General features: G+C 45.2%; 2 protein-coding genes and 1 long non-coding RNA gene across 8 annotated transcripts in view; 1 reads left to right on the top strand and 2 right to left on the bottom strand.

Annotated features, from left to right (window-relative positions):
• Nucleotides 1-1,239: 1,239 nt before the first annotated feature.
• Nucleotides 1,240-20,883, bottom strand: PRKAR1A (protein kinase cAMP-dependent type I regulatory subunit alpha). Of its 3 annotated transcripts, none has more exons than XM_060645594.3 (12): nt 20,751-20,881; nt 20,341-20,475; nt 16,826-17,005; nt 11,457-11,627; nt 10,574-10,665; nt 10,311-10,372; nt 6,167-6,213; nt 5,348-5,506; nt 4,236-4,296; nt 2,978-3,099; nt 1,930-2,011; nt 1,240-1,605 (listed from the first exon to the last, which is right to left on the bottom strand). In XM_060645594.3, the coding sequence occupies exons 3-12, from the start codon at nt 16,997-16,999 to the stop codon at nt 1,433-1,435; spliced, it is 1,143 nt and encodes a 380-aa protein (XP_060501577.1). In that variant the 5' UTR covers nt 17,000-17,005; nt 20,341-20,475; nt 20,751-20,881; the 3' UTR covers nt 1,240-1,432. The 3 variants fall into 3 exon arrangements, with proteins under 3 accessions (XP_060501577.1, XP_081647221.1, XP_060501578.1); XM_081791095.1 differs by having other exon boundaries at nt 20,341-20,546; nt 20,751-20,879; XM_060645595.3 differs by lacking the exon at nt 20,341-20,475 and having other exon boundaries at nt 20,751-20,883.
• A 23,167-nt stretch (nt 20,884-44,050) lies between these two features.
• Nucleotides 44,051-57,259, bottom strand: LOC132687415 (uncharacterized). 2 transcript variants are annotated; one of them, XR_009614096.3, is made up of 3 exons: nt 57,092-57,259; nt 50,496-50,639; nt 44,051-48,784 (listed from the first exon to the last, which is right to left on the bottom strand). It is a non-coding gene; the product is annotated as an uncharacterized LOC132687415 (long non-coding RNA). The 2 variants fall into 2 exon arrangements; XR_009614095.3 differs by lacking the exon at nt 50,496-50,639.
• A 289-nt stretch (nt 57,260-57,548) lies between these two features.
• WIPI1 (WD repeat domain, phosphoinositide interacting 1) overlaps nt 57,549-61,908 on the top strand; it is a 31,451-nt gene continuing 27,091 nt past the window's right edge. Inside the window, exon 1 of one of the 3 annotated variants that reach the window (XM_078438240.2) lies at nt 57,549-57,741. In XM_078438240.2, coding sequence (XP_078294366.1) covers nt 57,662-57,741 — 80 coding nt within the window. In that variant the 5' untranslated portion in view covers nt 57,549-57,661. The remainder of the gene's footprint in view (nt 57,742-61,908) is intronic. The other 2 variants (XM_078438241.2, XM_078438242.2) reach the window with 2 other exon arrangements.

The raw sequence follows: 61,908 nt of genomic DNA, 5'->3' as shown, positions 1-61,908 counted from the left end.
GGGCTGGAAGTCCCGGGACTGATAATCACAGCCAGTTGCCCACAGATGGAAAAACGCTTGCAGTCACTCCCCAACGTAACCGTACGTTACATATAAATCACAATGAAAACAACAGCGCCTAACATGACAGAACTGTGAAATTTTGTTTAAAAAAAAAATAACAAAAATAAAAATAAACCACTGGGTTATCACTGGTGCACATAGAATAATGGAACAGAGAAGGATGTTGAGGCTGGAAAAGACTGAAATAAGGTGAAGACTCGAAACACAAGTCTGCTGTAAAACATCAAGAACGTTTGCCAGGGAAAGAAATGCTAAATGGAAAAGCGGAACTTCTCAACCTGGAAGAACAGAGACACGCCTCACCCCCCACCCCCAGCCCGTGTAGAACACTCTTCCCAAATCTCCTGCCCCAGGGAATTTAGCGGCACAGAGTCCCCAGCACTGAACTCTGTGCCCCTGGCACCTCTCCCTTTACCAACACCACCTCCATTTTTCTGCTAGGACATTCGTCCCGTGTGTTCTATTCCCAGCAAACTCAGTCTCCTGCAGTCGGTGTTTAATGAACGCAGGAGGGAATCCCAGAGTCAACTGAACCGTGTACATTTAGCCAAGAGCTCTAAGTTAACGACCAAGAGCGTAGGCCTCAAATCCTTATTCCCGACTCAGCATCTGGTGATCAGCATTTGGCACTAGCTGGGTAAATACGGGTCTAATCAGAATTTTTGAGCTGAGGCAGACGTAGTTAATCCGTAACTCAGTGTTTGCAGCCTAGATCTGGTTTCAAACTCAAAAGGCAGGCAGAGATAGCCACATCTACACATGGCAGAACTGGGAAACGCTAACAATAGGACACAAGACCAGGAGAAGGGGCTTGACAAAAATTCTGATGAAAAGAAAAAAAAAGAAAGAACGAACTCAACAGATCACGTCCATCCGATCCTTAGCAAAAATGGGCGTTTTCCCACCCTTAAGCTAGTTTAAGTACAGGCAGATGTCTTTCTACTATACTAGGATTTTTCTAGGACTGTTTTTCCTAATCCTCAGAACTTAATGAGAAATCATTAATTCTATAGAGCAGTACAGCACATATGAGTACAGTCTAAAATATGCCTACGGTAACCGGAAAGTTGTGTCACTGAGCGACAGAAGCCCCTCGCGCTGTCACCCCCCTGCCCTACGCGGCCGCCCAGGCTGAGCAACTACCACTGCACAGAGAGAAAAGCAGTAACAGCGGAGTCTCCACAGAACTCTGTTTATTTAACTGCGTCGGGGCATCCGGTCAACGCTCCACATGAAAAACGGTGCGATAGAAGCGACTTTGAATACAAACAGACGAGAAGCCGCCGTGCTGCCAGGAGGGGGGAAAGCCGTCTGCGCGAGGGAGGCACGGACCGGGGACAGGACGACAGGGAGGCACGGGAGGCGGGTCTCAGACAGACAGCGACACAAAACTGTTGTACTGCTGGATGTTTCGCTTGAGGATATCTGAGCACGGGCCGAGGACGCGCTCAAATCTGGGTCGGTCCAGCTTCACGCACTTCAAAGGGCCGCGAGCGACCACCGTGGCAGCGCGAGGACGGTTCATCAGGAGCGCGATCTCACCTGCGAAGGGGGGACACGGGTCAGGGGAGGCGGGCGTCCCGGGAGCACCCCCGCGGGGGCGCTTCCGAGACACGAGGAGGCCGCGTCTACCGCTCTTCAAGCCCGGCACGGGCCCCACGACATCCGCACTTAAACACGACCGACAGGAGACCGTCGGCGACCGGACTACTGATGGGTAAAGGTCACAATCTCCCTCTCTCGGAGAGCCAAAAAGACTACAGTGAAAAAGTAATATTCGGGAGAAAGACAGAACGAAGAGAGACCTCTCAGCGTTATCTCCCTGAGAGGGGACTCGAACTACGTACTTGAAGGACAGCCACGTACCGAAATAGTCAGAAGGCCCCAATCTTCCCACTTCGACAAACTCTTCGTTTTCTGACCGACGTTGCAGCACAGCAGCTGAGCCCTGTAATAAAACCACCAAATGGCAAAACAGATACTTTCAAATCCAGGGTGCCCCTCTGCAGATGCAAGCGGGGCTACTTTGTCCTAGAAAAATAAAAAAAAGACGCGGCGGCGATTTCAAATCCTCCGGTTCGCGTAAAAGATGACTCGAGAGAGTCACGACGTGAGCTCCAGTCCCCTTCTGCCCCACGGCCCTGCCGGAGCCCCTTCTCACACCCAGGAGCCAAAGGGCTGAGACTCGGGTTGGCAAACCGCAGCCGGGGGGGCCCAACCCGAGCTCGCCGCCTGTTTTTATAAACGAAACGTCACAGGAACACACCAACGCATTTACACGCCGTCTCTGGCCGCTTCTGCGCTGCACTCTTGCGCTAAGAGTCGAAGTGCGAGCGCTGAGTCTTTGGGACAGAAACCCCACGGCTCACAAAGCCTCAGTCACTTACCAACTGGCCTTCCAAAGAAACAGTCGCTCGACTCCTGGCTTTTAGCAATTAGCATCTACTGAGCCACATTCCTACAAAAGCTGCTCTTTAGGCTCTGGTTGGCGGGCAGGAGTATCTGCTATGCATTTCCATGAATTGTGAAGATAGAAAACATAGTAGCTTTCAGCCTTTACACGCTTGCCTTTAACCCTTATTTGCCAAACGGTCCAGACACGCGATTTTAACAAGGACAGTACAGACCCATAATAGTTTGTTACGCTAAATGGGTAAGTTTCACTTGGCTTGCGTGATAAAAGATCGAGGAGCTCAGAATCTGGCCATTACTTCCTGAACAGCCCTTCCAGAACGGACTCCAACTCATTTAAAATACGGTGGCCTGGCACAACACCATTTCTAAGTGAAAGATAATTTTTAAATAAAATCTATCAGGTATTACTAAAAAGTGAAGCTGGAAATCAGAATGAGCCCCTCTTCTCTCTTATGGTGTACTGCTTTTTCCCCCCAATATCAAACACAGGCTCTGTTACCTCTAAAATAATGAAGAACTCGTCCCCTGGTTCACCCTGCACCACAATCTTCTGCCCATCCTCAAACTGAACAGGTTCCAACGCATCAGCGACTGTGAGACGTTCCCACTTGTCCAGAGATTCTGAAAGGCGAGAATCGAAAGAATTTCTCTACGCTAGTTGTCACTGCTAAAAATGTCAAAACTGTCAAAACGATGAGTCCCATCGCCATGCCCATTTAACATTCTAGTAGTGTTGCAGGTTCAACATGGCGCCTGTCTTCAATGACCTCAAGTCTCACCAAGATCCTCCTCCTACTTACAGATAACTCTTAGATCCTTACTTCAGTGGTCCAGTGGCCAGGTTAACTTATCAACTGCACCCAATGGTAAAGGAATAAAAAATGTAATCATTAAATCTTCCTGAAGAACACCGTCCATGCGAATCAAGACCCAAAAGTCATAGAGAGTGTCACCATCCGTACTATCCCAGAGGTTCACAGAAATAACTTACCTATTTAAACCCGAAGTTGAATTTATTTATGAAACCCACGAGGAGGACCGGACAACAGTTCCCCAAAGCCAAACGGAAACCCAAGTCATTAAGTAAATGTAACCCACTCAGAGAAAGGACAAACGAGGGGGGAGAAGTCAACTCGCTCTAACAAAATGGCAGAAGACTATTCCCTAAGAATCACCAACCCCCCCCCCCCGCCCCCGGCAGAGCAGGTTGTAACAACATCTGTGAGGCCGTGAAACAAAATACAACTATGTCCAGTTAACCTGCTTTACTCAATTTCAACAAACTTCCAGCACTTCTTCAGAGAAAATCAGAAAATGACACCTAATTTTTCTACAGAGAAAAGGCATTCGTGGAAACGCTCGACTCTCCTGAACCAGTCAACTCACCGACGGAGCAACAGAGACAGAAATCAGAGGGGGAATGACTGCCAATGTCCATCAGCAAAGAAGGACACTTTTAGCCTTTCTGTCTCTCCCAGAGGAATGAGTAGCACATAATTCCAGGAAGTTTTTCCCACGTCCACCACTAGTAAAGAGGTGTATCATAGATTAGTAGATTAAATACACTGTAAAATTACTTCTAACGTGGTCAAACTTCAACTTTGTGTTTGTCATTACTGTTAGCAAAAAAAAAAAAAAAAAAAAAAAAAAAAAAGAAAGAAAAAAGTGAGTTGATAACCAGGGCAGTTTTTATGACATAAGCATGTATCACTAACACTTCAATTTAACAATTCTCCGTGCAATCTTCCAAAACTCACCTAAAATAGATACTTTACTAAGAAACTCCTCATACATCTTCCGCTTTCTCAGCGTGCTTCCCTATAAATGAAAAAAAAAAAAAGTGATCTTAAAAATGTGTAATTATCACATAATGCTGCGGAATAAATATTAAATGTTAAGTAAACATTAAAAAAGAAAAAAAGTCAAAGCTTGCTGATGCTTCTTGATGCTTCGTGTTGAAGACAGCAAAGCCGCTGGTTCAGCTTAATAAGCAGCTGAGTAACTCGCCCTTAAAAGTCAGACCAGGCATATGGCCAAAGAAGGTGCCTAGGACAAGCAATTAATGAAAGGCCAGACGCACCATCAATTCTCCAAGAAAGCTACCACGTTACATGTGTGACTAGAGCTGAACGTATCTGCAGCCCAGGGTTCTTGCCCACGACCCACGACCCCAGCCTTCCACAGAACGAAGGAGAGAAAACGGCTACCGCTTGCAGACCTTCTACCGCAAACAGTCCCCCAGCCCCTGACTTAACCAAGCTGTCTTATCTGTGAGGTTTGGTAAACGCCAAGCATCTGGAGGAAGGAGAGGGGGGAGCACAGTCCTCTGGAACGTCCTTACAGGCGCGTAGACGTCTATCTCCACACACACATCCCCCAAACACCGCAAGTGTTCGAAGTACGTCCAACTGCAGAGTGTCAAATAGCCAGACAGGCACGGCACAAATTTAAGGAAACCATTCAAGAGGACGAAGGCCAGCAGCTGGCACTTAACATCTGAAACTACTCTATAAACCTGTCACAAGGTTCTACATGAGCAGAACGTTCCAATGGTTTTATCATTTTGTTTCTTCCTCCAGTCTTACGAGGGGACGTCTGCACTACTGACAACCCCCCTGCCGTTTAGGGAAGCGGGTTACTGGCGAACGGCCGTAAGGCACTTCGTGCTCTCAGAAGCAGCACCTGGCAAGCTACCTGACGTGCAAATGGGGACGTTCCCAAACGTGGGCTGACCACTACAGACGCACCACATGTGTCTCCCGTGTTATTTGCAGCCAGACATTTGTTCTAAAAGACCTGGCGATACGACTCAAACGCCCGTGACACAGACTGAATTCTACGTCGCACTCCAAGAGCCGTGCCGGCTCACCATGAGGATTCTTCTGTAGCTGTCCCGGTCGATACCCCACAGTTTCACATTCGTCTTCGCTTTGACAGTGGCGGCTCTAGGCGTTCCATAGATCAAAGCGAGTTCCCCAAAGCTGCCTCCTTCCCCAACGCTGGTTGCCCATTCGTTGTTGACATAGACCTAAAAGGCAAATGACAAAGGACCGGTTGTTTCCTACACACACAAACACACTGGGATTAAACACCTTCCAAGGAGCCAGAATACTGAACTTGGTTTCTAAACCGGAATACATGATGTCTGTAGCACACAGCAGCGCAAACCCGAGTGTCTGTGATTCACGGGCTTAATTACCCGACATGAGAACGTTCCCCACGGGGAGGATCAGGGCAGAGGTAAGCGAAGCGTCAACCGCGTGTACATTTCGAGAGTGCCGTGCCTCCTGCAGACGGCACTGAACTAACGATCCTGCGACAGCAGTGCTGTTATTATGCCCATTTCCCTTGTAAACAAGGTTCACAGGATCAAGAGAGCTGTACCTAGTCTCAGCGCCAACTCCCAGGTCTGACGGACAGTCTCCCTCACATCTACCTTACCACACAGTACGCACAAGCGCCTTAACCGGGGACTCCAGCAAGAGATTTAAACTGAATGTCTAGCGAACGAAATTGCCTTTCGATAGGTTAAAAAGTTTCTCTGTGTCATTTAAAATACCTGGCAAAAGATGTTGCTGGAATTTGACATACGAGGCCTTTTAACAGCCCTTCAGAAACTCTTACAAGTAATCAGTATCGACACATTCACCTTTACGACTATCAACATGTTTCTATTATTAAATCTTACATCCATCTCTCCTTGATCAATCACATAGAAGTTATCCCCTTCATCACCTAAAACAGAGTACAAAAAGTTAGGTGTATAATGCAAATTGAGGAAACATACATCAGAACTATCAAATTAATGTAAAAATAAATTTATTTTACAGAGGTGCCATCAAAGAAAGCGCGTTGTAAATTAACACAACCTTTCAGGAAGAAAAGTCCAACGATATATTTTTAAAGCCATAAAATTGATCGATTTTTTAGTCATCTCATGGTAAAGAACAGCTCTGAAAAAGAACTTACAACGAAACAAAAGCTGTATGTGTACAAAGACAGTACCCGCTACATGATCATGACAATAAAACAAACAGAGTAAGTAACAAAATATCAGACTATCACTACACTGGAAAACTCAAGGATTATGAAGACCCACGAAAATATCAAGAGTCAATAAAAGAAAACAGGGGAGGGGGACACACCCACAAGGTTAGATCCATGTCAATACACAAGGCAAAAAAGCTGAGAATCAGAAGCCCGAGAACCTTATAAACAGACGTGCTATGTGATTCAGAATGCAACTGCTTTGCCGCTTCCTACTTTATTTTACTCTGTAAGTGGTTAATAATATAAAGGATATACGAAATATATACGGCTCTAAAATCTCACACAACATTCAAAATTAAAATGCAATATCCTCCAAAAGTTACTATAAACAAAACTGAATCAGATACTAGAGAAAACAGTAGTCCTTTAGGGAAAGCGTGCCTTTTAGTTCAAAGGACTTTTTTTTTTTAAACGTTTATTTATTTTTGAGACAGAGACAGACAGAGCATGAACGGGGGAGGGTCAGAGAGAGAGAGGGAGACACAGATTCTGAAACAGGCTCCAGGCTCTGAGCTGTCAGCACAGAGCCCGACGCGGGGCTCGAACTCACGGACCGCGAGATCATGACCTGAGCCGAAGTCGGACACTTAACCGACTGAGCCATCCAGGCACTCCAAAGTTCAAAGGATTTTAATTAAAAAAAAAAAAAAAAAAAAAAGGATCAGTTGAGCGGATCATGTGATTTTTAGCATCTGTCTTGTTGATGCGGTGGTGTAGGACACTGATTGATTTACAAATATCGAACCATTCTTGCATCCCCAGAATAAAGCCTGCCTGCCTGTGATGAATGATCCTTTCAATGTCTGCTGAATATGAATATTTTGTTGAGGATTTTTGCATCTGTGTTCTCAGTGATATTGGCCTATAGTTTTCTTTTCCTGTGGTATCTGTCTGGTTTTGGCATCAGGGTAATGCTGGCCTTGGAGCATGTATCTGGAAGCTTCCTTTCCTCCTCTATTTTTTCAAATAGTTAGAGGAGAATAGGTATTAACTTTACAAGGAACATACTTCAACACAACAAAAGGCCATATGCAAAAAACAAACAGCTAACATCAGAATCAAAGGTGAAAAACTGAGAGCTTTTCCCTCTCTGTTCAGGAACAAGACAAGGATGTCCACTCTCACCACTTTTATTTAACACAGAACTGAAGTCCTAGCCACGGCAATCAGCGCAAAAAAGAAATGAGGCATCCATATTGGCAAGAAGTTTCAACTGTCACTATCTGCAAACAACACAAACAACACTATACATAGAAAATCCTAAAGACTCCAACCAAAAACTACGAGAAGCAATTCATGAATTCAGTCAAGTGGCAGGATACAAAATTAATAGTCAGAAATCAACAGCATTTTTATACACTAGTAACAAAGTAGCAGGAAGAGAAATTTAAAAAGTAACACCATTTACAAGTGCACCAAAAAGGAATAAACTACCGAGGAATAAACGAAAGAGGTGAAAGATCTGTACTCTAAAAACCGTAAATCACAAATGACAGAAATGAAAGATGACAAAGAAACAGAAAGCTATTCCATGGTCATAGGACTAAAAGAGTTAATGTTGTTAAAATGTCCATATTACCTAAAGCAATCTACAGACTCAGTATGACCCCTATCAAAATATCAACAGCATTTTTCACAAAACTAGAAGAAATAATACTAAAAATTTGTATGGCAGCACAGAAGACCCCAAATAACCAAAGCAATCCTAAGAAAAACAAAGCTGGAGGTATCACAATACCAGATAGACTTCAAGATATACTACAAAGTTCAGTAAACAAAACAGTATGGTACTAACACAAAACGAGACACACAGATCAGGGAAACAGAACAGAGCCTAGAAATAAACACACAAGTATATGCTCACTTAATCTATGACAAAGGAAGCAAGAATACACAATGGGGAAAAGACAATTTCTTCAACAAATGGTGCTGGGGAAACTGGACACTACGTGCAAAAGAATGAAACTGGGCCACTTTCTAACATAATACACAAAAATAAACTCAAAATGGATTAAGGATCTAAATATGAGACCTGAAACCATAAAAATCCTGTAAGAGAAAACAGTATTTCTCTCCCGTCAGCCACAGCAACATTTTTCTAGAGATGTCTCCGTAGGCAAGGGACTACATCAAAATCAAAAGCTTTCGCAGGGGTCCCTGGGTGACTCAGTCGGTTAGGCATCTGACTCTCTCGATCTTGGCTCAGGTCATGATCCCAGGGTCCTGACACTGAGCTCCCCATCAGGCTCTGTGCTATTAGCGCAGACCCTGCTTGGGCTTTTCTCTCTCTCAAAATAAATAAATTTACTTAAAAAAAAAAAAAAAGTTTTTGCACAGCAAAACTTTTAAAATGTGTATTTATTAGTATTATTTAATATTATAATTATATATAATATATAATAACATATTAATATTTTGCACAGAAAATTTTTAGTATTTATTTTTGAGAGAGAGACAGAGAGTACAAGTGGGGGAGGGGTAGAGAGAGGGAGACACAGAATCCAAAGCAGGCTGCAGGCTCCAGGCTCCGAGCTGTCAGCACAGAGCCCAACGCGGGGCTTGAACTCATGACCCGCCAGATCATGACCTGAGCCAAAGTCGGACGCCTAACTGATTGAGCCACCCAGGCACCCGTGTGTGAGTTTTTAATATAAATGCGGGGACATAAAGCATTAATGCAAGTCAAAATGTCTCAGTGAACACGTTTCAGCAGTTTAACTTTATGTAACAATAATAAATAAACCTGTTACGTTTTTCTGGACAATGCCAACCTTTGGATTTTCTTAAAACAAGTATATTGATGACAACTAAATAGTGTTTGCAGCATTCTTATCAGACAGTAGATGTGATCCATTCACTATGCTTTTCTAACTGAGTTGTCCTACACACAAGTACATGTTTTTAATGTTGTTGATCTTCTGTGCTGTCCACGTTAAGTCTGCTATCAGAATACGTTAAGCCATTTTAAAAAATGAAAAAAAGAAATACCAGTGATCCAATAATTCCACTACTGGGTATTTACCCGAAAAAAATGAACACACGAATTTGAAAAGATCTATGCAGCCCTATGTTTACCGCAGCACTGTTTACAACAGCCAAGATATAGAAGTACCCTAAATGTCCATCCACAGGTAAATGAATAAGGAAAATAATGGAACATTACACAGCCATAAAAAAAAAAAAAAAAAATCAGAAGACTGTGCCATTTGCAACAACATGGATGGACCTAGAGGGCATTATTCTAAGTAAAATAAGTCAGATTGAGAAAGACAAATATCCTATGACTCCACTCATAAGTAGAATCTTAAAGAAAAAGCACACACACCCACAAATGAACAGACACCTGGAAAGCAGAATCAGACCCATAAATACAGAGAACAAACCGAAGGCTGCCAGGGGGTGGGGGGAAGGGCAAAATGGGCAAAGGGAAGTGGGACAGGCTTCCAGTCACAGAATGAGTGAGTCACGGAGAAGAAAGGCACAGCGGGGGGGATTCAGTCAGTGACACCGTCATAGTCCTATAAAGGGACCGGTGGTACTACAGCCGTGGTGAGCACAGCTTAATGTACAAACCTGTCAAATCAGTAAATGGTACACCTGAAAACAATATAACATTGTGTGTCAACGATACTCAAAAAAAAAAAAAAAAAGAAAGAAAGAAATCGGAAAATCCCGCAGTAGGACAGAAGGAAAATGGTAGGCCGAAAAGAAGAAAACGAACTCCAATTAACAAAATCCTGCAGGCCCACAGCACTGCAGGCCGCAGAAGCGGCAGCCCTTACCTTGCTGAATCACGGTCTCTCCGGCAATAAAGGAAACCGGAAACATGGCATCGAAAATATCGCTGCAAGACACACAAGGCCTCAAGTCACATCTCATGTGCATCTTCTATGGATTCCAAACACCACCCTTTGACTTAAAGCTCCCAGATCTTCAGCCTGGACCGTCATCGGGGGAAAGATTATCAAAACTTGCTGCAGTGAGCAGACTAGTTTGGGACCACGGGTGTTCTGAAAAAACAGTATAACCAAGAACCCGAACCTACCTTCTCTCATTGTCGTCAAGATGTGAAAAGAGCACATTCTTTTCAATGGCTTTGGCTAAAGCAGCCATTGTCTTATAATCTTTTGGTATAACCTGGAAAAGAACAGAAGATCCAATGACAATTCCATAAACCAAAACCAGATCATGTCTGAACGTGCCTTTCAATTAAACGTCAAGATACGCTATGGTATTTACACAAGACTGCTTTGAGTTAACTATTTAACACAACACGCTTGTACTATCTGTGATCTACAAAGTACTCAATAAATATTGACTGACTAATCCCCTTTCCTACAACCAAGCCTGTATTGAAGGCTCATACTTGGTTTCCAGTCAACGACTGAAGTCACAAACCATAACACCTTGCAAGGTCATTATTTTGAGGCAAAACTAAGCAGTTTATGACAATTAGTCATTTTTTAAACCGTGACCACGTACTATGAGCTTCACAGGCCTCTCGTCAGGACAACTCTCTTCCCCCTTCAGGCCAATAGCAGAACTCAAAATGGCAGGCTGGCTCCAAGGAAGAGCCAAAAGGAGGAAGGAAGCTTCCAGGATAAAAGGTTCACGACATGAGTTACGGGATGTCAAAAAGAAACCATGATTCAAGAGAAAAAACACTGCCCGCTTCTTCTACTGCAAAGCAACCGGAAAAGAAAATCCCCCAAATACAACCGTTCGCTGTTTTACAATTATTAGTTATTTCCTCTAATGGCATGTTTAGTACAGTAACCTGTTCCCCGGGACCCAAGAACCGTACAGGACGAAGTACAACCCATCCTGTGTTTTACTATTCAGAATGGTGCAGGCATCACCACAGGCGGCTAGCGGACGACCACGTGGGTCCCAGAAACATTGCCCCATCGTGCGGACAGCAGAACTACCTTTCTAACGTACGACGCAGCGTCTTCCTCCGTGTAGACTTCAGCACTGATGGCACCTCGTCGCCTCCGGCCCTTAACCACTGGGTTGGGTGGGGGAGGAGAGATCTCATCCTCCCTCGAATCTGCACGGGCGCTCGCCTTCTGCAGATTCTGAATCTGTTTGGCCTCCTCCTGAAAAAAATTACACGTTTATAAAATGAGATCCTTCAGCATGTCGATTTGGTCTTCTCGTATCCTCTCTAGTGTGACCCAATCTCAATCACTGAAAATCTCTTCCTCTATTACCAATGTGAAAGTGAAGGGGGGAAAGGCCATTCCAAATGCAAAAAAAAATGGAGTCGAGTTTGAAAAGAAATACTCTGAAAGGGCTATACTGTTTCCTCAGATGATAATAGACACCATATTTAATAATAAACGAAAGCCATTAGTACAAGGACACATAACATGCAAATAAAAAATTAGATACTGGTTATGGTAATACATTGACAACAATGTCTTCTAATGCACACAACAGCAATAAACTGCAAAACAAAATCCTGGGGAATTAGGTTTCCGTATGCTGCTACGGATAGCATGAAGATTCCCCACCACACACACACCCCTAAAGAATTGTTACCTAGAAATAACCACTCAGGCACAGCAAAGTGATACAACAATGTCTAGGTTACTGGGTTATTTCCTTAATTCAGTTAAGTATTCTCTGGATCTGCCATGTCAAGTCGATGCTAGGAAAAGACAATACCAAAACCAAAAGGAAAGGGTCCTAAGCCTATGGAATTCATATTCTGGCTGGAGTCTCAGATATAAACAAATTATGAAATGATGCGATGGTAACCAAGAATTTAAGTAAGATCAGATCTAATAATATTTCTCTCAAAGGAGCTATAAGCATTCTTTATTATCTCTATTATTTATATTCTTTAATACCTTTATTATATTATTTATTATTCATTACACCGAAATTAAAACCAAAAGTTCACTTGTTTTTAATCTCATTACATCAATTCATACAAAAACTGAGATAAACTCTTTAATATTCTTACTTTTCAGATCCAGGGCCTTAAAAAGAAATGCCTCTTAACTGTGCAGTAAAGAAAGTTATTATACTTGATATAAAATAAAAATGAAAAAAAAAAAACCCCCAAGAACGTATTCTCTACTATTGCTCTCATTCACTTGACTCATTCATTCTCCATTATTTTTCTAAACCATTTTTCAAATTCTAAATGAACTTATTCGCATTTACTGATAATTTCAAAAAGATTTTTGATAAAAGAAATTAATGAGATGCCTACTTTTTCTCTGACATGGTATTTAGCCCTGCTTCTACAAATAAAAGAGCTTATATATGCCACAACAAAGCCTAGGGTGATAACCATCAAGGTATTAACAATGTTAATTTCTATTAGGAGAATCATGCCTGATTTTTATTCTTTTCTGGAGAGAAGGTTTGGCTTTATTTTTCTCATTTCTCTGGATTTTCTAATTTTCAAACTTAGAAGAAAACACAGTAAGAAAAACATACAATGAAAACAATCTTACTATGCTTTATACTAAATTACAAATGCATTTACTTCTTGACCAACTAATCCAGAAATTCTCCTTCTAAGAATTTATTCCAACATATACATATATGTGATAAAACATATATACTAAGTAACTCATTGTATCATTTGTAATAGTTTGTAATAGCCTAACAGTGGAAACAACCAAAATGGTCCTCAATGGTTAAATAAATTATAGTTTTTCCATACAATGGAATGCCATGCACCTGCTGGAAAACAGGAAGCTTTTTTATATATGAATTTGTAGGTAAATGCCCATATATTATCTATAGAAAACTGGCTGCACTCAAGACGACAATGGAATGGGACTTTTTACTACGTATTTATATAGTATTATAGAACAATGTACAATTTTACTCAGATAAAATATCTTCTATACTATGTTAGATTATATATTTATATAGGAAACAGATGTCATGCATTTCATTATATTTTATTATGTCACACCCTTTTGTACTTGCAAAATTTTGAACCATGTGCAAACATGTAACCATTTTCTTTAAAACTACATTTTTTAGAGGGGCGCCTGGACGGTCAGTCGGTTGAGCAGCTGACTTCAGCTCAGGTCACGATCTCACGGTCTGTGAGTTCAAGCCTGGAGTAGGGCTCTGTGCTGACAGCCCAGGGCCTGGAGCCTGCTTTGGATTCTGTGTCTCCCTCTCTCCTGCTCCTCCCCTGCTTGTGCTCTCTCTCTGTCTCTCAAAACTAAATAAATGTTTCAAAAAAAATTTTTTTAAACACGTTTTTCAGAAAACCCACTTCATTTTCCTTCTGGTAATTCCAATAACCAGTAAGTTTTCCCACCTCATACTAACAAAAAACTATAAAACTCGTGTCTCGTCAAATTTAGCTGAAGGCCATAAATTAAAACACAAATTCTACCTCCAAAAATCTGTCATTGGCATTTCACGAAAATTTCACGAAAAATGACACAAACGGCATCTCATTTGGAACGACATCTAAATGAATTTTTAAGATAATTTTTAAGGACCAAAAGCATTTTGATTTTTAACATTTCATGGATCCTCTTTAAACAGCAATCAGATATAACCTCATCCTGGTGACTCACAGCCATTACTGAGATCGATTCCTAGTACATATTAGGATACATTTTTATATCCTTTTCCTTGCTGTCGTCATTCTGCTGCCAGCCTCTCCCCTCTTCGGTTTTCCCACTTATTAAAACAAAAGCCAAAAGGAGCCAAAAAACACACCAAAAAACCCTCCTAATCTACTTCATGGCTGCCGGCATTCGTCCTCGAGTTTAAGTTCTCAGTGTCCTCGCCACTTACTTAACAGGCTTCCAACAATTACTCGTTCTCTCTCCCCCCTCGCCGTTCCACTCTTCCCCACAGGGGAGACAAACTTCCAAGCAAATGGACGTGGGGTGTGGCCTTGGAATGTAAGTGGACGCACCATACCGCGCCCACTTCGATGGTCTGCCCTGCTTGGGCTTCTGGTGGTTCTCGCCTTGAGCAACGGCACGCTCTATACCGTGGCTGCTCCTCGCACTCGGCTCCAGAACAAGAAACCTGTGGAGCCAGGGAGACAGGAGGGGCTGAGCCCAGAAGAGCTGCCCAGGACAGTGAAAGAAGGTCTTCTGTAGTCAGCCACTGCAATCGGGGGCTTTATGTGGAGTAAGCCACTGAGATCGGGGTGGGGGAGGAGGGGGTCGCATGCCGCCCCAGTACAAGTTAACTGCCACGCCACGTGTACACAGCCACGTCACTCCGCTTCTTAGTTTTACCCGCTACCTCTTAACATGGTGATAGTCACCTACCTCTCACATCTGAAATGAGGAGTATGTACGTGTGCAAAGTGCTTCACGCAGAACCTGGCACACAGGAGACGCTCAGTGGTCACGGCAATTAAAATTCCTCTGACCTATCAGACAGGCAAGGTTCTAATAAATACATGCACAAGTGCGGACTTCAATTTCAGATGACAGTCTGAAGGAAAACGCAGAAGCTTTCCAATGGACCAATTGTGAGTCTGGGGCACACTTCTCGTTGAGTAGCTCAAGGTTCCAGAAACACGACCCCTGGCTAACACAGGAAAGGAGGTGACAAGAACGTGACTGTGTATTTCCAGACATACTAAACCCAACACCTAACGTACAGAACAACGACCTGTGGAAAAGTTGAAAATCTAGTTCCTTAAAAGCCCAGATGTCTACACTGGACCCTGGCTAAAGGAATGTGCGCGTGTGAAATAAAGACCCTTGAGTTACAGGAAGGAGTGTGTCAGCCAGGACTCTCGTTAAGAGGTAAAGAGGCTAATACACATTAAATCTAAAAATCCCATCTGCAAAACACTCCGTTAAGGACGCTTTCTCGCCTCCCGTCGGTGAGGCTTCGGCAGCGCGAGGGTAAGGCCAGGCGCTGCAGTGACCACACGCTCCATGTTCCCTATAAAAAGACACACCCTTAATGTCCCACCCACTTCATTCCCTCATCTGATGGTTTCTATTGATGTCTGAGGCGAAGAGGGATCACCTTACAGTGACCCATTTCAGAACCAGATCTCCAGGAACGCACTTTATTTCAAAACAGGGAACGCCCACGGCAGCCTGGCTCTACAGTATTTCACGAACGATTTGGAAATTGCTTACAACGGAGCAAACGAGACTTCCTAATACAATTCTAAAACAGCGAGGCCACATTCCTGGGAACCGGTTAATTGTTCTTTTGTTGTTAATTCTCTTAATCATGGTACTAAACACCAGTTTTAACAAACACCTTTTCAACAAAACAGTAGTAGAAAATGTCTGATCACCGAGCTACCCAAACACTTTTAAAATCTTAGTATACACAGATTCTTCACTAATATGGTACGCCACTTGAAAGATTTTCCAAACAAATGGGATATATTACAAATATTTCTATTATACATTTAAATAATTAATCACCACATACCTAAGAAATGCCTCCCAAGTGGTTCATAATCATTTCAAACCACATCAAAGCTCCAGTATGTATAAAAAACCCTGTAAACTTATCTCAATTTACAGAAACAAATCAAACTACGGAAAGCATTTAACGTTCCAGACTTTCTCATTCATCATTTCTTGAGGGAAGTGAACTGAAGCACTGTCCTTGATTACCATTCGGCTTAGAAAAGCACTTAGCATATCCTTAGGTCACAGTGACACACGCAATGAGGACGAATGATAAACAATAAAAACTGAATTGCTCTTTTTCAAGAGGAAACAAGTCCTGACCAAAACCGTAACTAAAGGAAAATTCCGACACCGGTCACGTCACCCTTCGCGTCTCTGCTCTACAGTCCGACTCATCTGAGATACAGTCCACAGTGAAACGGACGCCTCTGCTTCAGATCCCCCGCTTTGTCAGAAGCTAGACTCAAATGCTTCATTACATTAGTTTTAAAAGGTGAAACAAGGTCTACGAAGCTCACTCGTTTTGTGGAAGGAAACGGAAGCATTAGCTGCTTTCAAGCACTGTAGAACTTCTCGTGTCCTACAACCGCTACCTCTGATCAACCGTATCTAGTTATTTTAATCAGGTTTATGGGTCAATTAAAACGGTTACAAAGGACTACTGTTCAGAAGCCCTCCGTTACCCAGCTAAACTCGCCATGCAGGTTTGTTTTGAGGCATTCTACTGATCACGAAGTTAAAAATTACTAGAAATGCCTTAACTGCACTTCTTTTTGTGAAACTCTAGTTTGGATTTCTTGTTTGGTCCAAATTCCTTTTCTTCCAAGTGGTACAAATTGGGCACGTTCGACGGCGTTACGTGTAACAGTCGCCGGGCTCGTCGGGTCTCCCGCGTGTATTTTTACCTTCTCCAGCCTCTCGAAGTATTCTCTGAGGAATGCCATGGGTCGCTCGGGCCGGGCAGTGCACAACTGCACGATGGAATCCTTGAGCAGCGCCTGGATGTTGTGCTTCTGGACGTAGAGCTCGCACTCGCGGAGGCTGCGCTCCTCATCACTGGCGGTGCTGCCGGAGGCCATGGCTGTCTGCGGGCGAAAACACACACACACAGGCTTGGGCAAACGATTGCTAAAGAGCACATGCCGATCTGGCCTTTGACTGAAATTCATCAGGCAACTGATTCACAAGGGCTTTTTTTTTCCGGAGATTTTCTTTTTTTAAACAGGGAGGTGGGGGTTCGCGAAGAAAATATGTAAAGAAATAAATAGCATTCTTCCAAAGAAGTGTTTCATTTAGTTCCTGGCGCGGGATCTGGGTTCTGCAGGCAGCAACAGCAAGAGGCAAGAACCCGCGCTCCTGGGAGGAAGGACCAGCCACTATCCCCCGCGGAGGAGGGCCACTGAGGAGTCAGGACCCTAAGGGAATTTCATTCAGTTCTCCCCCTGCAAAGAAATCACGATGATGTGGGAAAGTGTGTAAATGGCAAACAGGACAGAGAATTACAAGTGCACACAAGTCCGCTCTAAGTGAAAGCAAGGAAGCACAATGAAGAACTTCCGACATTCCCTGTACCTGACTCCTATCCTGGGCGAGTGCCCTAATGTCGCTCAACAAACCCCTGGAGCAAAGGATCGGATTAGCCAACCACTAGCATAATCAAAATTTCTAAAAACACAAAATGATCTCCAGACGAATTTTAAAAGCAACCTTTTATTCCAGATTCTTTTATAAAATCCCGGCCCTAAGTGATAACAAACACACTGGTAAAAGAAAACAGCCTTAACAGAAAAAAACAAAAGCAAAAACAAACCAAAGAACCTTCCCAAATAAATCATATAAGATTTGGGCAGGTAAATGTCAAAACATTTTCTTTGACTGGGCAGAAAAATGCTAAAACAGGTTAAATTTTAAATGTACATGAAAGGGGCGCCTGGGTGGCTCAGTCGGTTGAGCGTCCGACTTCAGCTCAGGTCATGATCTCACGGTGCGTGAGTTCGAGCCCCGCGTCGGGCTCTGTGCTGACTGCTCAGAGCCTGGAGCCTGCTTGAGATTCTGTGTCTCCCTCTCTCTCTGCCCCTCCCCTGCTCGTGCTCTGTCTCTGTCTCAAAAATAAATAAAAACATTTTAAAAAGTGTACATGAAGATATCAATAGATAAACTGCATTTAATGAATTTTAGAGGATTCAAACTACCTGGATGTAAAGTAAAATAAGTAGAAATATAACAGCAGCTAACTTTACCCCGGAATTTAAAGCTTACCAATTTAACAACACAGTCATAAGTTATTTTCCTTCCAACTCCTAATTATTAAGCCATTAAGATTAGAAAATAAAATTGAGGTCCTCTCCCCCTCCCAGATGAATTCAATACACATCAGTCTTTTCCAAATATAATGCACACGAAACCAGAGAGGAAACTCTAAATTTAAAAGAAAAAAAGAAACCCCAGATTAAGAGCCAAAGTGCTACACTGTTATTCATTTTGTTTTGACAAATAAAGGTCAATAACAAGCAGACTAATTTTTTTTAACCTTTATTCATTTTTGAGAGACAGAGAGAGACAGAGCATGAGCAGGGGAGGGGCAGAGAGAGAGGGAGACACAGAATCCAAAGCAGGCTCCAGGCTCTGAGCTGTCAACACAGAGCCCCATGCGGGGCTCGAACCCAGACTGTGAGATCCTGACCTGAGCCGAAGTCGGACCTCAACCGCTCAACCGACTGAGCCACCCAGGCGCCCCACAAGCAGACTAGTTAACAGACCATGAGAAAGTCTGTAGCTCCCTGACAAGCACATAAATTAAAAGCCACAGAAAAAGAACCACGCTACTTCAGAAATACACAATAAAAAAAAAAAAAAAAAAGGTTCTTTAATTTTGGATTTATACCAGCCACTTTTCCAGGTCAGACCGTCATAAGAACTGATAATCCACTTCAGTGAATTTTCTACATTTCAAATAATGCCAAAGGCCACCAAGAACAATGATAAATCAGATCTTTTATGCTCCAAAATATTCCGACATGTTTCAGGAATATCAATCCATGTATTCAACTGATCAGAGAAATCATTCAAAGATCACGACTCTGGCTGGTAGAAATGAGAGAACTGGGTCTAACAAGTGAAATTGACCATTTGTTTGAAACAAAGTCTTAAAAAGAACACACTGGCTGGTCTTCCTGAGGGAGCAAATTAACAAAAATGCCCCAAGATTAATGCGGTCACCATGTGAACCCCTTAATCCAAACTTGACTGTCTTAGTATTTTTAATCGGATATACTCTGTATTCCTTCTTAAAACTAAGAGCCCAACAATTTAGCTTCTCCCCTCCCCCCGCAAAATTATTTAACTCCTTTTTAACTTTCACTGCATTGTACCTGCTCATAAGAAAACTCAGTTTTCTTTTGTCAATTCAATTGTGATAAAATTCAGTTTCAAAAGGATTACATGAGAGGGCATATTTAACACACTTTTGGGAAACTTGCTGATTCAGACCGCAGACCCTCAGACCAGCCAGAAACACTTCCTTTGGGTCATCTTGAGAAAGTGTTCTTTCTTTCCTCTGCTAGAAACGCCAGTCGCTTGACAATCTCTCAAAGTAGCTGTTTGGCATTACACCTGCACTGCGCTGCACGGGTTAATAGGGACCATGTACTTATTTTCGAGAGGAAGGACAGGAGAGTGCCCTTCACTTCACTCATGCCACAATCATGGCCACAGAATGAAGAAGGGAGGCCTATCCTTCCTTCATCCTACTCTAGTCGCAAGGCCACGACGGTGGCGAAAAGACGGAGGAAGGACGGGGACGAAGATCAGAAAAGGGGAGGTGAAAGGGGACAAAATGAAATTCAGGAGCCAAGCTAAAATCACGGAGCAGGGGGGAGGAGGGGAGCACCCGGAAGGCTTTCCCAGGGAAAGAAAGCCACTGCTGGAGAGGAGGACAAGGAGGCCCTAGAAAGAAAAACGAGAACGGCCGAGTCTCAAGATCAGCCAGCAATGCTAGGGGGAACGATGGCGGATTCCAGTAAAATCGAACTGATGTCCTTCAGGAAATGGGGGAGGGCGAGCGAGGAGGCCGCGGCGCGCGGGTGCGGAGGCGGCAGGGGCGCGATGGCTGCGGAGGGCCGGGGGCCCCAGCGCCGCCGAGCGCGGGGAACGCGCGCGGGCGGGGCGGCCGGTGAGCCCCGCACCGGAGCAGTCCCGGCGACCCGGGGGCCTCGGAGCCGCAGACTCGGGGCCGGGGGCGCGGCCCGGGGCGTGAGGCCTACGGGGAGGCGCCCGCTGGGGCCGGGGAGGGGCAGGGGGTGCGGCCATCCCCCTGCAGGTCGCTCCCCGTGACGCCATCTTGGATCGATCCAGCGCCCCCAAACGGGCGGCGGGGCCGCGAAGCTCGGCGCGTCGGGGCCCCCTGGCCGACCCCACTCACCTGGGGACTGGCGGCGGCGGACGCGGGACAGCGGGTGCGAGGCTGCGGCTGGCTGAGCTGTCCGGGCGCTTCCCTCCCAGCCCCGCTCTACTCTGCGGTAGCGGCTTCGCGGCGGCTCCACCGGAAACGACCCGGCTGCAACCAATCAGCGCCCGACTGCTGACGTCAATGCGCCTCGCTCTGGCCAGAGCCGTCGCCTTGGCAACCTTAAAGGCGCTGCGGCCCGGGCTCGTCTTTAGCCCCTCTCAGAAGGACCCTGGCCCCTCCACGCCCTAGAATCGTTCTTCCGCTCTCCTTTCTAATCTAACCTCGTCCCCCACTCGCAGCCCTTTCCTCCCACCCGCCTCTTATCCTTTCCCCACTCTCTCCAGCCCGACGCTCCCCTCCTTCCGTTCACCTGCCCCCCTTACCTGTTCCTGTCTGGATACCACAGGTCCCCTTTATTCTTCCTTCTGCTCTCCGCTCGTCGACGGCGCGGCTTGGGGGAGCTCCCCTCTCTGCTCGGCCCCTCGCCTCCACTCCTCACTCCGCCCCACTCTCACTCCCGCCTCCCTCGCCGCCTCTGCCTTTTCTCCCTCCCTCCAGCCCCCACCCCCAACCCGGGCGGACCCACGTGGGGCGTCTCGGATGACAGGTGGGCGACTCCGCCCCGCAGCCCCTTGCTGGGGGAGGACGCGGGGCCGGGGTGGGGAGATTCCTGCCGTTTCCAGGCCCCGGAGGAGGCGGCGGCCGCGGCGGATCCGCGGCAGCGGCGGATGCCCAGGATGAGCACGCCCGGCCGCGCATCCTGTGCCTGGCCTGCACCGCGCGGGCCTCCGGGCACGGGCCCGCCATCCGGTCCAGGAAATCCGAGCCCTGCCGAGCGTCCGCTTGGCTGATCGGGCCGCTCTCCCCTCCGGGGGTGCTGTCGTCAGTGGAGGCCAAGCCGGTCTGTGGGCCCGAGACACTGAAAAGGACTTGTCAGGGTGCATCTAGACCCTGAAACGCACACCCCCCCTCCCCTCCATCATGACGCCTGACCCGGCATGGGGAGAAGTTACAAAGGGTGCAGACAGGCGCAAACCCTCTGTGACCACACGAGAAATCTCAACTGCCTGCAAAACCACCCATCAAGGATGATTCGGATTCGAGGGGGAGACAAGGCGGCTCCTTTACTGCTTCGGCCATTTTTTTTTCCCCATCAGAGCGTCTGTCGGTAGAAGGAAGAAAGGGGGAGCGGGAGACAGTTTTAGACTTCTAAAGTCGCTACATGAATAAAGAAGGCCTTTGGAGGACACGTATCCTTGGGTCTGATACGTGTTGTAATCACACGGTATATATAGCCCTAGGGCTGTGGGTGCCAAACGCATACGTGGATTTAACACAAAGAAAATAGATAGAAATATCTCATTAAGAATTTTTATATTGATTCCAGGTGGACATGGGTAATATTTTGGAGACCTCAGGTTAAATATTATTACAATTAAGTTCATCTTTGTCTTTTTACTTGTGAAACGTAGCTATTAGGAAAATTTTCCTGACATATACGGCTTACATTACATTTCTGTTGGACAGCACTGCCCCGGGAGGCCATCTGCTCCCCTAAATCGGCCAGGTTATGATAAGGGTCCTGCTGGTCAGGATATTTCTGTTATTTAGTTATGGTTACTTTTGCTTTTGGAAAACCAGAGGCAGCACAGGCACCATCAGAAGGGCAGATTAGGCCCACAGGAGGGAAAAACAGAAAGAAAGTTTCTCCTCCCGCCCACTCCCTGGCTTGTTGACCGCCAGGGATGGGTGAAATGGGGGATTAAAGACAGAGCTTGAGTCGTATAGGATTTCACCCCTGTCGGTACAAAGAAGGGCTAATACACTGAACCCGAAGCTGGCAAGCAGAAGAGGGAATTCGATAGCATCAAGCAGGCCCAGTCATGTTATGAGAAGAAAACACGGCAGTCAGATAAATCTGAGTTTGGTTTCAGGCTCTGCCATCTCCGGTAATTGACTTAATCTCCATGAGCCTCGGTTTCCTAGATCATAAAAGGATAAGCAGGGCTGTGTTAAAATGAACTAATAAAGCTAATAATGGCACACATGTTCCTGGCACGAAGAGCTTCACGCACAATAATTAACTTAACCCTCATAGTAACCCAGTGGTGTAGGTCTGGTTGCCAGTGTTACCAAAGGAAAATGAGGCAAAGCGTCCAGTGATGTGCCCAAGACCACACAGCTAGTGTGGCCCACACCCAGGCAGCGATCGAAAACCACTCACTCTCCTTTGCAGAATGTATACAAACAAAGTGCCCAGCACAGCGTGGGATACAGTGAGTTAAGTGCCAGTTGACTTCCTACCTCTTCCTCTTCCTGAAGAGCCACCCAAACTACAAGGTTAAGACTGGGTTATAGGGGCACCTGGGTGGCTCAGTGGGTTGGATGTCCGACTTTGGCTCAGGTCACGATCTCACATTTGGTGGGTTCGAGCCCCGCATCGGGCTCTGTGCTGACAGCTCAGAGTCTGGAGCCTGCTTCGGATTCTGTGTCTCCCTCTCTCTTTGCCCCCCCCCCCCCCCCCCCCGCACCGCTCATCTCTGTCTCTCTCTCAAAAATAAACATTTTTTTTTTAAACTGAAAAAAAGACTGAGTTGTACTGTGTCCCACCACTACCTTCCTAACACAGTCAAGACACTTAGAACAGGGAGCCGAGCAAGCCAGTGCCATGGAGCTCAGCGCTTTGAGTGACAACAGCTTCTCTGCTCAGGGCCGGGTGTGTGTGTCCCCATTCAGCTACATTCAGGCGCCAGTCCAGCCGTGGACCATTTCCTGTGTCAGTGGTGCTCAACTTTGTTCTAGCTGCCAAATCCTCATATGCTGGGGCTTTAAAAGACAAAAAGGGAAGCGGGCAGTGGAGAGTTGAGCCCGGGGAGAGGTCACTGAGACAGCTGTTCTGAAAAACCAAACAGCATCCGCGGGTTCCAAATGGTGCAAATGCTCTTTCAGTGCCTCCGCGCCGCTGTGAGAGTAACAACTTGTAAATTGCATTTCGGAAGTGACACTTGTTCCGCTGTAGTTTCTGTGTGGCTGTCCCTTCTCCAGAGGCCTTCTGCCCTTGATTCCAAGGTCTGCCAGCCTTGCCTTTGGCCCGTGTCCCTGAAAAACTCAAAATCAGTTTCTAGGGCAGTGAAGGTATAGGTAAATTTTTCTCTTTTTTTATTTTTATTTTTGTTTTTAATTTTTCTTCATCTTTATTTATTTTTGAGAGAGAGAGAGAGAGAGAGAGACATTGTGCGAGCAGGGGAGGAACAGAGAGAGGGGGAGACACAGAATCCAAAGCAGGCTCCAGGCTCCGAGCCGTCAGCACAGTGCCCGACGCGGGGCTTGAACTCACGAACCGTGAGATCGTGACCTGAGCCGAAGTCGGATGCTCCACCGACTGAGCAAACCAGGTGCCCCTTTGTTTTTTTATTTTAGTGAGAGACAGAGAGAGACAGAGAGAGAGCACACATGAGGGGAGAGGGGCAGAGGAAGAGAATCTTAAGCAGGCTCCACACTCAATGCAGAGCCCAATGCAGGGCTCAATCCCACAACCCTGGGGTCATGACCCGAACTGCCATCAAGAATTAGATGCTCAACCAACTGAGCCACCCAGGCACCTAGAATTTTTCTCTTAAAAAAAAAAAAATCCCTTAATTGCTATTACAGTGTTTCTGAAATGATAGCAAACGACTTAAAAGCAAAATAAATAACAGTGGGCAGGGGCGCCTGGGTGGCTCAGTTGGTTAAGCGTCTGACTTTGGCTCAGGTCATGATCTCACGGTTCGTGAGTCTGAGCCCCAGGTTGGGCTCTGTGCTGGCAGCTCGGAGCCTGGGGCCTGCTTTAGATTCTGTGTCTCCCTCTCTCTCTGCCCCTCCCCACTGCTCACGCTCTGTCTCTCTCTCTCTCTCAAAAATAAATAAAACATAAAAAAAAAAAATAACAGTAGTGCATTTACTAAGCAGAAGTAGGATAAAGAGAGCCCATACATGAAAGGAAGAAATGTTTTGGTGGCCCATTTCTTCCTGTTTCTTATGCTTACATAAGCGTAAGGGTGTGTGTGTCCCCATTCAGTTTCCCTTGGCTAAGGATGGATCCACATAGTCCAGATTTCCAAGAACTTTCCAGACTATCACCACCCATTTGTAGGGCACAAGAGTGCTGAGTATTTATGCTTTCCTGTGGAACCCCAGGTTGTGATTTCAAACATAACCCAGATCCACCAAGCATTAAATGCTAAAACCCTTCCTACTTTTCTCACCAGCAAATGCTTATCTAAACCGAGAAGGGGTGTTTATCTTGAGCGTTAATTGAAAATATTAACCACAAAACCAGAAATCCTGGGTCTAATCCTCAAGAGCTTTCCAAGTGAAAACTTCTTCATCAAAAACATGTCTTCATCCAAAAGAGTATATTTCAACCCACAACGTTCGACAGGAGAGATGGAGAATTGTCTCAGGTATAGAGAGAGATTTATGTTAAGGATTTGGCTCAGGTAATTGTGGGGGACTGGCAAATCCAATGTGTCCAGGGTATGCCAGCAGGATAGAAACCCAGGGAAAGGTTGATGTTTCAGCCTTGAGCGGGAAGGCAGCCTGGAGGCTGAACTCCTTCCTCAGGGACCTCAATCTTTTCATGTAATGCCTTCAACTGAAGGTATTATAGAAGGTAATCTGATTTCCTCAAAGCCTGCTGATTTAAAGGTTAATCACATCTAAAAATGACCTCCTCCACAGAATCCAGACTTGCATGTGACCAAAAGCTGGGTACTGGGGACTAACCAAGTTAACATGCAAAATTAATCATCATAAGCATGAATCAAATCAAGAGCAGATATCTGTATGAATCTTTTCTAAATATTCCTCCTCTGGACATCGATCTCCTATGCCTATGCTATTTTTTTTTTTTTTAACTAATGCTAACTTTATATCAATAGGTCATGGACATGAGGCTTTAAAAAAATAGCAGTGATGGGGCGCCTGGGTGGCTCAGTCGGTTGAGCGCCCGACTTCGGCTCAGGTCATGATCTCACAGCTCGTGAGTTCGAGCCCCGCATCGGGCTCTGTGCTGACAGCTCAGAGCCTGCAGCCTGCTCAGATTCTGTGTCTCCCTCTCTCTGCCCCTAACCCACTTGCATTCTGTCTCTGTCTCTCTCAAAAATAAACATTAAAAAAAATTTTTTTTTAAATAGCAGTGATGGGGCACTTCATGGCTCAGTCAGTTGAACGTCCAATTCCTGGTTTTGGCTCAGGTCATGATCTCATGGCTCAAGAGATCGAGCCCACTATGGCCTCTGTGCGGACAGTGCAGCCCCTGCTTGGGATTCTCTCTCTCCCTCTTTCTCTGCCTTTCTCTCACTTTCTCTCTCAAAATAAATAAAGAAACTTAAAAACAAAAACAATACTGCAGTAGGCCTGTCACCCACAAAGACCTTCTGTGTTAAGAAAAATCAGGAAGGGGCGCCTGGGTGGCGCAGTCGGTTGAGCCTCCGACTTCAGCCAGGTCACGATCTCGCGGTCCGTGAGTTCGAGCCCCGCGTCAGGCTCTGGGCCGATGGCTCGGAGCCTGGAGCCTGTTTCCGATTCTGTGTCTCCCTCTCTCTCTGCCCCTCCCCCGTTCATGCTCTGTCTCTCTCTGTCCCAAAAATAAATTAAAAAAACGTTGAAAAAAAAAAAAAAAAAAAAAAAAAGAAAAATCAGGAAGCTTCTTTGACTCTGTCCAACTAACAAAGTCAACAAATCTTGTTAATGTATCCCTATTGGTATTTTACTGACCATGTATCTATACCTCTTCCAGGAAATCTTTTTTTTCTTAAGCTTACTTATTTATTTTGAGAGAGAGAGAGAGAGAGAGGGAGGGAGGGAGGGAGAGACAGAATCTCAAGCAGGCTCCTTGCTGTCAGCACAGACCCCGATGCAGGGCTTGAACCTACAAACTGTGAGATCAAGACCTGAGCCAAAATCAAGAGTTGGACATTCAACCAACTGAGCCACCTAGGCTCCCTGTGGAAATCCTAATTTTTCTAACTAAAAAAAAAAATTTGTTTTTGGTCATGGCCCCTTTTGAGAAGCTTATGAAGACAATGGACTTTCTGCCCAGAAAATATGCCTAAACAGGCACGCAGATGACATTTACCATCTGATTTCACAGATTCTGAAGCCCAGACATGCATGATTGCCAAGTTCAGAATTCTTTAAAAATGTTCCCTGGGCATCCACAGAGCAGGCACTGGGCGGCAGGGATGCAGAGAAGAATGAGCCACGGCCCCACCCTCCAAAACTCAGTCTCAGGGGATCAGTAAGAACATGACGCTCTACACAGAAAGGCTGAACTGTGGGAAAGAGGGGGTGAGGAGTACCAAAGGGACCCCTAATTTAGGCTTGCGAGGTCCGAAAAGGCTGCCTCCCAAAGAGGTGCTGGGACACGTGGAATTCTGCCTGAGTCCTGCCTGGTGTTTCTGGCAGAGGGAAATGACGGGCAAGAGAGAGTGTGGATTGTTAGAGAAAATACTTTTCCGGATTGCTGATGGACAAGATGGGAGGTAGCAGGGTGAGGCTGGGGATTAAAGAACAGGTGGTGTCCTGATGCAGAAGGGCGTAAACCAGGGGTCGGCACGTTCTTTCCTGGTTAGGGTGCGACAGTAACTGTTTTAGGCTTTTCCGGGTCCTCTGGTCACCACGGTAACTTCTCACCGTGGCCTTTGTAGCACAAAGACAGCCATAGCTAGATAACATGCAAATGAATGGTGTGAATGTGTTCCAATGAAACTTGAGACACGCTGAAATTGATTTAATTTTTAAATCCACGGTCTTCATTTATTTATTTGTTTTTCGCAGTTTTAGGTCCACACAAAAATTGAGCAGAAAATCCAGAGAATTCCCAGACGCCGCCTCACCCCCACCCACCGGACGGTTTCCCCTATTCACATTTTGCATTAATGTGGGACGTGGGCTACAACCGATGAGTCACTGTTGATGCCCTGTTGTTACTGCAGGCCATGGTTTACATCAAGGTTCACTCTTGGTGTTGTATATTCTATGGGTTTTGACAAATGTATAATGTGAGGTACCTGCTATTACAGTATCCTATAGAATATTTTCATATAGAATAGTCTCACTGCCCTAAAAGCCCACGTATTCTATTTATCCCTCCCTTCCTTCCCTGAGCTGCTGGCAAGCCCTGATTTTTTACCATCTCCAAAGCTTTGCCTTTTCCGCAATGTCATACGGTTGGAACCCTACAGCAGGTGTCCTTTTCAGACGGGCTTCTTTCACTTGATGTTATGCATTTAAGGTTCCTCAAGATCTTTTCACAACTTCCTAACTCACTTATTTTCAGCACCGAATAATATCCCCTTGTCCGAATGGACCACAGTTTACTTATCCGTTCACCTATCGAGGGACCTCTTGGTTGCTTCTAAGTTTTGGCAATGAGGACTAAAGCCGCCATAAACATTCATGGGCAGCTTTTTAGGCGGACATGTTTCAACTCATCTGGGGAGACACCAAGGAACACGACTGCTGAATCAGATGGGAAGAGTACGTTTAGTTTTGTAAGAACCCATCGAACTGTCTTCCAAAATGGATGGACCATTGTGCACTCCCACCAGTGATGAACGAGAGTTCCTCGTTGCTCTACACCCTCACGAACATTTGGTGTTGTCAGTGTTTGGATGGTAGGCATTCTATTGGGTGTGTAGTGGTGCCTCATTGCTGGTTTTTGGTTTTGGTTTTGTTTTTTTTTAATTTTTTTTTAACGTTTATTTATTTTTGGGACTGAGAGAGACAGAGCATGAACGGGGGAGGGGCAGAGAGAGAGGGAGACACGGAATCAGAAGCAGGCTCCAGGCTCTGAGCCATCAGCCCAGAGTCTGACGCGGGGCTCGAACTCATGAACCGTGAGATCGTGACCTGAGCTGAAGTCGGATGCTCAACCGACTGAGCCACCCAGGCGCCCCTTTGTTTTTGTTTTTAAGTTTATTTATGTTGAAAGAGAGGGGAGTGAGAGAGGGAGCGCAAACATGGGGGAGGGACGGAGAGAAAGACAGAGGATCCCAAGCAGGCTCTGCACTGTCAGTGCAGAGCCCAATGGGGGGGCTCAAACTCACAAACCGAGAGGTCATGATCTGAGCCACAATCAGGAGTCAGACGCTTCACTGACTGAGCCACCCCAGCGCCCCTCATTGCTGTTTTAATCTATAATTCTCTTACAGCATATGATGCTGAAAATCTTTTTATATGTTTATTTGCTATCTGTATATCTTTTTTGGTGAGGTACATCTGTTAAGATCTTTTACCCATTTTTAAATTCAATTGTTTGCTTCCTCATTGTTGAGTTTTAGGAGGGTTTTCTTGTCTATTTTGGATATGATGCACATCATTTTCACATGTCGCATTCTTCTGATTTTTCCCCAACAATTTAAAAACGTAAAAATTATTGTCAGCTTGTGAGCTGTGACCACATATGACCATGAAAGCACGTGGTGAGACTGATTCAACCCACAGGCCGTCATTTGCCCACCTCTGCTTTAGAAGTTTGGACTTTCTTCTCAGAGCCACAGGGGATTCATTGAATGTCACATGCAGTAAAGAGGTATGGCCAAGTATACACTTTATCACTCGGCCTATAATGAAGCAAGGGCAGGAGTAGGGGGTGCGAGGGAGCCTGCAGCAAGGACACCTATTAGGAGTCTGTTGCAATGATCCAGGTGACGGATGGTGATGGCTTAAATTTAAAAAGTCTTGACGCAGGTGAGGAGCGCTGGGCAGATGCCAGAGATGTTAAGGAAATAAGAGGGTTTGAAGTGGAGGGTATTGAAGAGAGGGGACCCGGGAATGATGCCTAGGTTTCTGACTCAGACAATGAAATGTTACTGCTGCCATTCAGATTCAGAGAACACTGGAGAAGCGGTGAGGTTGGGTGGGAATATCTCAAGCGTGAGGGGCCTCGGGACATCCGTGAGAGGCTAGCCAGTTGCCTGCTGGTTGGAAATCCAGGAGAGACCCCAAGGGCTTTCAAATCACCAGCTGATTCATTACAAAGCCACGGGAGTGGACGTTGGGAGAAGAAAAGGGAAGAAGGAAGGTGGCAGAAGGAAGACCAAGACTGACAAGATAAAGGGGAGAAGGGGATCTGGAAGGAACATTTAGAAAGCGGGCAGGAAACCAGAGGACAGAGAATGGGGTCACGGAAGCCGAGGGAAGCAGGTGCTTCCAGAAGGAGACAGACGCCACAAAGGGATGGCGTGAGGAGGGAAAAGTCGGGGCAATTCACATCACAGGTGGGGTACCGGAAACCAAAAAGCCACCTCCCACCCACCGTCAGGGAAGAAATATGCTTCGAGCTGTTTCTCCATGTGAATTCATTTGCGTTGACCAGCCAGCAAGAAAACGGAGGCTAAATAATCACAAAGCTGTCAGGTTGCTTAGTGTTCATTTGACACCGGAATCAAAAGGCACAGGGAAACTGTACAGAATGTCAAGGCTGCGTTGTTTTCATTAACTGCTTTTCCACTCACGTCCTGTGGAGCGAACCCTCAATTGTGTCCTTACCCGCCCACTTCTGCAGTGTGATTTTCAGTGTTATCCCCACCTGGCACATTCCCCAAACCCGGCTGTCATGCCTTTCCAGAAGTCCTGTGTTACACAGTATCCACTCAATAAATTCCTTTCCTACTAGGTCATCCAGGGTTTGTTTCTTTGCCCAGTGGCCATGGTATGAACATATAAGAACACTGACTGATAAGAGTTTCTGGAAAACAGCCGTATAAAAAAATCTCTAGACTTCTATTGGGATAATTACAAAGCAACCTTCTAGTTCATGCGCAGTCTGTGTGTCATCCAAGAAGGGAAGACCGTGAGGAAGTGACCGGGGTCACCCGGCCAAAAGTTACAGACCGGCTGGAGAGCCCCGGGCTGGCTGGCCACACTGTGACCAACCCTGATGCAGCCACGCCTGAAGCTCGGGTCAGTGGCTATCACTTATAACTCATCATTGTACAGTGCAGTGGTCATCTCCACTGTAGAGGACCAACACCAAAAGTTCTCCTCTGTAAGCTGGAGAAAAGCACAGAATTTCTAGCACCTGCACTGAGAAAACCTACGTGCCTTTTCCACTTTGAAATGCACATCCTCTATGCAGTACTCTTAACGATGGGTATTGGTGAGCCTTAATAAGCAGCTCCTATGGCTGGTCCTTCAGGACTGAAACTTGGCTTGCTGTCCAAGCCCCGCCTGCTTCTAGACTTGGGATTCCAGGATAGAATTCAGTGCCCCATTTCTGAGTGTTTTCTTATCAATTCTTGTCGAATGGGTCTCATCTACTTTATACCATACTTCTCCTTTTCCTCTCTCCTGCCTCCATGACATCCCGGCCCTCTGAACTGAGTCTGGCATTCTGGATTTGCAGCTGGCCTCCTGGTCATGAGCCCAGGTTCTCAGAGACCCTTCTCTTCCCATCCCCTGATAGAGTCGAACCTCCTGACTCAGTATTCCTTTGCTCTCCCCCATTTTCCTACCACCCCTCAAGGTAGACACTTGCTGTTTAGCCTCGATCTGGAGTACAAGGTGTTAGCATTCTGCGCAAAGGACAAATTCCTGAGGCACTCGTTGTTGAAGACTGATCCTGAGGAAGGCCGGTAGGTATTCAGGGCCACCAGCTAAAGTGGTGCCACCAAGTGGCCACGGTGTGAACAAGGGTTAGGATTCATGCCAACTTTGAAATTCTGTGGCTGGCAATTTACGTCATCCTATTTCCAACTTGCACACACTTTGGTCTATACTGTGTCTTGATTTGACCGGGGGAGTCATCCATGCATTCCAAAACAGCTTCCTGTGTACCTACTCTGCCAGGAACTGTGATTGTCCCTCCAAGGGGGGGAGCCAAACACAGTTTTAGGTGGGGAGAGACAGAAAAATACAAGTGGGGAAAGGGGGCATCCTGGTGGTTCAGTCAGTGGACTCTTGATTTCAGCTCAGTTCATGATCTTGAGGTTTCTTGAGATCGAGCCCCACATCTGGCTCCATGCTGACAGTGCACGGAGATTCCTCCGATTCCGTCTCTCTCTCTCTCTCTCTCTGCCTTTCCCCTACTCATGCTTGCTCTCCTTCAAAAGAAATAAATAAATAAACTTTAAAAAAAATTAAAAAAAAAAATACAAGTGGGGAGGGCGGGTGGAGAATAGGCAGGGAGGCCTTCCCGAAGGAAGTGGCATCTAAGCTAACACAAGAAGAATGAGGAAGAGTTGGCTAAGATGGGGAAAGGGACGCTTTTCAGACAGGGAAAACATGGACAAAACATCCAGAGGTACAAGGGAACATTCTGGATGGCATTTAGAAAACCACAAGTAGTGCAAGTCACAGGAACCAGAAACTGTGCGAGGGGAACTGGCAAGAGGCGTCTGAAGAGCTCATGGCAACGAGGCCAGCACACACACACACACACACACACACACACACACACACACACACAGTGTTTACTTGTGCCTGGAACAGTCGCCATGTTTTACACCTGCCAACTCAGCCCATCATCAGCACAAGGCAGTGCTGGTGCCATTGTCATTTCCCATCTACAGACGAGCAATCTGAGGCCCGGAGAAGCTAAGGAGCTTGCCCACATCATACGGGCAGGAAGAGGCAGAGCTGAGGTGTGAACCAGAACCCTGAGCCCCGCCAGTGCCCTTGAGATTTCGCCTGACAGCCACTGAGGATCCGGAAAGAGGAGCCGGATCAGGCGTGCTTTACGGAGAGCACAGGATGCGTGTTCTCTGATGCCAACGGCAAGGCTGAAAGCAAGGATGTCTGGGAGTTAACACTCGAAGAAGATGCCAATGCACATCGGCCAGACCAGGAAGCAAGGGGACAACAGCATGGGACGGGATTAAGGTCAATTGCCAGGTTTCCAAGAATGGAGGCAGGTGCTGACAGGACACCAGCCAAGGCTGCAGGAGGAAAGGGCATGGGGATTGCACTTGGCTGTGACTGCCCAGGGCCTGACATCAACTTGTCTTTTCAGACTGTCCTCTCATCTTTTCAGACTTACCTGCCTGCACTTACCCTAGATGCCCACCTGACTAGAGCCTTTCTTTTTTCTTTTTTTTTTTAATTTATTTATGTTTCAGAGACAGAGAGAGACAGAAGCAGGCCCCGTGCTGTCAGCACAGAACCTGATGCGGGGCTTGAACTCACAAACCATGAGATCATGACCCGAGCCCCAGTCAGATGCTTAACAGACTGGGCCGCCCAGGCAGCCCTAGAACCTCCTTTCTTATGTAAACCCAGACACGTTCTCAAAAGGACTAAAGGAGCATTATAATAAATATATGCTCGTATAATAAAATTAGGTTAAAACATATATAAGAATAAAGAGCAAAATCAGAAATAAAAACATAAACAAGCAGAAATCAAGCTGGGGGGGGGCAGGAAAACGAAACACAAATATTCAAGCTGTAAGGTTTTGCTACTGTGGCTTTAGTTGAGTTCAAGTTTGATGCTAAGCTTCCCAACAAGGCGAAAAGAGAGACAAGGTCATTCACACGGTTGGTATTGATAGAAAAGAGGAAATACACCCATCTGTCAAGAAGGCTTTTGGGGCCCTGGGCTAGTGAAGCTCTGACAAGGGTTTTCAAACTGGAAGTCTCTCTGGTTCCTTACCGGCCCCTCCCCTCTCCCCCCGCCACACCTGTGTTTAGGTCATCGGCCCCTCTGGCTTCCAGGCACAGAGCTAACAGTCAAAATCTCACCCAAAGGTCAAAGCCCAACTTCGATAGTTTGTCGCCCACGGAGATGTCTCTTTCCTCCCTGGTTAGAGGTTCTTCCCTCATTCGTTTCCCTGCCTCGTTTTCACGAATTCCGTAGCACCCATCACCTTCTACCATATGCTAGAATTCAGCACGTACACGACTTCTCTCATTGAGGCGGTATTGCCTCTCGGTTGGAGGGACAAGTCTGGAGTCCGCCTCCCTGGGTTCCACCTTTGCCACTCACCAGCTGCGTGACCTTCGGCAAGTCACTTAATCTCCCTGTGCCCCAGTTTTCTCATCTGTAAAATGGGAATGAGAAGGGCACTGTCCTCGTTCTCTTAACACGGTTCTCGGCACATGGTGAAACCATTAGCATTTTCGTAATGGTCTCTCCTAGGGCTGAGTCGTCCGGTGCAATAGCCACTAGCCACAGGGGCTCTTTAAACCAGTATCAGTTATAATTAGAGGGTAAAAAAATCAGTCCTCATTTCAAGTGCCACATGTGGCTGGTGGCCCCCATTTGGGACAGCACAGATAGAGAACATTTCCCTTATCACCAAAGTTCTCCTGGACGGTGCCGGTCTACAGCAGGGATTGGCATGTTTTTTCTGAAGAGGGCCGGACAGTAATTATTTTAGGCTTTGCAGACATACGGCCTCTGTCGCAACTACTCAACCCCATCGACATAGCACGAAAGCAGCTATAAACCGTGCATAAATGCATAAATGCATGGGCATGGCTGTGTTCCATAAAACTTTATAGGCACTTAAAATTGAATCTCAGTGATTTTCACAGTTCACAAGATACTGTTTTTTCGATCACTTAAATATGTAAAAAAAAAAAAAAGTCATTCTTAGCTTATAAACTCTACAAAAACAACAGGTGGACCATGGTTTGCCAACCCCTGCTCTTAAGTATCAGATCCTTCTAGACAAAACCCCCATCTTATTCACAGTGCCGTATCCTGAAATACCCATTATCGAGAGCCCGTTCTGTGCAGGCTCCTGGTATACATTGGGAGAGTCACGCATAGGTCACAGTGTATTGTTAAGAGGGCACAGACTAGAGTCAGCGGAACAATGGCCCCCAAAGATGTCCCTCATGCCACTCCCCATCACCTACGATTTGTTATATTACATGGTAAAGGGTAATTAACATTGAAGATGGAATTAGGTTGCTAATCAGACGACCTTCGGAGAGGGAGATTATCCTAGATTATCTGGGTGGCCCCAATGTTATCACGAGGGGCCTTAAACCTGGAAAAGGGAAGCAGTAGAGCCAGTGTCCAAGGAATGTGATATGAGAAAAGACCTAACCAGCCACTGCTGACCGGGAAAGGGGACGGCGGCCATGAGTCAAGGAATGGGTAGCCTCTAGACAACAAAAAACGAGGGAAAGCAAATTCTTCCCTGGAGACTCCAGAAAGGAACCCAGTCCTACCAACACCTTGATTTCAACCTAGTGAGACCCACTTGAGACTTCTGATCTCCAGAGCTCCCGTTAATGAATTTTTGTTGCTTTAAGACGCTAAGTTTGTGGGGCGCCTGGGTGGCTCAGTCGGCTAAGCATCCAACTTCAACTCAGGTCACGATCTCGCGGTTTGTGAGTTCGAGCCCCGCTTCAGGCTCGGTGCTGACAGCTCAGAGCCTGGAGCCTGTTTCGGATTCTGTATCTCCCTCTCTCTCTGACCCACCCCGTTCATGCTCTATCTCTCTCTGTCTCAAAAATAAATAAACGTTAAAAAATAAAAATAAAAAAAAAGACACTAAGTTTGTGGCAATTTGTTACAGGTGCAATACGAAACTAACATACACACTAACAGAACAGAGAGCGAACAAATGTGCTGGGTAGATGAACGCAAGAGAACCAGGTACAATGTACAACATTAGCACCAGCAGCCCCAGTAAACGGAATAAATGGGAAACGAGGCCCAGTGGGTAACTGGCATCGTACGGTCTCTGTCCTTCTGAAATAGGCTTATTTCACTTAGCTTGTAAAAGTCCACTTAGGTGAGCTATCTAAAACGGTTAAACTCCTAGAAGCAGAGAATAGAGTGGTGGCTGCCCCAGGGCTGGAGGAGGGGGACATGAGGAGATATTGCTTGATGAGTATAAAGTTTCTATCCTGCAAAAGGGATAAGTTCTAGAGATCTGGTGTACAAACAACATCGTGCCTGGAGTCAACATGGTACTGTGCCCTTTAAGATGTATTCAGAGGGTAGATAGAGAGTTAAGCATGCTTACCACCCACGCACATCCACGAGGACGCTTTGGCAGGTGATGGATATGTTGACTGCCTCGATTGTGGTGGTAACATCACAGGTATATGTGGATGTCCGAATCCATCAGATTGTATATATAAAGCATGTGTAGTTTTGTGGGGATTTTTGGTAGCAACTGTACTTTAATAAAACTCTTTTTTAAAAAAGGGAAAAGGAGCTCAGGCAGGGACAAAGGCGCAGAGGGTGAAGACCATGGTGGGTTGAGGAACCTACAAGAAATCTGAGATATGGGGCACCTGGGGGGGGGGGGGGCTCAGTCAGCTAAGCATCTGATTTCAGCTCAGGTCGAGATCTCGCGGTTCCTGGGTTCAAGCCCCGCGTCGGGCTCTGTGCTGACTGCTCAGAGCCTGGAACCTGCTTTGGATTCTGTGTCTCCCTCTCTCTCTGCCCCTTCCCCCCTGGAGAACAAATAAACATTAAAAGAAAAAAGAAATCTGAGATCACAGGAGAGCACAGTAGGAGGGGAAGGGTAAGAAGTGAAAGGAAAGGTAGGCGGGGCCAGATCAGGGAGGACCTTAGTCCTGCTAAGAAGCCTTTCCTTGTCTGCTACAATCCCAGGTATTACCACCTAACAAATTAACCCAACATTTAAAGCAACCATCACTGTATTTTATCTCGTGACTTTGTGGATCAGGAATTTTCAGCAGAACTCAGTTGGGTGGTTCTTCCGCTCCAAGCGGTATCGACTGGGATGGTTCGGCCAGAGAATGGGCTGGTCTCAAGGGTTCATATGGTTTCCCCCACATGTCTGCTGCCATGGTGGGAAGGACTAAATGAATGGACCCCGCTGGGGCTGTTGGCTGGGGTACTTACGTCATGGAGGTCTCGAGATGCTGGGTTTCATCCGTGATGGCCCAGAGCTCCCAGAGGGTGAACTGAGACCACCACACAAAAGCTGACCAGCTTCTTGTGACCTAACCCTGAAGGCCCAAACATTATTCCTGCCACATTGTCTTGGTCAAACAAATGACTTCAACCCATCCAGATAGATACAAAGGGAAGGGCATTGAACCTGACTTCTCAGTGAAGGAGCACCAAAGTTCTTTGGCCACCTTGAATCCACCACTCTAGAAACAGGGGAGCCAGTAAAGGGCTTTTGGTGGGAGGGAACTATGTGGATTTTTTTTTTCCAAGAGAGAGAACAGAGCGAGCACAGGTGGAAGAGGAGCAGAAAGAAAAATCTCAAGCAGAGCCCGACGTGGGACTCGATCCCACAAACTGAGAGATCATCACCTGAGCTGAAACCATGAGTCAGACGCTTAACCTGAGCCACCCAGGTGTCCCAATAGTAAGAATGCTTTAAAAATCCACATAGTTTGGGGCACCTGAGTGGCTTAGTCAGTTAAGCATCTGCCTCTTGATTTTGCCTCAGACCATGATCTCTTGGTTTGTGGAATCGAGCCCCGCATCAGGTGCTCTCTTCTCTCTCTCTCTCTCTCTCTCTCTCTCTGCCCCTCCCCAGCTCACAGGCACATGCACTCTCACTCTCTCTCAAAATAAATAAACATTTAAAAAATATTTTTAAAAAATTCTCATATGGAAAAATGCAAAACAAATTTAAAATCATCCACAACCCTACCACCAAGAAAATATCGCACAACGTTATGAAGAATTCCCCGTCGATATTTTTGATGTTCGGTCTCTTCAAACTCGCCATATATTTTTGTACTTTTCCACTGAACGACATTAAATAGGAAATGGACATCATGAATTTGCAGGTTGAAACACCACTTTGGCATCAGTGCAGAAAGTAGCCTGGCCGGGAGACCCGTGGGACAGCTAATGACATAATGGAGGCAGTGACCCCCCTCAAGGCTACTGCAAGGGTTTCTCCCCACTTAGTTTTTCTGATATGGACAATTGTGACTTTAAAAATATTACGTAAAGTGCTTCTTCACAACTACTAGTTCAAGACCGAAACAGGCTGGAGAAGCAGCCTTGTGAACATTTCTCTCTCGCTCCCACCACACATCTCCACCAGATGGCCTGAAATTTGGTCGCCTGCTGTCTTCACACAGGGTTTTAAAAGACTCGGGTTTTAAAACGTGACCTCTTTGTAGACGACTGTGGCAGAAGGAAATAGATGTTGGGGAAGCACATGCTGGCTCTCTAAGATTCTGCCGAGGAGGGACACCTGCCAGTCCTTCTTGCAATTCGGTCAAAGCCGATCACAGGCCAACGAGGTTACACATGGGGCCGAGAAGGGTTGCCAGGACCCACAGCCCCTGGGAGCTGGCTGCTGTCAGCCTCTGATCTGAGCCCTTCTGCCATCCTGCTCGTGCATTTCCACAGCCACACTGACGTCCTCGACTGGTGCTCCAGTAAGCCCAGTTCACCTCTGCCTCAGGGTGGTTCTTCCCTCCACTGAACAGAGTGACTTCCCAGACAGCCTAGGGGTTTGCTGTCCCACCTCCTTCAGACGTGTGCTCAAATGCCTCCTGACCCCTCATATTCTCGCTTACTCCGTATTTATCACTATATGACATATTATATATATCTTACTAGTTTGTTTATTCTGTCTCCCTCTCTCTCTCTCTCCTCTAATACACACACATACACACACACACACACACACACACACACACACACACACACAGAAACGTAAGCTTCAGGGACGCCTGGCTGGTGCATTCAGTAGAGCATGCAACTCTTGATCTTGGGGTTGTGAGTTCGAGCCCCACGTGTGGTGTGGAGTTTACTTAAAAAAACAAAAAATTAAAACAAACAAACAAAAAAGGAATGTAAGCTTCATGAGCCCAGGTTTTCATTCTGATCACTGTAATGCCTCCAATACCCAGAACAGTATCTCACATATGAAAGGTGCTAAAAAATATATATTTGAATGCTTCAATGATGAATGGATGAATATTAGATTACTAGCACAAGAGAAAGTCAGAAAATGTTGACTTAAATTATAACTACATGCCTCTTACTGCATAGCATAGTGTTGGTCTAAATAAATATCGATGAACTAATTTGGTGACCTTCATGGGAAAACTCCAGAACATAGAATTGTACCTGGAGGTACAGTTTATCTCCCTGCAGTGGCATTACCGACAGTTTTTAGTTAGTTATGTTTTTGTGACTTTTATTAATAAAGCCATGTTGTGAGGTCTCACCACGTGCCTGGCACGTACTGTGTGCATGATCGTCTTATGAAAGCCACACATCAGCTCTGGAGGGTAACCAGTACTGGCATACCCGTTAACCCTTAGGTAGCTAAGGTGTATTAGATGAGTGACTTCTGCAAGGTCACAGGCAGTCAGCAGCAGAGGCAGATTTCAAACTCCAGTTGGATTCTGGAGAAAAAGTACAGCCACATTATGTTCTTACTTTCTACGGTGAGCTTAATATATTCTTCTACTAGGAAGAGAGAGGGGAAGAGCTTATTTAAAAGGAAAAGGGGAGGAGGAGGAGGAGGAGGAGGAGGGGGAGGAGAAGGAGGAGGAGGGGGAGAAAAAAGGAAGAGGAAGAAGAAGAAGAATTTCCTAATCGAGAGCTCGTGTCTCCTGGCACTGTAGCAGACTTCAGCCTGATGATTTTCATAGAACAGTCCCCCGGAACGCCATTAGCTTTCAAGACTTCATAATCAGGCAGACATTTAAAAAGTCTCATGGGGTTTCTCTGCCTAGCCCAGACATCAGTCTGACTAATGCGAAATTGATTGCAAAGTGGGCTGTTTCCTGAAAGAATCTTTTCTTTCATTTTGATCAATCCAGGGTTCACTGAATCACTAAATATGTTATGGACCGAAGGGCTCGATTGTTGAGCTCAAAGTGTATATCTTTAGAATCGGTGACACGAACACAATGTTTTAAGCGATGAAAACGTAGCGCTTTTAGGCTTTGCAAGAATAATCGGAACGTTTCCTCCTTTATTCACGCAGTGTCCAAAAGCTGTGGATGCAAAATGAAGTCATTGCCTCTGTGGTACAGGCATCACCGCCGTTTTTACAAACGGAGAGAGAGAAAGAGAGAGAAGTAGGGAGGTTTAGAAGGTCCCGCCTCCAGAATAAAAGATCAAAGTGTCAAAATAACAAGCGGTCGCTTTAAGGGAAATACTTCTAGAGGGCTTAACTCAGGGGAAGTAACAGGTGTCTTCTTTTAACTTTGCCTTCTCTCTTTTACAAAGCAAACCTCCTGCGGTACGAATCCAACATAATCCAAGCAGACGGAGTCACTCTGAGGTCTAAGGATGATATCCTGTTCCGTCAGGGCTGGCTCGGGAGGTCACTTGGCATGGGTTAGTCTCTGTGGCAGTGGGATCAGTCATGGTCTCTGACTCTCCGACTGTGTGGAGCTTGACCTGTCTTCCTAGACATTTAAAAACTGCACACGCTCCAGGTGTCCGATGTGATGTTTTAATATAAGTATACCTTATGTAATGATTACCACAATCAAGCTAGTTTATATATACATCACCCCATAGTGTGTGCGTGTGTGTGTGTATTTTTAATAACTTCATTTTAATGTTAAAAACATTTTTTAATGTTTTATTTATTTTTGAGAGAGAGAGAGAGAGAGAGAGAGAGAGAGAAAGAATGTGAGTGGGGGAGAGGCAGAGAGAGAGGGAGACACAGAATCCGAAGCAGGCTCCAGGCTCCGAGCTGTCAGCACAGAGCCCGACGCGGGGCTCGAACCCACGAACCGTGAGATCGTGACCTGAGCCGGAGTCGGACACTTAACCAACCGAGCCACCCTGACTCCCCAAATGTTCTCTTTTTCTGCATTTAACATGCTGTCTGTACAACCAGTCTACGGGTTTGTCATTTCAATGATCCTATTTTTCATTTTTGGAAGTTAGTTGATTCTTTTAAAAATACATCAGTCTTTTAAAATTCTAGGGTCTTGGTTATTTACCCTTAGTTTTGATTTTCTCTTTAATGTCTTCCCTTATGTAAGCGTATGTAAATGAAAGTCCTTTTCATACTGCTATGTCATCCAAAGTTCTTGCGTGCTAATATTGTATCGTGAGCTCATCTTCTGCATAGAGCTATCTGTGGGAATCCTCTGTGGCCTGAGTTATAGAGTGTCCCTGCAGGGAGCTTCTCATTTCTTCTGCTGGGTACCCCAGAGATATCATTATCCTGGGACTTTTTAAAATGTCAATGTATTGGGGCACCTGGTTGGCTCAGTCAGTAGAGTGTGCAACTCTTGATCTTGGGATTGTGAGTTTGAGCCCCACGTTGGGTGTAGAGATTACTTAAAAATAAACTCGTTAAAAAAATGTTAATGCATCAGTTCAAGGTTCCCAGACAACTCAGCTAATGTACATTTGAGGTCCAAACCCACTTGCAGTACAGGCTAGAAATCTCAGGGTCTCAGAGGAGATTTTCAATTTTATCCAGGACTCAAAGACAAGCTTCTCTGTTTCCCTAAGTTATTGGATGGTTCTCCATGAGATGACATAAAGATCATAATTGAATAATAATAGGAAATGTAGTCGTACAGTAGGTCTTGGTTCTTTTTATTTTTTTAAGTTTATTTATTTTTGAGAGAGAGAGAGAGAGAGAGCAGGGGAGGGGCAGAGAGAGAGGAAGAGAGAAGCCCAAGGAGGCTCCACGGCTGTCAGCACAAGAGCCTGACTTGGGGCTTAAACCCATGAACCGTGAGATCATGACCTGAGCCAAAGTCAAGAGCCAGATGCTAAGCAGCTAAGCCACCCAGGCACCCCAAGTCTCGGTCCTGATGAGAACAAAATTTACACGATCGTTATGAAGCAACGTCAGAAAACACCAAAGTAAAGATGCAGCAGACAAAGGAAGAGAATTAAATGAGCAGGAAGTGGTGAATAGAAGGGTATCTAATATCCCCTGATGGTCTGTGAGATTTTATGCATGACGGGAAAAGAAATAAAGGCTTATGGTATGACCACTGGTGTCACATACAAAGCTGACTAGGGAGGATTTTAATATTCCTATATTATGGAGGAAGAGGGGATTTAAGATTCCACTCTCACCCCAAGACAAGTAAAAGCAATGTCTAAAATTTGCCAATGAATAAACAACACAGGACATGTTACTTAGATATACTGAAGAATCCGGAATTCAGGAGCACCCAAAAGAAAAGAGACTGGAAGTAAATACACATGGTGTGTGAGCTTAAGATGAGGAGATGTGAGGTATGGGTCTGTTCCTTCTCATTATAAGTTATTTTGTAGCCTTTGATTGTTTCATCTGGATTAAAATTTTAAAAATAAGCTTAGGGGCGCCGGGGTGGCTCAGTCAGTTAAGCGTCGGACTTCGGCTCAGGTCATGATCTCACGGTCTGTGGGTTCGAGCCCTGCGTTGTGCTGACAGCTCAGAGCCTGGAGCCTGCTTCGGATTCTGGGTCTCCCTCTCTTTCTCTGCCCCTCCCCCACTTGCACTCTGTCTCTTTCTCAAAAATAAACAAACATGAAAAACATTTTAAATACATACAAAATAAGCTTTACAAAAAACACACTATAATGTCTAAAAGCATAGTTAAGAGATATAACTTCCAAATCAAAATAGGTTAAAAGGGGGTGAAGTAGGCAGTCATGAATATTAATCAGTGAGAGAAACAGACGGGTAGGCAAACAAGGCAGATAAAAAGTACAAAATCAAATGACAAAAATAATCCAAAATTGGCCCAAACCATTATCAAGAAGATCCAAGATTTAAACAATGTCACTGAAAAGTTTGATTTAATCGATATTGGAGAGAGAGCTCTGCGCCCAACAATTATTACACTGACATTATTTTTAAACACTATAGAACATTTGCCAGAATTGACCAAGAGACACACACACACGCGCGCGCGCACACACACACACACACACACACACACACACATGCACTAGGCGGCAAAGGTAGGGCGTCAACAAAATCAAGCGACCCAAAAACTCCACATCACATCACCATGTTCTCTGCAAAACTTGAAATCAACTTGAAGGATAGTAACAACAGCTTGACATGTTTAGAAATTTTGAAATATTCCTTAAATATAAATAAAAATACAAATATAAATATAAATATACATCACCATAGTGGAAATTAGAAAATATTTAGTCTGGGGCACCTGGGTGGTTCATCACTTAAATACCTGACTTCAGCTCAGGTCATGATCTCACGGTTCATGGGTTCAAGTCCCATGTCAGGCTTTTCGCAGACAGCCTGCTTTAGATTCTCTGTTCTCCCTCTCTCTCTGCCTCTCTCTCTCTCTCTCCCTCTCTCAAAAATAAATGAACATTATTAAAAAAAGAAATACATCTAATTTAGATGTAGGAATTTTTTGAGACCTTTTTTTAAATGTTTTGTTTACTTCTTTAAGCACAGAGGAAAACTCGGGTGTTTTGATTTTGAAGGTTGGTGTCCTTTGGTTCTTATTTGATAAGCTGGCTGAGAGGCTGGATGGGGGGCTGCAGGAGGTTGAACATTCTGCTGAACCACCTGACATCCTGCTCGGCTGAACATTCATCATGCGACCGGAGACAGCCCTGCCCGCCCGCTGGCCGTCAGCCTTCTCACTATGCGTGACATCAGGCAGCCAGGGATCAAGCAGGCCCCTGGGACCCCGCTGTCCAAGTCACCCAGCCCTCACCTCCTCCTGTACATGCACGGATGTCCAACGCAGGAAGTAACCTCTTCAATCCTGAGGAAGCACACCTCATCATTTTAAAAACAGCACCAAATGACAGCGGACTCTACCTTTCCAAAAACATAGCTGAGGAAAAAAAAGCAGCGTTCATCTGACCCAATGCTCTAAATCTAGAAATTTTCCAGGCTTTACATTTTTTCAGCTGAATTGAAGAATGCTAAACCATACCTAACTACGTATACTGTAAAATGAATATAACAGGGTGCCTGGGTGGCTCAGTCGGTTGAGCGTCCGACTTCAGCTCGGGTCATGATCTCACCGTCTGTGAGTTCGAGCCCTGTGTCGGGCTCTGTGCTGAAAGCTCAGAGCCCAATTTGGATCCTCTGTCTGCCTGTCTCTCTCTCTCTCTCTCTCTGCCCCTTCTGCGTGCACACTCTCTCTCTCTCAAAAATAAACATTAAAAAATTATTAAAAAAATAAAAATAAAAAGACAAATAGTGGCAAACCATACAAATAAAGAGTAAGCTCCCCCCTACCACATTCCTCCAATTTCAAAGGCTTTGGGAGTGGGAAATCAACACTTCCAGTTCTCTCCATCTTTCCAGAAACCGACAATGCATTTCCAAGAAAGATCAGTTGATTGGTATATTGGCAGATCGGTAGCTAAATCAAGGGTTCTAGCTCTCCGTACTAATTAATTCTGTGTAAGTCTGAATTTAAATTTATTTTTTTAAGTTTATTTTTTTTTAGTAATCTCTACCCCAACATGGGGCTTGAACTCACAACCTGGAGATCAGGAGTCACATGCTCTTACAACTGAGCCAGCCAGGCGCCCCTGAATTTAAGTTCAAATGTAAGTCTGCACCTGACATTTTGAATGTTTCCCCTGACATCTCCTGTAACTCATGGAGGTCGTACAAGAACATGAAACTTGCATCTGCAGAATAATCCTCAAAATGAAAAATCATTTACAACCTGGCATTTGCCCTGAGTGACTGACATCGCTTTCAATTTCACAATTAAAAATGAAATTGCTAACAGTATAAATTTCGGTGACCTAATAAATGAATTTGTATAAAAACGAGCCAGAAATACTGAATGATCACTCAAGACATCACATAAACAGCTTATCATTTATTGCGTTACGTAAAATTTTGGCATCGAAATGTTATTTTTTTGCCATTTGTAAGTTTATGTTGACACGCAAGTACCTTTCTTACCCCTGTTATATTTTATAAGTAATAATATTTTTAGGACAAAGCCTTATATTTTAGTGATTTTATCAGCGTCCTTTCCCACTTTTTCGAACAAGGGACCTTGAGTCTCCATTTTGCACCGGGTCCTGCAAATCATGTAGCTGGCCCCGGTTGGAAGGTTTGTTGCCCTGTAAAGGCTCAGGCCCACCCTAGAGTTGCCTGAGCAGGGACAGCAGGAAAGTCCCTGGGAGTTTGGCTTGTGGCCCCTAGAATGTGGGAGGAAAAGATGTGAACACAGAGCCTACTGCCTGCCTCCCACAGGCAGGATTAGGGGAGAGAGGGTAGCAGTGGGGAAGTCCCTACCCCAGCCGTGGGTTACCCGAGTAACAGAAGCCGGAGGGATTATCAAGGCTGGAGCCACCTTGAAGGGCCCCACCTGCCACCTGCCAGTGTGACAGAAGAACGAGGCTGTGGATGGGCTGAGAAGAGCCACAGAGGTCTGCCAAAGAGCGCATCACCCAAGTCAGGAGCCAGGCAACGTAGAGGGTCCCACGAGAGCCCCTCATGAGGTCCCACACATGGGACCCATGAGAGAGACAGGCTTTTGGAGACATCTGAGGAGCTGCTCTGGGGCGCCTGGGTGGCTCAGTCGGTGAAGCGTCCGACTTCGGCTCAGGTCATGATCTCGCAGTTTGTGAGTTCAAGCCCCGCATTGGGCTCTGTGCTGACAGCTCAGAGCCTGGGGCCTGCTTCAGAATCTGTGTCTCCTTCTCTCTCTCTCTCTCTGCCCCTCCCCTGCTCACGCTCTCTCTCTCAAGAAAACAATGAATAAACATTAAAAAAAAAATTTTTTTTAAGGTGCCCTAATGGGAAAGTGTTAGGCAAGAAAGAAGTCCTGGGATGTCACCGATGAAGACTTCACCCTTCTCTCACTAATCCCCTCTCCTGGCCCCCAACTTGGGAGAAAACAGGGGTGAGGCGGAGAGGAGAAGGCAGGGAAGAGGAAAAGAGAAGCTTGACGGTTTTGAACTGGCTATGAGAGGGACATCTACTCTCCGGAAGGACTTGAAAAGTCAGGGGATCTACCCATGCCACATCTGAAGGGGGTTTGATTACAGAAAAACAAACTATCTCCTGTTCATCCTCCATCAGGTTCATGGAAGAAACCAGCTACACGTGCACAAGACTGCACGCATTTTAAAAACAGAAATAGACCAGCGCTTCCCTTATGTTTTCACGTAACAACATATCATACACTTGGAAAGGGCTGCCTCACTCTGTTTAATGACTTCATAGTATTCCGTCTATAATGTACCACGATTGATGTAACCCGTCCTCTGTTGAGGCATATTTCATTGCTCTCCAATCTTTTGCTGTAAATGTACTCCTTTCAAATCACAAAAAGGTGCATTAACTTCTTCAGCTGTACATCACTGAAAGAAAAAAACCGCAGGGGCACCCGGGTGCCTCAGTCAGTTAAGCGTCCAACTTCGGCTCAGGTCACGATCTCACTGTTCATGGGTTCGAGCCCCACGTCAGGCTCTGTGCTGTCAGCTTGGAACCTGGAACCTGTTTCAGATTCTGTTTCTGTGTCTCTCTGCCCCTCCCCCACTTGTACGCTCACACTCTCTCTCTCTCTCTCTCAAAAATAAATAAACCTTAAAAAAATTTTTTTTAAAAACTGCATTGTTTGATTCCTTGATTCTTTTGTACAAACCTGCAAGGTGAATTTTCACCGTGAACTCCTCACTGTCGCTGGGTTTTTGCCGCCCTACTGTGTTCACCTACATTTGATGGTAAAAGAGGCTTGAATATGTCCATCTCTTCTCTGTCACTCATTAGCTTGGTGACCTTGGACAGATTGTTTAAGTTTTCTGAGCTTCCATTTCTTTATCTTTGAAATGAGGTTAATAATTCCTACCTGCAAATGTTATTATAAAAAATAGAGATAATCTTTGGAAAATAGGGAGCACAGAGTCTGTGCTCAGTAAAGGTATATGTTTTTATTATTGTTGTTCTTGTTTGCGTGTGGATGTGTCTTGAGTGTAACAAAGTATTAACTTTTGGTTTGCTTTTCCATCACTCATCACCCACTATGCATCTTGGCCGCCACGGCAATGATACAGTTTCGGGAAATATAAATGTTTTATTTTTTTAATTTTTTTTAGTGTTTATTGTTTTGAAAGAGAGAGAGAGTGTGTGTGTGTGTGTGTGTGTGTGAGCAGGGGAGGGGCAGAGAGAGAGGGAGACACAGAATCCGAAGCAGGTCCAGGCTCCGAGCTGTCAGCACAGATCCTGACACGGGGCTCAAACTCACCAACCGTAAGATCATGACCTGAGCCGAAGTTGGGCACTCAACCGACTGAGCCACCCAGATGTCCCGGAATATAAACATTTTAATAGTAAGCTAAGCAAAGGGAGAAAACAGGGCGAATACAGTGTTTAAAGGTGATGTGGTTCAAAGGTAAAGAAAAGTATTCCTCTCTGTTAATGTCAGTCATTCATTCTCAAAGGGTGCTTCGAAGACCTCTGGGGCCACCCAAGAATCTCTTGGGGCATCTGCAAAGTCAAAACTATTTTTAAAAGAACACTAAGATACCGTTTGCCTTTTTCACTCCTATTCTCTTACAAGTCCACGTGATGTGTGATATCATCACCGATTGAATGAGGACGCAGATGTGAGAATCCAGCTGTCTTCTACTAAGCCAGACATTAAAAAGATTTTTTTTTAATGTAAAACAATACTTGGGGCGCCTGGGTGGCTCAGTCGGTTAAGTGTCCGACTTCAGCTCAGTCATGATCTCGAGCTTTGTGAGTTCGAGTCCCGCGTCGGGCTCTGTGCTGACAGCCCGGAGGCTGGAGACTGCTTCGGATTCTGGGTGTCCCTCTCTCTCTGCCCCTCCCCAACGCATGCTCTGTCTCTCTCTCTCAGAAATAAAATAAACATTAAAAAATTTTTTTCTTAAGTAAAACAATGCCTCTCATGTCCCTGTTATTTTGTTTATTTGAGAAACAAAAAAAAATATGGTATGAATGTTAACATATAATGGGTTTATTATTTTTAATGAATTAGTAGATAAATATTTTGAACTCTTCTCAGTTTTCATTTCTATCACACTGAATAATGACAGATATGACTCACATGAACACTAGCTCTTTGGGTCTTCAACAACTTTTAAGGGTGTAAAGGGGGTCCCAAATCTCAAAAGCCACTAACATAGTTAATTGGTATTTGGTCACAATGCTAGCTCCATTTGGACAATATCATCGTTCAAGAGAGACAAGAAAATGACACTTAGAAGGAGTTAATGGAAAGCTAATTTTCGTATGATGTTTTAACGACTGATTCTGTAAGTCAGTCAGTTGGCAAATATTCCATGAGCACCTATTATGTGGACAAGCATTGCTCTGGATGCTGGGAGAAGACACATAAGGCCCTGCTCTCACGGCGCCTGAGTGGCTCAGTCGGTTGAGTGTCTGACTCTTGCTTTTGGCTCAGGTCAGGATCCCGGGGTCATGGGATGGAGACCTGAGAGTTGGTCTCCACACTGAGTGTGGAGCCTGCTTTAGATTCTCCCTCTCTCCCTTGCTCATGTGCACTCTCTCTCTCTCTGTCTCTAAAAATAAAGAAATAATTTTAAAAAGACTTTTCTTTAAAAAAAAAAAGAAAGACCCTGCTCTCATGGAGTTTGCTTTCCAGATAGAGGAGACAGACAGTGAATATGTAAGCAAATAAACAAGGTAATTTTAGGTTGTGATAACCATTTTAAAGAAAATACACAGGCTAACGTAATTAGATTCTCTGAGAACAGAAGGACTTGGCCTATGTAGGCATGGGAAACTGCATTCCTGGGTCAAGGGGACCTAAGAATCTATACTATGTTCATGGATTGGGAGAAAAGAAGAGTCAATGCACACAGTGGTGCAAAATAAGTGATTCCTGTCCTTGGTATGGGATAAATCTGTTTTTAAAGACCGACTCTCCCACCATTCTCTAGAGTTGCTGAAGCAGGATTCTTTCAAGAGCTCGGGAGAAAGAGATCCTATCAGGAATGCCAGCAGAAGGTAGTGTTGATGTGCTCTGGCATGAAAGACAGAGGCAGGCAGAGCATTCCAGAGAGTGAGGTCAGACAAGGGTCATCTGTAGATAGAGGCTGACTTAAACCTCCACATATGGGAACAGATGCCTGCGGAGAAAGAGGAGAAGGAGGGCCTAGGAAATCGCCACTTTAAATATTTTCAGACATGTCTCGTCCACTTGGTATCTTTCCTAAAGGCTCTGAAACAGTCTCGGGAGCCAAACTTCTATAAAAAAAAAAAAAATTAGAAGCCCACCAAAGGCTGTTTCTGACCTCAGAGAAATGATGAAAAGTCGAAGCCATACCCGGTTGAGACACGCAGCAGCGAAAACGCTCCGTCTCGTTTTTGGAAAACACGCCAGCTTCCTATTCCTCGCACATATTTGCAATCCATACGCAAAATCGCAGATCACGTACATAATAGGTAGCAAAATAAGCTGGTGGGTTCAGCGTTAGCCGGTGAGCACTTGCCAGTTCACGTTTCCATTTATAACAGAGGCTCTCACTCATCAGCAATGTGGGACGTGGAGCTGCTGAAGGCGGCTCAGCACAAGCACCAGCCTCCTTTCTGGTAGTGTTCCTAAAATTAAAGGAATACCAGGACATTCAGTCCAGTTCTTCACCAACTGACACGTTTTTCGTTGCATCTTACCTCCTCTCATGGCCTCAACTATTACCTCGCCACCAATGATCCTGGATCTCTCCCTCTCTCTCTCTCTCTCTCTCTCTCTCTCTCTCTCTCTCGATCCCTTATAACGTACCCTATGCCCAGATATCAGCTGCCCCTGAAACACCCACAGGATCTTCCCAGTTTAAAGAAGCAAAGGGCTCCGGTTCCCAAAGGACCTTGTCCTTTGAGTCTTTGGTTACGTGATTAGCACTGTTCTCACCCTAACAAGAAACCTGCAGAATGGAGATGCCCCAGCTGAACGGAAGCTGGGGTGTAATCATGTCCTGGGGTATCTGAAGACCATGTCCCAACATCAAGGGGTCTTAGCTAGGAGAATAAACCATAAGAATGGAAAGAACAGGGGCGCCTTGGGTGGCTCAGTCAGTTAAGCGTCCGACTTCGGCTCAGGTCATGATTTCACGGTTTGTGGGTTCGAGCCCCGTGTCGGGCTCTGTGCTGACAGCTCAGAGCCTGGAGCCTGCTTCGGATTCAGTGTCTCCCCCTCTTTCTGCCCCTCCCCTGCTCACACTCTGTCTGTCTCTGTCTCAAAAGTAAATAAAAACATTAAAAAAAAATTAAAAAAAGAAAGAATGGAAAGAACAAGCCAGAAAGGGTAGCCCAGGGTCTGCCTCAGATTGTTCCCCTGACTTGGCCCCACCCTGGACTCACATTTCAGCTGTATGTGTTGAAGCTGAACAACTTTCCATACGATACAAAGCTTTGTTGCCCACCTGCCAGAGTGTGACCCGGAATGGGTGTGGGAGCCTTGAAAATACAGCACGGCCTTGGTTCATTGTGAGCACTGGGGGACCCAACACTACTTGGATGTCCCAAGAGCTTGCAACTTTGCAGACATGGCATAAAATCTCAGTGTTTTTCACACCCACGGGGATGGCTATGGTGATCGTGAAAAATAAAAACAGCAAGTAACAAATGGTGAATCGGAGCCCTCGTTCATTGCTATGGGAATGTGAAATGGCTCAGCCTCCGTGGAAAACAGTCTTGCCAGTTCTTCAAAAGTTAAATATATAGAAAAAAATATACAGGGCACCTGGGTGGCTCAGTCGGTTCAGCGTCTGACTTCAGCTCAGGTCGTGGTCTCATGGTTCGTGGGTTCGAGCCCTGCATCGGGCTCTGTGTTGATGGTGCAGAGCCTGCTTGGGATTCTCTCTCTCTCTCCCCCTCTCTCTGCCCTCTCCTGCATGCGCGCGCTCTCTCTCTCAATAACAAGTAAACTTAAAAATATATATATAATCCGGAATTCTATTCCAAGATATATTGAACACAGGTACAACGGAAAGACGATCGAAAACAGGTCCTCAAATAATCGCGCACACGCACGTGTTCATAGTAGCACTGTTCACAACAGCCAAGAGGTGGACACAACTCAAATGTCCACCCGCTGACAAATGGACAAATTAGTTGTGGTAATACATATAACGGAATATTATTCAGCCGTAAAAAGAAATGAAATACTGATACAGGCTACACCCTGGATGAGCCTTGGAAGCGTTATGCTAAGTAAAAGAAGCCAGACACCAAAGGTCACATACCGTAGAACCTCATTGCTATGAAGCATCCAGCATATTTTCAAAAAATATTTGGCAATATAGTCTCTCACCACTTTCATGGACCAGACATTGTGTTCCACTTGGTACGCAAGACGTTTTAGCGGGGCACGGTATCTCTGCCTTAGACTCAAAGAATATGATGGTAGGAAGTCGTTATTTTGTCCAGCTCTTCTTAAACTTTGATCTACAAAATCCTAGGGGCAGATAGATAAAGCTGTAGGTCAAGATCGCCAGGTTCACCCAGTCGATGTTCATTTTCTTCACTTGGTGCAGCAAGGGAAAACGTACACCAAATGAACCACGGTGGCTGTAGGAAGGGGTTTTTTTGGCGGGGTTTTGGGTTTGTGCTAAGTGACTCTAAGGTGGGAAGGGTAGGGGATACAGGAATCGGGCCCGGATTGCCAGTGGCCGTGAAGTGGCGTGGTTTCATAACGGAGGAATGGAGCGAATCTGCGGAAGGTACTGATAAGAAAGAATTAGTCACTCAACGGTAGCTCCTTTGCAGTTGTGGTGTGGCCTTGGGAAAATCACTGCTTTCTGTTGGCTTTGGGCTCGCGTCATTTATGACTGTCGGGAACATCACAGTCTGCTTATCAGCGCTGACTTTTGTCTCTCGGGTCCCGCAAGAAGGTAGTGGGTGTTGCGGGAAGAAAGAGATCTGTGTAAGCCTGGAAAGTCCTCGTTAAACAACGTTAAATAAATAATAAACTGGGGTTTGTGGAGTTTTTAAATGTGCTAAAGGGAACTGTGAATCTCCCAGGGCACCTTTTTGTTTAATGTTTTGTTTATTTTTGAGAGAAAGAGAGTGAACAGGGAAGGTGCAGAGAGAGGGGCAGGGACAGAGGATCTGAAATGGGCTCCGCGCTGTCAGCACAGAACCCGACGCAGGGCTCGAACTCACAAACTGTGAGATCATGATCTGAGCTGAACTCGGACGCTCAAGCGATTGAGCCGCCCAGGCACCCCTCCCAAGACACCTTTAATTTGTTTTCAGCACAGCTGCCTAAGTGATTCTGTTCAAATATAAGTCAAATATCCAGTGGCTTCTCGTCCCTCCCCCACATGCCCAAGCACGACCATTCCGACCTCTTTTCCTATGTATCTGCCCCTCTTCTCTCTCCTCCATCCACCCTTGCCTCCTCCATGTTCCTCCTGCCAGAAATGCTTTTCCCCCTCATGTTCCCTTCTCTCCTTCAGGTCTTTGTTCAAATGGAACCTTCCAGCGACACCTTCCCTTCCTACTCTTTATCAAGCCCTCCTCTCCCCAACACCTCCCACATCCCTTCCAACTGCTTTATTTTTCTCCTTGGCACTCATGGCCATCTGAGATACTCTCCATTCCGTTTTTTCTTGTCTCTGGTCTCTGTGCCCATACAAGCAGGGATTTTTACTTAATTTTCCCCATGGCGCATCCCCAGGACCCGCAACCATGGCGGGCGCATAACAGGCACTGAATAAAAATGTGTCAAATGAATGCATGGGCAACCCCCTTCTAAACTTCTTCTGCAAGAGAGTGGTGAGTGAGGTGTCTGTATCTTCCATGTATAGACAGGAAAGAAGTTCTGGAAGAACACAGGAGAGCCTGGAACTCCTCTTCCACGGTTTTGTGATTAGCTCTCCGTGTCTAGTGAAGCCAGTCTTTCCTACAAGGTTGCCCTACCGGGCTGGAACTAAATACAGCAGGTCGCTAGATGGCACTGTTCACCAAGAATCGTGGGATTCTTAGCCGATGGCCTTTGAAATCCCCTTTTCCCTAGAAGTGAAGAATTCCAAAGGAATGGTTACCATTCTTCACACTCTCTCTCTAGCCAGGAGGAAACCCAGAGTCCCACGGCACCACTTACGAACTAGCCACCCTCGCCCATGAGCACAGGTTAACTAACCCTTTACCTCGGAGCAAAAGAGGTTCTTAGATACTTCTAGTAGTACCCATGGCAAGCATAAGCAAAGCTTTGCCCCCTTGAAAAGGCGCCCCGCCTCTTACACTTGGCCCGTGGCCCTCTTGGCATAAGCCTGTCTCTTTCCCTCCACCCTTGCCTCTCTGTCTCCTTAGAGAATGGAGTTCGGGTTACACTGCCAGTTCTGTTCCCAGCTTTGAGCAGTCTGAGAGGAAGCATGGAACACGGGGTGACCTGGAAATACAGTAGAAGGGACCGAGGGCAAACTATATCTCCATCGCAAACAGCCCTAGGACCTTGAGCAACTTATCCAACATCTCTCAACCTTGGTTTACGCAGTTGTGCCATGGGGATAAAAATCCCTGGGACAGGACAGGTAATAAACATTAAATGAGAAGAGGTATGAGGTTTCAAGCCAAGCTTTCTATAAAGCTTTGCTTTCCATTTCCAGATATCACCTATATTTATACTCTAAAACTTAAGTCGGGGCAGTTGGTTGACCTGATGAACACTTCTCTGCAATCCTGGCTGGTCTTAAGATGTCCCAGTGAACAAAAACTCCATGATGAACCTCCTCTCTGCATCGTCTTGACTAATAGATGGTTAGCTCAAGTTATGTCTGCAAATGCACACACAGAAAGCTACTGTCTTCGTGAACGTCAGCCGATCAGCAAGTATTTATGGAGAACTTGTAATTTTGCCTCAGTATTTTAAGAAGATTATTCTGGAAGCAGAAATAAGAGAGCTGGGAAAGAGAATGCAGTCAAAGACACTGCAGTTCACTCTTTAATGAAGTACCCTTGTTTCTTGCTCTTGAGAGGAAATATGGAAGTCAAGGACTATTAGAACGGCTGTTGGCTTTTCAACTGATAAAACCAGAAATAATGGTTCCATTTGGGGAGCAAAGGCACATAATAGGAACTGTTCACTCATGGCAGCCATGCTTTACCACACAGATTGTGCCTATGATTAGTAACAAAAAAGCCCAACTGTGCCTGCTGTTTAGCCATACCTCTGGCCAGACACTTCCTGTTTGCCAATCTGACAGGATCACCTGCTTTCCCAGAAATTACCCTACATTTCAACCCCTTACCTTCTACCCCAGATCGGTAGGGCTGACTCCCTGAGCTTGCGACACATCACCCTTCCCTCTCTCTACCCCCCAAGTCTTACCTATTCTACACTGTCCCCCGAATCTCTCTCCTTTATTCTTTTCTCAAAGTACTACCATACACTTGTCTATTCCGGTTCTACTCTTTCTCAGCTCACGTTCTGAGTGCTGAGACGCATCAGAAAAGGAAAAGGAGCTATTCCCTGTGGTTTGATCTTATAAAAACAGAATGGATTTGATGAAAAGAAGAAGTGGACAGGAGTGGTATCTGCTCACCTCGTACTTACTCTAATTATAGCCAGTTGGGTGTTATGGGCAACCATATTGGGTGACATGAGGGTTGCATCAGACAGGATGTCCCATTTCCAACTTCCCCTGTTCATGCCCTATGCATTCCCTAATCAGCATTTTAAAATTACAACCTGATTGCTGAACAAATAGGAAGTCTCCCCATTAGCTGAATTGTGGCCTGCAATTTTGTATATTACCAAGAACACTTGATTCCCAAGCTCAGCTTTATTCTTCCGGATTTTGCTGACTTACTGTTTCCCCAGAAGTAATGGACATTTTGTTTGAGAAAAGATAGACATTTAGGAAATTTCAATTGGAAGAAAGGCAAAAAGCTGAAATCTTGTTTTTCCTGCGGTGAAGTGTCATATTCCCCTCTTCCTCCAGATAGCCTCGGCTCCTGTTATGTAGTGTTGAAATTTCTGTTCCAAGAATGTGGAAGGATTAGGATGCCATAAACCCAGGGTTTAAATCAGGAGTGTCCTCAGGGCGCCGGGGTGGCTCAGTCGGTTAAGCGTCCGACTCTTTTTCTGCTCTGGTCATGATCTCACGGTCTGTGAGATCGAGCCCCGAGCCCAGCTCTGTGCCGACAGTGTGCCCAGCCTGCTTAGGATTCTCTCTCCCTCTCTCTCTGTCCCTCCCTCTCTCTCTGCCCCTCTCTGGCTCACGTGCACACGTGCATGCTCTCTCTCCCCCACAAAATAAATAAACTTAAAAAAAATAAATAAATCAGGAGTTTCCTCTCCCACGGAACCTAGAACTAGGACTCAGAAAAAGAAAAATCAGCCTGATATTAAAGGAATCCAACACCTTCAAATCTATTTGCAGCCTTTTCTTTAGATGTTTATGCCAGTAAATTTCTGGGAATTATGCCTCACACAGAGGTCACACACTGGACCTCCACAAACCACATCCAGCCAGCTCGTATATTTAATTTGGCCTTCACAGTGTTTTTTTAAAAATAAGAATCGGTCATCAACCTTTTAAATTTTTACATAAAATATAGGTTTATATAAAATAAATAGTTATGTTAAATTTATTTATACAAAAATACAGATTTCTGTATCGTCTTGGGAAAAAATAAAACCAGATGAGGCAGCCCTGGAATGTTATTTCCACATGGGTAGTGGTGGATGGCGGACCATTAACTCAGTAGGAAACATACAAGGGGGATCATTCACGAAGGGTGGGGCTGGAAAGATGATCAGTTTTTTCCCAGACGTACATCTCTAGGCTTGAACTGGAATTCCAATGAGCATTCAGTTCACCTCGCTCCCTAAATACCTGCCCAAATATCTGGTTTCTGAAAGCAGCACCACGAGCTTCCACTTTCCCAACGGCGATCCTAACTACGGAATCAGCGTGGACGTTTCCCTCTTCTTCTCTGCTATACCACCCCTCCCCCATCAGCTACGATCTGTGGTTTATTCTCCCCAAACTTTACTGGGCAATAAGATAGCTACCAGCCGCATGAGCGCTTAAAAGGTGGCTAGGTTAAATTGAGATATGCTCTAAGTGAAAAAGATACATTGGATTTTAAATACCTACACTAAAAAAATAGGACTTTAAACTAGCTGATTAAAATTAATTAATTAAAACAATAAATAAACTAGCTCATTAATAGTTTCACATGGGTGACCCATTAAAATGAGATTTTTGACATCTTGTGTTAAAGATATTATTAAAATTAATTTACTTATCTCTTTTTATCTTTTTAAATGTGGCTTCTAGAAAATGTTAAATTACATATGGGGTTCACATCTGTGGTTGACATTACCTTTCTTTCTTTCTTTCTTTCTTTCTTTCTTTGGTTTGTTACCTTTCTAGGGGACAGCATTGCCTCAAAATAGCTCTTCATGTGACATGTTAGTGGTGCTAATTATAGCCACAATGGCAATCATATTACAATACATGAATGTCAAATCAACATGCTATACACCTTCATTTTACACAATGTTATATGTCAAATATATTTCAACAGAAAAAAAATTTCACTTGGGTTTGTCTTCAACTTTCTAGCCTTGCTGCCATGCAATAGTTCGCATCTCATATCCCTTTACTCCTAGAATTTCACATTGGCCGAGGCTTTTTCCCCTTCTAATCTGTTCTGCACACCCTGGCCAAGTTTATCTGCCTAAAACACGGCTTTTATCATGAAACGCTCCTACTCAAACACTAACACCAGCTCCCAACTCTAGCCTATAAAGTCCGAACTGTTGAGAATAACAACTTCCACTTTACAAACCGAATTTATTCTGTCCTTTATTGAATTTTCCAAACAACGGAGCACCTAGCCTACCAGATTCCTGGTTTTCTAAATGCCTGAGCTGGGGGTGGTGAGAAGCACTTCTGATCTTAGAGGTTACAAAGATGATGCACTTAAAGCATCCAAACAGAAGCTCTTTTCGCTTACGATAGTTTCTACAACACCTCACAATCGACTGAAGAGCATCCGCGGATCTATCAGCTAAACTATTTTACCATCAGTTGAGAGAAAGAATAATAGCGTGAACTGAACAAACTGTTACATTTGCATTTTGGAAAACCCAAACTGGATATGCAACTAGAAAAGCTTAAATGAAATAATGTGCTTCACTCATCCATTATAGGTCCAAGCTCCCAAAGTGTGTGTGTGTGTGTGTGTGTGTGTGTGTGTGTGTGTGCACGCACGCACATACACACACACGTATACATAGCTTTGTCACAAAATACATTTTAATAATGCCAATTTGAAATACTGCGGTATAACAATTAAAATGCCATCTCAACTTGAAAAGCACGAATTAAAAATTCATCAAGAATTATATAAATCCAAAGCCAGCAGAGCTACTGATTTATAAAGTGTGTTGGGTATTCTACACGGCAACGTGAATTTAGCTTGGGAAGAGAGACTTGTCAGGATTTATCTCAAATATGTGAGTTTTGAATTGTGCCATCTTCAAGACCTCATCCCTTTCATCAAACACGCCACCTTATAGACATTTTCTTCCTTTTTTTTTTTTTTTTTTCCAATTATAGATCAGATAGGTTTTGCCAAATTCCCTAGGAGAATTTCTTGGTGCACGAAGCTTGAGTTGAGACAAATCCACATTCTACCATTTATTCTGTTACTTCAGACAGATTACTTAATTGTTTAGTTGCTCCTTATTAAAATTGGGCAGAAAGTATATATTCTTGTTTTATAGGAATTCTAAGAGATAACATACACGGTTAGCACAGCGCTGGGCATGTAGAAAGAGTTCTCAACAGCAGGGCACCCGGGAAGGTAACATGCGATCTGTCTGGCTTTTCTCAAAGCAGTTTGAAGACTCTGTAAAAGGGTGGGGCTTTGGCGTCTCACGCTACTAACCTCTGTAAGTTTAATAGACGGAGAGCTACACGCGACAGGGGTTTGGGTGGGGTGGGACGGAGCGCGTCCGCCCGCCCCCTCAGCCGCAGCTCCACGGCAGATGCCAGAAGGTGACCACCAGGTCGGGCCTCAGTTGCACTGGTTCTTCCGGACTTCCGCTTCGCAGCCTCTGGCAATGAAAACACTACCACGTGGCCTGCAGCCTTGCGTCACCCTCCTTCGCCCAATGGAGAGCCGCTTCGCTGAGCTGGGGGCGGGTCGCTACCAGGGCGGTCCAGCCCACAGCTGTCGTCAATTGGCCAAGGGGGCGCGGCGGCGTGGAGTCATAGCCAATGGCGGCCGAGGGTGGGGACCCCACCCCCTCAGCTGCCCGGTCTGGCTCGGACGCGCCGGAGGATCTGGGCCGGGCGTGGGGGCGGAGCGAAGCGGGGACGGGGCGGAGCGAAGAAGGGCCGGGCGGGGCCAGGAGCGGAGGGGGGGCCGCGACCCGGCCCGCGGAGCCGGCGCCAGCGGGCTGCTGAGGTGGCTGTCGCCGGCTCGGAGCTGCGGCTTCCCCGGGTCGAGCCCCCGATGGAGGCCGAGGCCGCGGATGGCCCCCCGGGAGGGGTCGAGGCGGCGCTCAGCTGCTTCTCTTTCAACCAGGACTGCACGTAAGCCGCGGCGCCTGCCCTGCGGGGAGCTGGGGGGCAGAAGTCGCGAGCAGGGGTCTTGTCCTGTCGGCCACTTGTAGCGGGAGTGGCGCGGGCCTGCGCCTCCAGAGGGCCGCGGCAGCGCGGCAGGGGCGGCTCCCGGCCCGCACGGTCTAGGTGGGCTCCCTCTCCCCGTGCGGGGGTTCGAGCGCCCCCACCCCCGCTGTGGGCTGAGGGCCAGGAGCGGCCGGCCGAGCACGAAGGGAGGGAGTTCGCGGGCGCAGTGGGGCTGAAGAAGGCTACGGATCCAGTGGGGGCAGAGGCTAGTGCCCCGAGTGGGGATCTCGGAAGGAGGGGCAGAGGCCAAAACAAAGGAGATGGGCGAGGAGGGGGAAGTTGCAAGTTGACCCTAGGCGAGGTTGTTGGGGCCCAGGAAGATGAGAGTACAGGAAAAACTTTCCCATTTGTCCTTGAGCATCTCAACGTGGCATCTGGGCAGGGCCTGGGACAAAGAGGCAGCCTATCCGTGCGGCCAGGCCAGCCCTCGTCCCAGCCCAGCTCGGGGCATCTCGCCTTTCCACCCCCTCTCACTGTGTTCACACAGCCCCCAGGGCGAGGCAGAATCCTCTTCTCAGAGTCCCCGAGCCCTTTCCCGGGCCCGGCTGACTTCTCTGAGAAGCGCGAGCTCCACCCTGTTGCTTTTTGAGTGCACTTGTAATGTTTCACTTCGATGTGCACTTTTGGACTTTGGCCAGAGAGTTAGAGGCTGAACCGTATTTCAGACCTCTCAAAGATTCAGCCCTTTACAAGTGAACGCCTGCTTCCTTACCTCTTTGCGTGGAATTGTTAGATGCCAGTCCTGGGGACCATATGGAATAATCTCTTGGGAATGTGCACCCCGAGCATCAAGCAGGGATGACTACTTTTCCAGGTTCCTACTTCCTGCTGTACCAGTTTCTGTCGTGTTCCTTGTTTGGAATGGGCTTCAGGCTTGTGCTTTGGCCGCCTGTGACTGGGCTGTGCTAATATTGAACATTCACTGGTGTAATTAAGGCCATCCTGTACCATAAGTAACTCTGGCTTCCATTCCCTTTGTGTTTCTGTTTAAAAACACCCTATGCCAAACAATATGCCTTTGTTCGGAAAAAAAAAAAAAAAGTATGTGTAATCGGGTAATTGGGTAGCTGGACGGCTTGGTTAGATGGGTGACTTTTAAGCCTTTTTTGACCACAGTCCACAATAAGAAATGCATGTTACAACATCCCCCGATACCCACATACATAGACTGTCTCCCAAAGGTGATTCATTAAATAGTGTTTACTCTTTCTATATAGTGTGATACCTTCTTTTAAAGCTGTTTGTGACTCATGAGCTGTTTTTAAGATCTCCTCATGGGTTGAGACCCGCAGTTTACAGAAATGATGGTGTAGATAAAATTCTGACATTTTGTAAGAAGCATTTTGCAAGAGAGGATGGCTGTTGAAATGCCAGAGTGTTTTCCTTCCCAACCGAACACAGGACAAGGAAAGGAGTCAGTTTGCTAGTTCACAGTAAATGTTCGAAGTTCTGCTTTATAAACATCGTGTATCAGATTTTTTTTTTAAGTGGGGTTAGTTTTTACTCTGGGTGAGTCCCAGCTTTCTATGGCACTTGGGTAAGAATATTATTTTCAAAGCTGTTGGGTGCTTGGAAAGTTAATTTCCTTCGTCCCTATGGTCAGTTCTGTTTTCTTGGATGAAGGCTTTGCTGGACAGCTCTGTCTCACCTATAAATAAAAGTTTTTGTCAGAGTCAGTTGCTTTGAGCCACAGAGGATATGACATTGGATTTTAAAATAAGTCAAGCCCCTTACGTATGCATTTAGGAGTATCAGTGTGTCTTTCTTTGTAAGTGCAGGCTGAGTTTGCAGTCCAGTAGTGCAACTAACCTTTACGAGTCTTCTTTGATCATACTTCATGCTTGGCACTGTGCTAGGCACTGTGGGTACATTTTTTCATTTGACTGGCGGCACATATTTGTCCCAAGCTCTATTCCTGTGAGAGGTGATGAGAATTTATTTATTTCTTTTCCTGCAGGAAGCCCTTATGGATAAAATAGGATTTTAGTCTGGATTCCTTGATTCAGCCTCCTTTGTGGCCATGGCTCAACATTTAAAACATAATAGTAACCACACTGCTATTTTTTCATGTATAAAATTCTTCTGGGAGCAGGCCTTATGTTTGAATTTTTTTTAATTTTTATTTTTTAAAGACTTTATTTTTAAGCAATCTCTACACCCAACGTGGGGCTAGCAGTCACGATCCCGAGATCAAGGGTCACACGCTCTACCGACTGAGCCAGCCAGGCATCCCTGAAAATTATTTTAAATTACCAAATCTTTCGGTTAATATCACAAGACTCTCATTACATTTTTCCCTTACTTACAGGCTTTAGAAACCTCAGTTGCCGCTAAACTTGTCTATAGTTATGTGAAAAAGTCCATGTGAAGAACGTTTAAAGACAGTAATCACTACAGGGCATATCAAAAAAGTTTTTTGAATCATAGAATAAAAAGGAGGTTTTGAAAGTGCAGGTGCAATTGACACATGCAGCATTATATTTGTTTCAAGTGTACAACCTATTGTGATTCAACATTTGTATACATTGGGAAATGATCTCCACGAGAAGCCTACTAACCCATCTGTCAACCTACACAGTTAATGCAATATTACTTACTGTATTTCCTGTGCTCCACGTTCGTCCCCATGATGTATTTATTTTATAACTGGAAGTTTGTATTTCCTGATCTCCTTCACCAATTTCATATCCCCACCCCCCCCCCAAAAAAAAAAAAAACCCTGTCATCTGGCAACCACCAGTCTATTCTCTGTAACTATGAGTCTGGGTTTTGTTTTGTTTTGTCTTTCTTAGACTCCACGTATAAGTGAAATCATGTGATTTTTGTCTTTCTCTGTCTGACTCATTTCACTTAGCACAGTGCTCTCATCCACGTTGTCGCGAATGGCAAGATTTTGTTCTTTTTTATGGCTGAGAAGCGGAGTGTGTGTGCGTGTGCACACGCCCGTGTGCACGTGTGCACGCATGCCGTGTCTTTATCCGTTCATCCACTGCTGGGCACTTGGGTCGTTTCCATATCTTGGCTGTTGTAAATAACGCGGCAATGAACATACGGGCGCATACATCTTTTCGAGTTAGTGTTTTCAGTTTTTCTTCTGAAAGATACCCACAAGTGGAATTGCTGGATCAATAGGGTAGTTCTCTTTTTAATTTTTTGAGGAATCTTCACGCTGCTTTCTGGCGTGGCTGCCCCAGTTTGCATTCATACCCATAGTGCACGAAGATCACCTTTCCAACACATCCTCGCCGACACTTGCTACTTCTTGTCTTTTTGATAACAGCCATTCTTACAGGTGTAAGGTGGTATCTCATTGTGAATTGGATTTGCATCTCCCTGATGATTGGTGATACCGAATGTCTTTTGATGAATCTGTTGGTTATCTGCACGGCTGCTTTAGAAAACTGTCAATTCAGATTCTTTTCCATTTTTAACCAGGTTGGTTTTTTTTTGTTATTGAGTTACGTGAATTATATATTTTCTTTATACCTACAAAGTTAATGCAGTATTACCTACTGTATTATATATTTATATATTTTTATAAATAAAATAAAATAAAATTTTATAAAATAAAATAAAATAAAAATATATTTATAAAAATATATTAAAAATATTTTATATGCACTTCATATATATTTACATATTTATTTTATATATTTATATATTTGTTTTATATTTTACTTACATAAAATAAATTTATATGTATTTATATTATGTATATTTATATACATTTAGTTTATATATATTTATTGTATATATATTTTACATATTTATTACATATACTTATATATATTTGTTTTACATATACTCAAAGATAATATGTATTTTCTTATTTTATATTATACCATATACAGTATATATTTTGGATATTAACCCCTTAAGGGATATATAATTTGCAAATATTTTCTCGCATTCAGTGGGTTTTTTCATTTTGTTGATGGTTTCCTTTGCTGTGCAGAAGCTTTTTAGTTTGATGTACTTCTACCTGTTTGTTTTTGCTTTTGTTTCCCTTGCCTCTGGAGTCCGAGCCAAAAAACATTGCTAAGACTCCTGTCAAGGAGCTTGCTGCCTATG

The sequence above is a fragment of the Panthera onca genome, chromosome E1 (assembly GCF_046562875.1).
Source record: "Panthera onca isolate mPanOnc1 chromosome E1, mPanOnc1 haplotype 2, whole genome shotgun sequence".
Taxonomy (NCBI): domain Eukaryota; kingdom Metazoa; phylum Chordata; class Mammalia; order Carnivora; family Felidae; genus Panthera; species Panthera onca.
The sequence above is the reverse complement of the archived record's forward strand: the minus strand, read 5'-3'. Positions and strand labels throughout refer to the sequence as shown.

Coding starts and splice junctions, on each gene's coding strand:
- PRKAR1A (XM_060645595.3), bottom strand. CDS start 16,999: ATGGCCTCCGGCAGCACCGCCAGTGATGAGGAGCGCAGCCTCCGCGAG. Junction 10,666..11,456: donor CTGCGTCGTACGTTAGAAAG/GTAGTTCTGCTG, acceptor GTTCTTTTCCAG/GTTATACCAAAAGATTATAA. Junction 3,100..4,235: donor TAGTAAAGTATCTATTTTAG/GTGAGTTTTGGA, acceptor CTCGCCTTTCAG/AATCTCTGGACAAGTGGGAA.